At 39.6% G+C, this 72,089-nt stretch overlaps 3 protein-coding genes and 1 pseudogene across 3 annotated transcripts in view; 1 reads left to right on the forward strand and 3 right to left on the reverse strand.

Annotated features, from left to right (window-relative positions):
• Positions 1 to 9,412, forward strand: part of LOC139743934 (solute carrier organic anion transporter family member 3A1-like) — a 23,751-nt gene extending 14,339 nt beyond the window's left edge. Inside the window, exons 5-11 of the mRNA XM_071654435.1 lie at positions 2,056 to 2,220; positions 3,489 to 3,705; positions 4,525 to 4,666; positions 5,893 to 6,164; positions 6,736 to 6,800; positions 7,872 to 8,080; positions 9,221 to 9,412. Of these exons, the coding sequence (XP_071510536.1) occupies positions 2,056 to 2,220; positions 3,489 to 3,705; positions 4,525 to 4,666; positions 5,893 to 6,164; positions 6,736 to 6,800; positions 7,872 to 8,080; positions 9,221 to 9,289 (1,139 nt within the window). The 3' untranslated portion in view covers positions 9,290 to 9,412. The remainder of the gene's footprint in view (positions 1 to 2,055; positions 2,221 to 3,488; positions 3,706 to 4,524; positions 4,667 to 5,892; positions 6,165 to 6,735; positions 6,801 to 7,871; positions 8,081 to 9,220) is intronic.
• A 3,331-nt stretch (positions 9,413 to 12,743) lies between these two features.
• On the reverse strand, positions 12,744 to 16,868 carry LOC139744042 (uncharacterized). The gene is made up of 2 exons (XM_071654535.1): positions 15,648 to 16,868; positions 12,744 to 14,671 (listed from the first exon to the last, which is right to left on the reverse strand). Exons 1-2 carry the CDS (start codon positions 16,585 to 16,587, stop codon positions 12,744 to 12,746), a joined length of 2,868 nt encoding a protein of 955 aa, XP_071510636.1. The 5' UTR covers positions 16,588 to 16,868.
• A 6,508-nt stretch (positions 16,869 to 23,376) lies between these two features.
• On the reverse strand, positions 23,377 to 27,865 carry LOC139709075 (uncharacterized). The gene is made up of 2 exons (XM_071621069.1): positions 27,347 to 27,865; positions 23,377 to 24,499 (listed from the first exon to the last, which is right to left on the reverse strand). Exons 1-2 carry the CDS (start codon positions 27,810 to 27,812, stop codon positions 23,577 to 23,579), a joined length of 1,389 nt encoding a protein of 462 aa, XP_071477170.1. The 5' UTR covers positions 27,813 to 27,865; the 3' UTR covers positions 23,377 to 23,576.
• A 9,673-nt stretch (positions 27,866 to 37,538) lies between these two features.
• LOC139710885 (uncharacterized) lies at positions 37,539 to 47,255 on the reverse strand (annotated as a pseudogene).
• Positions 47,256 to 72,089: the final 24,834 nt, after the last annotated feature.

Raw genomic sequence — 72,089 nt, forward strand, 5'->3', positions numbered from 1 at the left:
TAAATTTCATGCAAAAGAGTGGGACATCCAATCCCTGTAAAGTGTGTGCGTGTGTGTGTGGGGGGGGGGGGGGGCACCAAGCTTCTTCCCCACCCCCACCCCCCCCCCCCCCCCAAAGGCTGCGCAGGTCCGGTTATGGGCTTCTAATCGTGGTGATGGTGACCATCCCCCCCCCCCCCCCCCACTCCTCAGTACGGATTTACGCCGTTGGATCTTTCCATTACAAACGACTTATGTTTTTAAAATGGGGGGGGGGGGGGCGGTCAAACGAAATTAACAATTTATATCGCAAATTTACAAACCCGCTTTTATTTCTTTGTTTTGATTCTTTATTGCATTTTATGAAAAGTTCTCCTTCAGTTCCATGGTGTCTACTTTCTTTCAAAGACTGGCAGCAGCGAGAGTATTCTTTATCAAATTGTTTTTGTTGAACCCAAGATACGTGAAAGGGTGTGAATGGGTATAAAGTGTGGCGGCCCATTTTTTTCCATGTCTTGTTTGATGCATGTTAACAGTGAACTTAAGCAAGCATTTTGGCATCTTTTCTAATACTCGACACCGTGCTCGAGTATAGGGTTAGACGGCACTTTACAGTGGCGGATCCAGAAGGAGCGCACCGGGTGCCCGCCCCCTCTTTATTTTTTGTTAAAACAAAAAAGAAAAAATGGGAGGGGTGCGTGCTCCCCCTTTAATTCTGCGAAGGCGCCTCCCCTTTACAGAATTCCTGAATCCGCCCATTCTTTATGTTATTGTTATTTTCATATAGAAAAAAAATATATATATATAAAACATGCAAACAGCGACATACCAAGGGTATGTCAGTGCAAAGAAGCAAACAAAGGCCAGCCTTTATTCAAATGGTCATTTGTTTAAGAACACACACACACACACACACACACGCCACACACACACACACACACACACACACACACACACACATACACATACACACACAAAGGTTATTATATTTGAGGTCCATGCTTCCAACAAACAACGACTTCCCATCAAGGTAATGTCCCTCGAATAGGACATAGACTGGAGGTCACAACCACTGAAAAAGATCCCGCTTTATTCATTCGTCGTTAATGCCCCAGTCACAAATAAACACTGATGCTCAAGGATCTACACGGTGATCCGGGGAAATCCGGGGACGTCCGGGGAGATCCGGGGAGATCCGGGATTGGTACACACGGTATCAACACGGCAGCTACACGGATAAGGCCGGAAGAGCGCGGCGTCTACACGGACAAACACGGTATCTACACGGATCAACACGGCACAGAGCAGGGTGTTTAACCCGGTGAAGTGGTCCCGCCTCTCATTCGACTGGACCCCATGGAAGACCAGAACGCTAGTGTAGCTGAATATCATATGAGCTATCCAGCCATCTTCTTAGACGGAGATGAAAAAAAAAAAACACACAAACAAACAAAGATGAGGAAAACAAAGAAACAAACACATACACACACACACGCACCCCCGCACCACACACACACACGTAAGTCCGGTGTTAAATATGAAAAACCGAGCTGGTGTCAAATTTCCGGTGCTCATTTGTGGTGTTAGATAAACACCTCCGGGTGTCACTTCAAAATACAAAATTGCTTTTTGAATAGTTACTTAGTTATTGTTCTTCTCTTTGATTTTGCACTTCAACTAGACGATCAAGAACTTTAAAGTAATTTTTTTAGTGTAAACACATTTACACCTAAGTAACACTAGTTGGGAGGTCTCCGTTTGACACTGGTCGGGCGTTATACCATGAACATTAACACCAGCAATATCAAATCAACATAGTGCGGTGTCATTGTTGATTTAACACCAGCGCAATGTCAAAAATGTCACCAGCTACAGTGTCAAATTAACATTACGAAGCGATAGTGCCAGGTGAACACTTTTCAACACCGTCGCCACACACTTTCTACACCTATGGATGTGGTCCTCTATTGACACTTCATCGGTGTTAGATTTAACACCCATGGTGTCAAATCTAACACCAATGTTTCTGCAGTGGACACACAAAATCCATGGCCAACGTTTCCGTTTCCTTCGTAGGCTACTTCACCACGCTCTTCCGACTGACGGTCAACCTGACATACATGATTTTGAATACCGCGTCCGTGGCGGATTCGGCCATGTTTGCCGGTTTCTTCAGCTTCCTCGGCCGCTACTTGCTCACCCAGTACGAAATCACACCAGCCATGGTGTCAATCCTTTTGGGTGAGTTTCAAGTCCTTTATTTTCAGCATAGTTTGCAAGCACAAACCCTTGTCGGTCGCATAAATGATTGGCGCAGCCCACACTACTAATGAGTAGGGATAATTCTTTCGTCACCCCACGCAGGTCTGACACCTTCAACTCGAGATAAGACGGGTCTGGTTAAATTCTTAAAATCTGCATGAAATCAGAAAGAAATGTACAACACTTTGCTAGGTGCGAGCATCCTTACGTTGTCTCCCTCTACAAATTGAATAATCTGTAAATTAACAAACATGTCAGAAGAAAAAAGGAACCAGTGGGACTCAAACCCGTCATCTATACTGTTTGTAGACATGGTAGAGGGAGACAAAGTGAAGAAGCTCGCACCTGAACCTTCACCCCTCTGAATAATATCTTCCTTTCTTATAACACGTTTCTATAGTTTTTGAGAAAATCAGAAAATTAAATCTTCTAGATTGCTTCTTCTGCCAATTAAAGAAGCAGTGGGCCTACATTATTTAGTAATAAAGAGGGTAAAATTGGAGATAGTTAAAACGAAACTGGTTGAATTCATGAAATCGCACAAAATCAGAAGAAAAGATTTCTAATACTCCATGGAAGATAATGACCGAATATCTGGAAGAATTTCATTTTACTTGAAGAAGGGCCACATGTTGACATTTGATTTTACATAGCGAAGTTAAGATTACTTAAAATTGTCAATCACAAGGTCTCTATAAAGCTGTGCCATAGTCACAATCATGTCCAATTTCTTCAGCAGTAATTGCGCCCACCAATAGGGGAAAGGCCATTAGTCTTGAATGCCACAACCGTCGTAGGGGACTTAAATCTGCAGCGGTCCTGTGATTGTTCACTTCCTTACCTTTCATGAGAACCATGAGAATTATAAAAAAAATGATGATGATGAAGAAGTTGATGATGATGATGAGGAAAATGGTGAAAACGAAGGTGGTGATGGTGATAAAGGTGCGCGGTAATGGTGATGATGGTGTTGATAACGTTCATATTGTTGAAAACAGTAGTGGCAGTGATGATGATAATGATGATGACAATGATGATGATGATGATGATGATTGTGATGGTGATAATGATGACGATGATGAGGATGATAATGACGATGATGATGGTGAGAATGATGGTGATGATGATGGTGATGGTGAGAATGATAATGATGATAATGATAATGATGATGGTAATGATGATGATGATGACCATCATCATCATTTTTCCAGCAATAATACCTTCTGATTATGATTTCAATTGCACAGGTGCGGTGACCTCGCCAGGAGCCTTACTCGGAAACCTAATTGGCGGCCTAGTGGTCAAGAAATTTCGCCTGGACACAAAAGGCGTCACTCGTCTCGTCGTCATCATCGCCTTCGTCAACGTGATCGTCGTCTCCTTCTTCTTCACGGCCAGCTGCCCGACGAGGCCCATAGCCGGCGTCACTGTGCCCTATCCTGACGGGAGTAGTTCGATGATAGGGTGAATGACTACCCCCCAATCAAGTCAATCCGCCTGTCCCTTCTCTTCTCCTCTATTTCCAATTCCTCCTTCCCTTCTCATTCTCTCCTTCATGTTTCAATTCTTTTCTATCCTTCCTTGCAATCCGTAATCCATGTTGTCTTATATTTGTTGTCTTCTTTCTGTATTCTTTTATTTACTTTCGTATCCATCTCCTTCGGCTGCTCGTAACTCCAGAATATCCCTTCTTACACTACCTGTTTTTCACATGCTGCGTTTGGTCTTCGTTGCTTTTCCTGTTTCTTTGTCGTCTGTTCATTTTCCACCCCTCCTATTTCTTCCTCGCTTCCACCTTAATGATTTCCTCTCTTCTTCTTCTCCTCCTCTTCTTCTTCTTCTTTATCTTTTACCCATCTCTTTTCCTTCCTTCTTCTGCTCATTCTTCTCCTTCTCGACATTCTTCTCATCTATTCTAGCGCCTTACACCTTCTTCTTCTTCTTGTAAAACTGGCTTATAATCTTCTCACCCATATTTTCAGAACTACATACATTCTCGATAGTCAATGTAGCACATCCAATGTCTTTTTTTTCACATAGTAAACCATAATTAGTTTCATTTCACATCCCCAATATTCAATGTAATATATCTGTCTTCTTTTTACTCACACAGCAAACCATATTTCCATAACCACACACATCCTCAATAGCCGATGTAGCACATCTCATTTTTTCATTCATTTTACACTGCAGACAGTCTTCTACATATTTTTGTTCAATCTCTAACTCAAACGGATCGAATCTTTACACGATGTGTCACCGACATCCATATGCACTTTGCAGATCAGCGGAAGAGCCAGCGTGTCTGTCCGACTGCGGCTGTACTGACGGTGTGTACATACCGGTCTGTGGGAGCGACGGCTTGACTTATATCTCCCCCTGCCACGCCGGCTGCGCGACGGTCAACGAAGGGTCCGCGCCAAATGTACGTTCGGAGTGTTCTTAAAATACTTGAGGGAAAATCCCATTTGTATCAATTTTGACACAAACAAACAATGCAAATAGCAATATCAAACAATGAGAGCATTTAAAAAAATATAGATAGAAATACAATAAACTAAAAAATGCAAAATTGTAAAGTTTTAAAATCGAGGGAGACAGTGCTGGCGGTAGATTGTGGTCAGCAATGATCAAGAGACAATTTTCCAGTTCTCCCCAGGCCTGATTCGACGGCCCTTGATTGTGTCTTATCCTATGTTCCTAAAAACTTATGAAAGTTGAAACCTACTATTTTTCTTCATCTGACCGCTTTTACCGAAACTTGAAATTGTTTAATAATAATGATAATAAAATATCATTTATAAAGCGCTTATTACATTGTGTCTTAGCGCTGAGGAAAAAATTGGAAAAATAGATCCAATTATAATCCAATTCAAATTGAGATGAAACGCAATACAAGATACAAAATACATAAATAAACATTGTAAGTTATAACTTATAGAACGAACTTAACATATATATACAGACTGCATATAATAAATCAGTACAAATTACATGGCATGAGAGAACAGATGAGTTTTCAGTGATGATTTGGAGGAGTCTACTGTTGGAGCTTCACGGACGTGGATGGGCAAGTTGTTCCAAAGTGTAGGTGCAATAACACTGAAGGCACGGTTGCCATAACGGGTACGGGTGCGCGGTGTTTGCATCTTTAAAATCACTACTTTTAAGTAGTTTAAAAAAAAGAATCATTTTTAATGATTTATCGATTTTCACTGAGTCTGTTTTGGTTGCTTTTCCTAAAATAATCCGGTTAAAATCCACTTCCTAGTCCTTCCCATCCTAGGCACTGAATGCGTGCACTCTAAGAAATTAAATGGTAGGTAAACCAACATTTAAAATGCTGTCACTCCTCCAACGTTTTCGTATTTGTTGAATTCAACACTCAAAATATTTGATATATTTCTGAAATGACAGTTTAACATTTTGAGTGTTAAATTTATTTTTTATTTTATCCAAAGGTTCGAGTATCGACCATTAAAATTTGGATATACCATGTAATTTTCTGGGTTTTTCAGTGTATGTTATGTGTGTTTTGGTGTGAGAAAGAGAGACTGAGAGAGAGGGTAGAGTATGAAGTAATCCTCCCGAGATGTCTAGATAGCATAATTATCTTCTGTATGTCTTTCGTTCACCTCTGATTCTTCTCAGACGTATTCCCAGTGTCGCTGCGTTGGAGAGAGCCAAGCAGCACAACAGCGAATGGGCAATCTTGCCGCAGCTGCACCAGGCGTCTCGACGAACGCATCATACGTTCCCATGGCAACAGGCTACCCCAACACGTCTTCTGTCTTCTCCGCGGTGCAGGAGAAATGCCCGGGCTATGACTGCTCGTCAAAGCAGTATACGTTCTTGGCCTTGCTGGCTGTGATGATCTTCCTCTTCTCCATGTCTCACGTTCCTGGATTCATGCTGTTCATGAGGTACCATACTTAAGATAGATAGGTGTAGAGGAGAGATGAATAAATGATCGAAGGACAGGTGGATGGATAGATAGATAGAAAGATAGATAGATAGACAGAAAGATAGATAGATAGATAGATAGATAGACAGGGAGGGGTAGATAGGTAGATTAGATAGAAAGATTTGAAAGATAGACACACAGATGGAGGGGTGGATAGATAAATGGATAGATAGATATAATAAATATATAGGTGGTCAGATGGATAGATAGATGGGTAGGTGGATAGGTAAATGGATTAGATGAAAGATTAGATTAAAAAAAACTGGATGGATAGATAGACAGATAGATAGATAGATAGATAGATAGATAGAAAAGCAGATAGATAGATAGATAGGGATAAATAGCTGTACAAGTTCTGAAACTCAAGGGGTACCTGGATGTACTCTGTTATGTGAGGAGTACTATTCAACACTGCTGAAACGATCATAATTATGATCATCCTTGTTATCATTAGCGTTTAACACAATATTTATGACAGGTGCTTCCTTTTCAATAATGACTCCTCTTTATTCCGTTTTATTTGTTTCCAGATGTGTAGAGGAACGGGACAGGGCCGTGGCCATTGGGGTATCGAGTCTGCTTGGACGAGTCTTGGGTAAGTTTCGCCGCTGCATTACTTCTGCAGCATGATAATGCAATAACGATACAGGAACCAATAAGTCAGATCAAATCAAATTTAGATCAAATTATCTATGATTGTACACTGACTATGAAGTCATTTGGAGTATAGTGATGGATAACTTTTTCCATACAGATTGTTTATTATTCATCCAGGGGCTGATGAATGGTTACATACAAAGAAAAAATGTGTAGAAGCCATGATAGCTGACAGCAAATCGTGAAGGAATTATTAGGTTTCAATTTAAGCACTCTTATTTCCAGAAAATTAATGAGTGGCAGAAAATACAGATGAATTTTTATATTGATTCAGAAAGCCATTTCTACGATTTTAACTGAATCTGATTACGGCTCAGTAAATGGTTACATGTGTACAGCAAAACGCTATTTCGCAAAGCCAAGGCTAATTATGAGAAATCTTAGACTGGCTTAAAAGCAAATTCCAAAAGCCTTATGTGTGCAAGTCACAAACAGATAGTCGGTAACGGATTTACTGTGGCGTAGAAAGGATCTTGACTCTATAAACGAATGGTCTGGAGTTTGACTTCTGCTCGTCTCGTCTATATGAATGCTGCAATAGTTATTTTACCGATAATGTTCCTCTTGACCATGTTGACGTTGGTGTAAGAATGAGTTCAATGTATTTGACAAGGCTGGAAGAATGATGATAACGGCAGGGGCCTTCTGCAGTAGATATGCTACCCTGGATAATAAATGCTTTCATAATTACTAGAATATGATTACAATCCTTACACTCATTCTTACCATTATTATAATTATTATTACCATTATTATTATCATCATCATCATTATCTTCATCATCATCATTACACATCACCATTACTAGCTTTGAGTGATGCAGTAGTAGCGGAATTCGTAGTCGTATTATTAGGGGCCTACAAAATGTCTTCACAATTATTATCATGATCATTTTACCATTATTGTCGTTATCATCAATGTTATCGATGATGAAAATGATGGTGGTGGTGATGATGATGATGATAAGCAGTATTATGATTATTTTCACCTCGTCGGTTTCCCCCTCCAGCGAGCATTCCCGCGCCCATCTACTTCGGGGCCGCCATCCAGACAACCTGCCTCATGTTTCAGGAGTCCTGCGGGCGGACCGGAAACTGTTTCATCTACGATAACATCCGCCTTAGCAACGTCATCTTCAGTCTCCTGTTGGTTCTGAAAATGATCGCATTCCTCGGCTACTTCTGCTGCTACTTGTCTCTTCGCCGAGACAGCGAAGGGGTTAGTAGAATAACGCCATTTTTATCATTTGATATTGTCACATGGGTTACACCACAGTCAGATAGTCACACATGCCACTTACTGTTCTAGCATCTCAACCAAACTGTAGTGTTTATTTGGACACAACACCCTCAGTGCTTCACAACTACAAAACATCTTTAAACACAGTGAAATATCTCAACTTATCCCCTCAACGGAGTCCCAAATTCGTGTACAAAAAATTCTGATTTTCAAATCCACACACTATTGGATACCTCAGGTTCTTTGAATGAACCTGCTTTGATATCTTTACATCAACAACCACTCCCTCGCTATTACTCCTGTTACAACCACTGCAGTAAGTTTTTGCACAACTTGCGCAACTCGACACCTCTCATTTAAAGGGTGAGCATGGTATGAACATGTGAAAGAATGTCTCCTTATTATGTCCCCCCACATGTATTGCTGCATGGTGTGTCTGTTTATCTTTGTCATGCTCCGTTCTGTCATTTTTTTTTTTGATTCTACAAATTGCACGACGTCCCAAATAATCATGAGGATAACAGTGATAGAAAACAGCTAACATCATTTGCTATGCTTAAGGCAGTTATGGCCAAAGTTAACTTGCTTTTGATTCACGAGATGCAATTTCTCGCCAATGTATAAATCGTTAACAGATGTAGGCCTATACTGGTGAAATTCTTCGGTCGAGATTATATTTACGTCGATGTGGGGCAATTTGTCAATCAGTTGCAAAGATGTATACTGTGCGTGTGTTGGAAATTCGTGCGTCTTTGCATCTTTGTGTCTGTTTGTCTGTGTATTCGCCAAGAGCGTCAAGTTTTGATTTAAAAAAAGAGAGAATAAATCAAACGCTTAATTTCTTCGTTCCTGTTTGCTCTCCCAATCCTAATACGTTTACTAATACTAATGAACTCTTAATTCTGAAACAATTTCCAGAAATACATCGACATAATTAGGCTTGGAGTTACTAGTGCATGATTTCTGCTGTTGCAAACAATTGCTGTAGGTCGACAGATGATTGTAACTAATTATAACATTATAAAGTCTTCCAAGACTCTTTCCTCGCACGGAGAAATGTAAATCTGTGCATTGTTTGTCATTCTCTTTTTCTCTTCCCGACTTTCTTTTTATCTGCAGAACTACAAATCGCTGGTGATTTGTGAACCTAAGGAAGAAGAATGGAAACCGAAAGAGACTACAGTGTAGTGTCAGACGTATTGTTACGTAATCATACACTCCTATTATTCTAATGTATGTAGATGTATATATATAAATCATATTATATACTACAAATATATTTACGAATGTAAAATATAAACATCTATGATCCTCAACACAGGGAGAGCGGTTGCCTTCGATGCATGATGTCCCCTACTTATATGCCTAGACCACAGAGACGTATACAGTGACCAAAGTACAGTAAACTTGACCATGTTATGGTGCCTTGGTACAAAGTATAGCGTGAGCAAAAATCCCTATACGTTACAGCTCAGTATATATGCTTTGAAGGAACTCACCAGAAGTCTTTCCTTTTCAGTATTTAGTACAGTTTATTTGGTCAAGTTACACGAAGAGACAATACGTATTGACGTGCATGTTAAGGACACACGGAGTGGGTACGTGAATCTCGTACTATTACTTTTTTTTTTCTCTCTCTATCATTATTACCCTGTGTTGCAGACCAGGGTGTCATGTTCAGCGATGTCTGATTAGAGGGCTGACTTGAAACCGACATCATTGGTTGAATCTTTCGTGTACAACTGCTATGCACGTTACCTCATTCAATTGACTGTCAAATTTCTAAGAATCTGGGAAATAGTTTATGGTTCTTTATGATATTTTCACAAAACTCTAACTCTAATTTATTATATGTGAGGTGGTATCATCAGATTTCTTTCCTTGAAACTTATCACATTTCAGATGTTCTGTATTTGGCTCTTGTAGTGTGTAACCGGTATGATAAGTCACCTAGTTTCGTATTGCTATTAAGCTTTGTCAGATGCTTATCGCCATTTTCATTTCATTTATCTTCATTTGCAACAAGATTTAAATTTCAGTAAAACACAGACATGTTTTAATGGTTTAGTAACAAATTATAGCTAATGAGCGTTCATCATTGTTCTATTTCAGTAATCTGTTATTGTTAATGAGGGGACTCATGTTTTGCAAGCCATGTTTTTCAGGAGTCGCCTTCGATTCCAACAACTTTACTTTTGCACAGACGTTTCAGTAACAGGATAAGATTGCTTTCCTTTTACAATATTTCTCCTCTAAACGATATTGTATTGGTATATATATATATACATATATATATATATATATATATATGACACTATACGCACATGTAAATATTTAGATGAAATGTCATTTTGTTGGAAATGAAAATGAATGAAATGAGATGAAACATTTTCGTTCCACTTAACGTGAAGAGACAAGTCTTCCTAAGATATGGATAGTAATCTGTGTATGAAAAAAAAAATACATATAGCATCATATTACATCAAGTTTAAAAAGAGGAAAACTAGTAAAGCCGATCCAAGTAGGTTACAAACTCTAGCTGGTTTGGCAATTCTGTGGTGATCGTAGATATGGGTCGTATTATTTCGGCGATGTGTATGTCTCACATATTAACCATGTAAGCGTAATTTGTATATAACATGATATGCATCATTATATCAATATTTTGTTATACAATATTTTTATCAACATAATGGATAACTGTCTTCCAATTAATGGTTCAGAAGACTTGCAATGCTTTATAATTTTAGCAGAATATATCATAAATCTTTTTATTGACTCATGAGCCTAGCTATAGCTATTGTGTTTATTTACTAATGTGTCTTGCAGTCTTTGTGTGCTCCAGTGGAAAGGTATAAGCGTTTTCAACGTGCATGGGTTCCTGGAGGAACGTTTAACCAGGGAGGTGAGACCCTGGTTTAACTATCGTACTAGTGCAGGAACTTTGAACGGTAAACGGGAAACAAGAATGAGAAAATACCATTGTAGAGACAATTAGAGAGAGAGAGGCAGATAGTCATGGAGAGAGAGGGAGAGAGAGGGAGAGACAGCGAGAGAGGGGGAGATAGCGAGAAAGGGGGAGAGAGGGAAGAAGAGAGAGAGGGAGGTAACGAGCGTACCGTGTGTGTCACGGCCAGGATTTTGATAACAATATAACCATATGTGATATCGTTTGTATATCACACCTTTAGTACCGACCAAAGATGACAAGATCCAACCGTAAATCATCAGTATCACACACACACACACACACACACACACACACACACACACACGCACGCACACACACACGCACACACACACACACACACACACACACATATATATATATATATATATATATATATATGTATATGTATGAGTATTGTGCGCATGGAAAATGTATCTTGAATCTCTTCGATTTAGAACTAGATTCTGTTCATGGTGTTGGTACTTCTTTCTTTTTTTCAACTTATTACGCCTCATTTTGCTTATCCCCTGTCAATGCCTGCGGTATGCATAAATGTTGCTCTGTTTCTCTGTGTAAAGCGACACAAATCTTGGTCAAATGAATGTAACATTGAATAGACTGGAGAAAAGTTAATCCATTTTCTTTTTGAAGGTCCTGCCACAGCTTGAGCTAACACGTTCTATTTACATAGTATCCATCTTTTCCTCCTTTAATTTTCCGTTAAGTAGGGTATGAAAACTCATCACTACCACGCTGGCCATATAGATATATCGTTTGCTTTCAGTTCAAGCGTAGACATACATGTTTCTCCCTGCGAATCTACAAATAACCATCAGAAACATTTAGCAACCTGAACTTTATAGGTAAAGTGTGCGTCATATTGTGTCTACTATCAAAGCTTAAATACTAGTATTCAGAACTAGATTTCATGCGCACTATACCATACCGATGAGAAATATCAATGTCTGTTTCTTGTGAGACCAGTAAATGTATACAAACCAGAGTCCCATTGCATAAAAGCTAAGATCGAAGATCTTAGATCTAAGATCTAAGCTGAGTCACAAAATAAAAGATAAGTCATTAGGGCCCAAATACTCAAATCTGATTGGCTGTCACCTGACTTATGCTATTTTTCTGAATTATGTTTAATTGCATCTTTGTTATGCAACAGGGCCCTGATGTGCTGTTTTCTCTGACAACTGGACTGATTGATCTATAGTGTACTTCTCCTAAAGGACATACTTCCTCTTCCCCTAAGGTGCCTAACAAACATATTATGTTTAAAACAGCACGGTATGAATGCTTTCTAATTCTAAATAACTAATTTTTGCTCTTTGTAACCGAGAGTTCATCATTACCGAGATAATCATATCGATCGCCACAGTTCTGTCATTTCATGGATGTCTGGTCCGGAGCTACTTAAACCAGTTTCATTGTGAGCCGTAACTGATACATTTGTGCTGTTCGAAAGCGAATCAGTCTGCAGCCGTCCAATGCCAGATTCACTACTGGTCTTTATTGCATCTGCCTCGCTATAGTGTAACCCTTTCTCCAATGCGTTTGTGTCATTTGGGTCACGCCTGTCCACTGGTTCATACGTATCAGTATGGCTCTCTTCACTCTCAACGTTTTCAGTTTCATTGATTTCAATAAACCCGTCATCTCCTGTTCCTTCTTTGCGCACCAGCGCAGTCACCACAGCGTCAATGTCACTTGTACCCCGGAAGCAGTGCTTTCCAATAGAGCGCCCTCTATGTCAGGCATAGAATCTCCTTCTCGCGATGACTTACGGCTGGATTCATCATTGTCTGAACACGTGATCAAGTCCCCTGCACGCCCCACGACTAACTCGTGATTATCATCCAGCCAATCCGACCTCATGTCCTTCAAAGTATCCTTATCGAGGACATTCTTGGTTTCCTCACCGTCGTTGACCTCCGCTCGGATTGTGCTATCAGGAATCGCATTGTTGCCCTCAATATCGCGAGCTCTGCCGATCACTAGATCGTCGTCGTCATCAAGCCAATCACTTCGCTCCTCTTTGCTTTTGGGATAAGCATCGACGCAGTCGTTTTCTTCCTCGGTACTTCGAGTCTGAGTGACGCAGTTTGACATTTCCTGCATCGGTGCCGATGTCTGTAGGCGTGACACAGAAAGATTACGTAATTTTTCAACTTGTGAGATGAATCTATATTCGGCCTCCTCTGTTTGTACAGAGCTGTTGTCTGCATGATTATTGTCTCCAAGATCCGAACCTCTATCTTCGTGATTCTCGTCTATAATTGCATCGTGCATCATACCACTTGACTCTCCGATCAACTGATTGCGGGAAAGGATATTCACTCGTTCGGTTTGAGGTGGCGGGGAGACTAGCGAGGATTGGTGTGCGAATCTTTCTGTCTGGATGTCGACAGGAGCCGTAAAGGACCTGTAATCTAAACTTTGGGTTGGTGGACTGTAAGGCGGAGGAGGTTCGTCGTAAAGTGGAGACGTGGAACTATCTTCTGGCCTTGGTGACGGAGTACTGCGTTGTCGGAATTGAGCGATCTCCTCTGCAGTCGTCTGGTGGCCCTGGGCCCACAGAGGTTGTCCGTGTTCGTCAAGAGGGATGGCTACCAGCATGATCTGGTCTACTTGTTGCTCTCTCGGTCCCTCTGTTGGTGGCATCAATGAGTGACCGGACAGTGATGGCGCAACCGGGTTTGTCTCAAGCTGGATTTCAGGGATTTCTCTTGCCTCCGGTGACGGTGTATTTCTATTTCCACTAGACTGCTCTCTAGATGTTTCCGTTGAGAGAGGTTCCTGTCCTACCGGAGCATTACTGGGAGAAGGAGGTGTATTTTCTTCAGTTATTATTTGCGGAGACACGCCCTGCGTCAACCGGGTGGACAAGTCAATTGCAATAGGATTTTCAACTACATTGCTGTCAGTTTCTTGAACAGATTCTTGCACGATACTCGTCGTTTCACGTCTCCTCATCAGTGGTCCAATAATGTTGTACCTGTTGGGCGCCCTCGCTTGTTCACCACCGGACATGCGGGTAAGGTCGTGGAACTTAATCAAGACGTTTTCGCGTTCGACGAGCGAGGGCAGCCTATAGAGATCTCCAATCCAGCCCACTCCGCAGAGTCCTAGCGTAAAGAGATAGAAAAAGCCCCAAGCGTACCGCTTCATGTAGAAGTGGTGGAATCCGAGGAACCCGAAAGGAACAGCAAGCATGTAGGCGTCATCGAGATAAATCTGTCGCGATTTTTCCTTAAGTTCAGTCTTCCTTCTCTCCAGGAGACGCGACATACGGAAAAGATCGATGAAGGTGAGTATCCCAAACAACCCGAGTGTCATGGTGTAGACGACGCCGAAGAAGTACCTCCGAAGATAGAAGTGATGAAAGCCCAAGACGCCGAATGGCAGAGCAAGCACGTAGGCCTCATCGAGGTACAGGTTCTCCCACGCCGGTGGGGGCGGCAGACCCTGGCGATAGAGTCGCACCTCTCTGTTGCGCCTACGGACAATGAATGGCATTCGAAAAAGATCGGCAATCCAGCCGAAGAAGTAGAGACCGATGGTGAAGAAATAGAGGACGCCAAACCTGATTCTATCCATCGCAAAATTATGGCAACCTGTTTACAAAATCAGATGAAAACATCGAAACAGTAACCAATATCATATTATGGTTTTAAACTTGATCAAAAGTTCATTTTTTAATCATTGAGTCAATCATTTAAGTATTCAAGCATAATCATCAAAATTATGTTTTAACACCGTGTTGTTGAAGTTGAATTAGTGATTATAGATCATGAACGCATAACTATATCAACATTCATATATCCATACGCGTGGTTTGCTTCAAAAACATTTCCGACCATCTGTCAGTTTCCTTCAGCTATATCTGGGCAAGAAATGATTGAAGAAAATAAAAATATATTTGCCTCTAACGTCTATCGTTAAGACTTTGCAGTAGTGTCTACATATGGAACTGAAGGCGGCATACCTTGTCTATTATCTAGTTGCACCACACACCCTACTACATTACTATCAACCGTATGCTTTTTTCATTATGTGGGACTAGGGATGATGAGTCAAACTCAGTGTCTCGTTTGGAACCAACGCTGCCAGCTCTCTTAAAATTGTAAATCCTAAATGTTAGCAGCATAATATAGTTATTATAAGTCTCTGTTTTCGTGTGTTACCGGGAAACTCTATAAATCTATTTTGTGGCAGAACCATCCTTTTCTAAAATGTGGTGCTCTTTGAAAGAAAAATATGCCATGCATTTGTAAAAACAAAACAAAACAAAAACAAAAACAAAAAAGTAAAGTTGACAAGAGCTAATTTACTCTAATCTTATAAATGAAAACGTGACTTTAGGAACAAATCAATTTATCAAGACCCTTTGCAAAAATCAAAGTTAAACATATTCAGCTGGAATTCATTTTCTGGTAGTATATGGGGAATTACGTGTGTGTATTTGTGTGTAAGGTAGATAATTACAACCAGTGCATGCCGTCTAAAAATAATGATAATAAAAACTACTAATGAAAATCACCTATATTCATTCTTGAAGAGGAGTAATCAAAGTTGTCAAAATGAGCCTACCCAATATCCCGAGAGGGGGAAGCGCAAACAGGTATGCCTGGAGGAGAGATGTCTCATAGAGCCGACTGAAGCTGCCAAAATCATCAGTTTTCAACCCGTTTTCGTCTGCCTCCTTCAGCTGTCTGTTGACCTCCTTGACGGTCAACTTCAGGGTCAGCAGATCTACTATCCACCCAATGGTGAAGAGCCCCAATGTGAACAGGTACAGGAAGCCGAAGGATCGGTTCCCCAGGTAGAAGTGATGCGCGCCGAAGATCCCAAAGGGAACACATAGGAGGTAGGCCTCAAAGAGAGATTTCTCCGGACTTAGTAAGAGCGGATTCTGACTCCCCCTCTGAGGAACGTTTGAGGTGGATTCCGCGAAGGTATCTTCGTGAATGCGGAGAGTGTCATCACCGGACGCTGCTGCGTTGTTGGTGCTGCCCCTCCGTACAGTCTGCGGGGGTAGAAGAAGGGTTACTCCACCAGTTACTGAGGGTGGTGGTTCCGTCACAGATCCTCTCGTTTCCTCCACTCTTGATAAACTTCGACTGCCCTCGCCAGTATTGTTCTCCACTGTTGAAATAATGCGATCAGTGACGCCACTTGTCGTTGATTGGTTGTCATCACCGTGTGAAGACCCTTCTCTGGAGAGGGCTTCAGGTTCGTGAGGAGGGTCTTGCCTTTCCATGGTCACACTTGTGTGGTAATTTCCCGATGAATCATTCCCAGATACAGGCTGGTAATTCCCGAGTGCATGAGGGTCATCTGGTTGTCTGGAGGGTAAGACAGCGCTGTCCCTTCCAGAGTCCACCTCTGTTGAGGTCTCTGAATCTACCCTAGTGAGACGAGAATGCTCGCACGCGACTTCGAACGTGTTCATCGCGTCACTTGTTACCGTTGCAGTGTCCTCAGTGTAAGCAGTCTCTGATGTACTGCGGTTCACTCCCGTGGGTTCCATGTTTGTTCAACTCAGCAGCAAGTTTCTGACAGTCCATATTGACGTCGCACTGAATGGCCGTCGCTTGAGCTGAGCAAGACGTTCTACATGAATATCAGATTCGCAAGCTCACCTCCAAGTACATCATCCTACGAGCAGTTTGATGCATTTCCACGCAAACTTCACCTCCGTCTCTTGCATCCTATTTCTTCTGATAAGTTGTTGAATGCCATACCAAGAGAGTTTCTAATTTTGGTTTCAAGTAAAATTTCGTTACTTCTCCCATACTTTTGCAGACTACTTCCGTCGTGACGGAGAAGGTATAGGTACTGAGAAGACTTCCCTGATATGCAATAGGCGGCGATCATGTTTTGACTCCGGTAAATATTAACCATTCAATTTTGCAAAATAAATCGCTGAACAACTCAGCCTATAGCATCCGTGCTTGAACCTTGATAAGGCAAATAAAAGACAAGCTAATATGCGGTCCGTATCTTGGTCTATTTGCTGAGTGAAGTATTATCAATACACTGTATTATTAATTGTTGCGATGCATTATGGGAGCCCAGCCCAAAAGAGTCAAGTTTGACATATAGCGTCGAGGTATAGATATTGATATTTTAATCTGCTTGTTGCATGGGCGTAAATCCCGGGGGGGGGGGGGGGATGGGGGGTATGCATCCCCCTGAAATGGAGGAGGGGGGGGGGTGGCCTCTACAATCATCCCCCCCCCCGAAATTTGAAAAAAAAATGGAGGAAGCAGAAATGTGATTGTATCAATTTTGGCAAACTACGCCTACCTTCAGAGAGGTAACAGAGCTGAACAGTATTTTATCTTGTAGGATAATGTATATATAATTTTCTCAAGCGCTCGCTCGCTTCGCTCGCTCGCGAAGAAAGTAATATCGACATAAGGTATGGTCCAGACGTTGACAACGTCAAATAGTATAGGCCTACATGTAAACATGTAAACATTCTATGACGCGAGCAACTCGGGACCATCTGCAAATTATGTACGAATACAAATAAACAAACAATAAAAAAACACTATACCGCCATAATTGAACCCCCTCCATTTCCTGAATTATTCCTGAAACGATGATGACTGTGATGACTCAGTCAGGATACATCTATGGGCATACAAGGATGATCAGGGGCGTCGATTCTATCGGGGGGTGGGGGTGGCAAAGGGCCATTTTCCCTGCTCCTACGGAAATGTTGGGGGCAAGCAAATCATTTGTCCCCCAAGCAATTACCGAGATGAGGACACTGATCTCGAACTTTCTTTATAGAAAATTGTTCAAATACCGCCAGAACAATGCATCAGACCGTTGAATTGCAATATCATAAACATGCAAAAGCTCCACTGCTGGGTCCCTTTCAATAGACTTTGTACACTTTTGAGATTGAGGTATTTCCTACTATTTTATCAAAGAGTTTGCAGCAGAGCTTTCACTTACAAAAGTTCCCTCATAGGCAGAGGCATCGAAGAGGGGGGGGGGGGGGATGGTTCCCCCAGAAAAGTATTGGGGACAAACATATAATTTTGCTCCTCCTCGTAACTCCCGAGATGGGTTTTTTTTTTCTTACTTTTTTGATAGAAAATTGTCTAAATATTTCACCCAAAGATGGCTGAATTTCAATTCTGAAAATATGAAATCTCCCTCGCGTGAGAGGGGAATAGGCCTATACCCCCCCCCCCCTTCAATGCCCTCCCCGTTCAGTCCTTTCTACTTAATACAATTTTAGATTGACATATTTCCAAATGTTTCATCTAAAGTGTGCACTATGGCTGTTACTTCAGTTTAAAAAAAAATGCTAAAGTTCCGTGCGTGGGAGGAGATATCTAGATACTTTCAATTAACGGAGGGTTTCCCCCCCCCCCCCCCCCAAGAAAAAAAAAATGGTACACTTCTGCGACTGAAATTTTCCCAGATTACATCATAAACGTGTTTACGAGATATTTTCATCTGAATTCTACAAATGCAAAACCATCCTCGTATGCAGGGGCGTCGATCCTGCAGGACAGGGGGTGCGGACGGGGGGGGGGGGCAAACATATCATTTTGATCCCCAATGATTCCCGAAATGAGGAAAATGTTCTTGCGTTTTTTTATAAAAAACTGTCCAAATATCTTACCCAAAGTGTGCACCAGATTGCAGCATTTCAATTCCGAAAATGAAAAAAAAAAATCTCTCTCGCGTGGGAGGAGGATACCCCCTTTCGGCCATTTTCCTTTTTTTTTCTTTTTAGATTGACAGATTTCCAAATGTTTCATCTTAAGTGTGCACCAGGTCTGTCACTTCAGGTACAAAAAAAACACACACACAAAATCCACCGCGGATGGGAGGGGATATCTTCTTTCCATCAACCCTTTCCCCGCTTGGTTTCCCACTAAAAACTTAAGTACACTTTGGGGATTGAAAGCTTTCCGAATTCCATCAAAACTATTCATTTGTATTTGTATATCATAAGAATGCAAAAGCCCACTCGTATGCAGGGACGTCGATCCTGGAGGACTGGGGGGGGGGGGGAACATGTCATTTTGTCCCCCAATAATTCCCGAAATAAGGAAAATTTTCTTGCATTTTGTCCAAATATCTTATCCAAAGTGTGCACCAGATTGATGAATTTCAATTCTGAAAATGCAAAATCTCTCTCGCGTGGGAGGGGAATACCCCCACCCCCTCCCCCTCCCCCGTTCGGTTCTTTTCCTATAGACTTAGTACAGATTTAAATTGACAGATATCCAAATGTTTCATTAATTGTGCATCCCTCATCCTCTTTTAATTTACTCCCCCCGCCCGCTCGGTTCCTATCCATTGATTTATAGACTCTGCACACTTTGGGGATTGATAATTTTCTGAATATTCCACAAAAGTGCACATCGGATAATTATAATATGTCAATCCTAAAAATGAAAAAGCTCCGTCGTGTGGGAGGGGGTAGCCCCCTCCCACACCTTCCCCATAACTTCCATGTATAGGTTCCACTGGCGTACCCAGAAGGGGGGGGGGGGGCGATGCCCCCTCCCCCCCCCCCCCCCCCAAGATTTGGACCGGGGATTTGGAAGGCGGAAAAAAAAAATTGCGTGCATACTGTTTGCATGTATGCATGCAAAGGGTCTCCCTTTCAAACTTTCCTCAAGCAAGATCATAATCGCTTCGCTCGCTCGGGTTCGGTCGCGTTCATGATATTTAGTGCAATAATTAATACAAGTTTATTTGAATAGTACAATTTTAAAGGCAAACTTGTTCAATAATAATCTACATTAAAATGCACTGCTACCTTAAACATGTGGGACTGTTTCAATTCGATAAAACACGCAAAAAAAAGCATCAAATTGCACCATTTACAACATAAAAATGCAAAAAAGTTCTCACCGTGGCAGGGGGAATCCCCATCGCACACCCTCCCCTCCCCCCCTCCCCTAATATCAAATCCTGGCTACACCGGTGATAGGCCACACTATTTAGTAGGCCTACACAGTGATGTCGAACAGGCGGAGCAAGAGCTGAGATACCACGATTTAGTCATTCAATTATCTATGAATATTTCTTTTTCTTACTTGATTTTTGATAGGAAAAAGTCCAAATTTTCACCAAAAGTGTGCACCAGATCGCTGAATTCAGGTCTGAAAATGCAAAATCTTCCTCGTGTGGGAGGGGGGGGGGGTACCCCACCCTACCCCGCTAGTAGGTAAATCTTCTCAAAACATCACCTATCTACGAGGTTGAGATATGCAAATTTATGTGCAGGTTTGCGTTTAGGTAGCACACATTCTTCCGTTGTGTATTACCTAAGGTTACAATAATGCCAGGATTTTATAATCATTGTGTAGTTGGTATGCGAAAAGTGGATTAGTAGAGGTAAGTATTTGACAAAATATTCAATGCTGTTGACGACTGCATTTCTGAAGCTTTCGTAAGAAAAAGATGATTATCTTGTCTTGCATCATCATATGTCTAATATCAACTCCCAGTTCATAACGTTACCGCCACAAACAAATTATACACTCACAAACATGGCAAGACAGTTATACGCAGAGACATCAATTCAAATTTCACATGTAAAATGTTTTGAAACTCTCCATAATTTATTTCTGAGATGAATTACAGTGTTGAATGTGACAAAAATATGTTAAAGTACTCATGATGTTAAGTTGTTCAAGGTGAATATTCAAACAGGATGTACAATTCTATGGAACTTTCGTTAGGTTAATTAAAAAAAAACGTTTGCAAGACCGTGATATTGCAATTGACTGATGAATTACCCTTCATCGACTTATGTAAACACCGATTCTTCAATGCTTTTAGCAAGGACCTTGATAAAAACCATGGACATACATACTGTGTGTTATGTACGCCCATGATCTTTATCATAGTCATATTACTGAAAACACTAAACAACTTTTTTGTTGTTGTGCTGAATAATCAGTGTTTACTTACGTCGATAAAAGGCAATTAAATCATGGGCATACATGCAGGGTGTTATGTATGCCTATGATCTTTATCATGGTCATTACTAAGAACACTGACCAACTTTTTTTTTTGCTGATATAATCATATGAAGGGCAATCTGTCAAACTGTTGCAATAAAAACTATTCTACGAGGAGACAATATTGATCTTTTCTTTGCAGTTATTCTACGAAAAAAAAATTGTCAGCTTATAGGACTTATAGGACTTATAGAGCGATTGGATTTACGAAAAAGCAACAACTGCCCCAGGAAACGCTAAGAGACGACGTCCCAGAAATAGTGCTCCTATACAAGAATCTTTCAGTGTGCCTATCTCTAGAAAAGACATAAACACAACAATATATTCAAAATTGTCCTACAGTGAGTACCGGCAACTAGTGTATTGCAATATTGTTGCTGAGTTGTTAGCTGAAATCGATTGCTTGTTATCTGTATTTTTATTTTGTATTTTTGAGCATATGCTTGGTCATCCAGCAACACCAGGGTATAAATGTAAAAACTGTCTTTAAACAAAGGAATGACATCTACGAATGAAATGTGAGTGTTTACAAATCGTAATGGAGGTTGCTTAGAATACTTTATTTGCCAAATCAAGACTGGAGTCAATAAATCACAAGAAAATTGCAGCTGGCACAAATGGGTCTAGAAAGTAAAAATTCCAAATTCATTTGTTATTTAAGAATTAACTGGGCACATGCACCAGACGAGTCCACACGTCGACGTGTAGCTCTTGTGGCTAGGCGAGTACTTAATTCTCATTTACTATTTCTTGGGAGGGGGAGGGGAAGGGGGCTAAAGCCGTCGGCCCCATGCTTGCTTGTTTATGAGGATTAAAGGAGACCTCCGGATGATTGTCAGACTTTTACATTTGAACAACTATAAATTAGTTAAACTGAGTACAGAGTTTCAGAATTTCTAGTGATTGGGATGAGGAATAAGAATGTTTCAAAATGCATAACAAATTGCATTGAACAAGGATGATGACATAGCAGCCTCACCATAAGAATGCATGAGTTGGGGCTCAAGGAAGCAGAAAAATGAAGAAGGCGTGTATAGATTCTGAAGTCGTTAAGCAACCGGTATTGTAATGGAATTACACTGCTACAGTTCTGAAATATGTGAGGCACCTATGTCATCAACACTGTTCAGTGTAATTTGTTTAAGACTTTTCAGAGCATGGGTCTCTGCTCAATGACCACGATAAGTTCCACAAATCTATACATGGAGTTGTCAATTTATGTACTACATGATGTGAAATTATGAAAATTGTTTGGATTGCCCCTTTAATTGTGCCCTTAAAGGAAAAATCCACTCCAAAATTGCATCAATTTCGTAAGAAAGAAAAAATCCATCAGAACAGTGCAAAAATAATCAAAATCGGATTAATCATATAGGGAAGTTATGACATTCTGAAATTTCAAATTGTTTTCGGAAAACACTTCTCGACCAGTCGATATGAATATTCAAATCAGCAAGTTGAGGATGTCATGCTCTAACAATGTTCTCTTTATTCATTTTATTTGCAGAAATGAAAAGATAAATCGCATAAATCTGCTGTATAAATATCATCTTATAATTTCACTCAATGAAATAGCTTATCTAAATCAATAGATAAGATGTCTCATTAAGTAAAACTGCAACTTCATATCTCTTTCATGGAATTGGGACTCTTTAATGTTTGTTGAGGAAAACGTATTCTTGCCAGAGATAGATAGCCTATCTGTGTCGAGAAGGAAATCCAACTCAATTCGTTTCAAAGCAAATTAATCTCAGCCGAAATCAAGGAAGGCTTCAATATGGAAGCATCTGTCTTTTTATCAAAGATGAAATTATGATTCAAAAATCATATGTTTGCTTTTCTCAATACGTCGAGCTTTACTGAAAAGAAAAACCAGCACACCGACTTACAGTTTGTTCACACCTCATCAAATATTCAATCCGGTTACAAAATAAAACCACTCAAGTAACAACTAAAATCCACTTTAAAGCCCTGATTACGTAAAATGTTTGTTCAAAGTGCACTTCTTAGGAGCCTATCAGCGTCACAGTGTTGCTATATAATACAGCTATAAAAAGATTATGGCTTTCGTTCCTGTATATACATTGCTTTACTATATTGCTGCAATATTTCAATATTGACATTAATGTTTTGAAGATTTTGTTCGTTCTTCTTTTGCACACAGCTGGTGAAGTACACTTCTCAAGTTTTTTTTTTTTTCAAATTATATAACTCGTGTTTGCTCAAGGCCACCATCTATGACTGAAATACAAAATACAATGCAGATGAATTGACATCCATTTTATCATTTTTACAAAGTTTCATTTGTCAGTCTGTTATTTCTATAAAGAGTCCTCTTCTCTACCGAGAAAGAACCCACGCATTATTTCTCGTGTAATTCGATGTCTGCCCTCGTTGCAGATCATTCACGTGTCCAGAACTTTAACGCGTTCAATGAAAAGAGCTGACAACGCGATTGATTCATTCTTCAGCTACACCTACAAATAAAGAAATATGTTCATTTTTCGGTAACCTATGTTGCTACAAACGATATTTCATAGACATCCGCAGAATGCATACGTGACTGTGTGTCACCGGTTGGAGACTCATCTATTAGCGGTTCTCTGTGGACCGGACTTTCATCGCGTTCGCTGGAAGCGACAAATCCATTCTGCGACGTTTGTTTGACAGACCACGCCCACCCTAGCAGCCAAGATGGCTTCCCATTGGGTGTGAGTGGAAACGCGTACACCTGGATGTTTCCATCCTCGTCCGTGATTGGATACTTGTAGAGCTCCTTGGGAACAAAGATGTTAGTGTTTGCGTGAACTGTCTCCCGCTTTGTAAAAACGTGCTGCCAGAGAAGATCGGAGTCGCGCGTTTTGTTGCTGTCTTCCACCAATGAACGCATCCTAAACGCATCGAGGAGCCAACCAACGCCCAGAAATCCGAACGTAAAGAAATACACCACGCCCATTTTCCAACGGCGTAGATAGAACTGGTGTAGTCCTAGTATCCCAAGAGGAAACCAGAGGATGAATGCATCATCCAAGCGAAAGACAGTAGTTTTCACCTCCTTCATACATGTTTGATTATGTCTGAATAAGCGCGGCAGACGTACTAAGTCTATCAAGACTCCAACACCAGCCAATCCAAGCGTGCATAGGTACACTATCCCGTAGAAATGCCTTCTCATGTAGAAATGATGGAGTCCAAAAACGCCTAATGGAAAGGCTAGCATATACGCTGTGTCGAGATGCAGTGTATCCGCTGTGTCTGACGAGATGGGTTTACCAGATCGCAGAGCTTCGATGTCGTCATTGGCTCTTCGGACAAGCTCCGGGATCCGAAAGAGGTCGAATAGCCAGCCGAGCCCTCCAAAGCCAAGTGTCGCCGTGTATATCAAGTGGAAAATTTCGTTATTTCGAAAAGTTCCCAGGTACATGTGATGCATACCTAGAACGGAGAGAGACCCAAAGTGGAATGAATAACCTAAATACAATTTACCTTTAGTGTATGAAGTTTAGCATCAAAATCTCTTTAAGCATTTCTTCTTTTCAGTCTTGAGATGAGGTGACTGGCCCAGATTATTTTGCTATTTTTATTGTTTAAGTCACATGGATCCTTTGTCAACGATTACCCAAGAAGAAAAGAAGATATGTGACAGTTCAAGATGAAATCAAATGCCTTAAAGGGATGGTACAATATTGGTTGAGGTGAGGATTCATCTGTTAACTTTTTGTGAGAGATACTTGGAACCCATTTTATGGAATGCTAAAGAGCATATACAATAAACTAGCAGCACCCGTGGAAATCCACGGGTCTGAGGTTTTTTTTTTCTCATAATATGATTTTGCACATTTTTATTGAAGAAGTAAAAAGAAAAGTCTTCTCATTCTTTCGTTAATTGTGCTGTCTTCTAAATGACCACCCTTCCCAGAAATGTAATGATATATTTTTGTAGTAAATGCCCGGCGATCTGGTCCATTGGTAGGGATCATTCCCGCCATGCACTACTTGCTTTTATTATAGAACTCGAGTTTCGAGGGGTTATTTGCACCCATTGAAGTCCAACAGTTGTCTTGTTGCCCCTCACCCCCCCCCCCCCACGCACACACATTTCCACCTCCGCAGGGCAAAAAACAAAAACATTCAGGGAAAATTACCAAAAACGCAAATGAGATTCCCCGAAAGTTCTGCCCACAGATTGTTCCCGTCGAAACGGGAAGATATTAACACTATGACTTTGATTACCCTCTGCTCTTGCATCCACGCAGGCACCCGCGGGAATCCACGGCTGGTCTCAATTAGGCCTCGGTTTTTTTTTTCATATTTCTTTTCCCCCACGTTATGAGAGAAAAATGAAATATTTTCGTCTTCATTTGCTCCCTCCTTTTTGTTTTAAATCACCAAAACTTGGCTTGATATATCATAGAACCATCATATTGCTTCAGACTGTATACATTATCATAATTAATATTAGGCCTACAGTTATTGCTCCTATTATTGTTATTATTATGATTATCATTATTATCATTGTTATTTGGGGAGGGGGAGATCATAGTCATCAGGTTTAATAGGCACCCGTGGGAGTAGGGTCTCACGACCTCGTTTTTTTTTTTCTTTAATATTTTTCCCAGATCTCCCTCCGAAAACCCATGGATTTTTGCAAAATCTCCCGTTCTCCCGCTTATGATTTAATTTCTCCCGCCCTGGCTCTGTGTCTCCCGTTGGAAAGAATTTCTTACTTATTGCTATCGTATGTTGAACAAATAAGCCTTAGATAGCACCAGAGAGCATCTAGAACCCTCGGAATTTCGCCCTTGGCACACATCAACGTGGAATTTCCCGTTTGCTAGGGGTTTCAGGCGGGAGAATCTCCAGATCAGAAGGTGCGTTGGGTTGGAGTCTCTGAGAATATATATTCGTCTTCATTTGCTCCCTCTTTTTTTTGTCACCAAGACTTGGTTTGATAGACCATAGAACCACACATTCTATTTCCACTTGTAATTTTAAAAATAGGCGGTCGGCAAAGCGAGGTTTTCCCCTACGTCCGCTCATCTTATGAATATGTATGATTACAGCAGCTTTGCAGTAAACGAATGGACACAGCTGCGCGTGTAATCTGATATGGAAGGGTACGATCGGCAAATATATTTAGCCGTCCTAAACAGTTTGCGTACAATGACATCGGGACTTGAGAGCAAACGGCGAGCAAACTAAATGACGTACCTGAGCTGCATAGTATTCTGCAGTTGTGCAAAATACAATTAAATAACAACGTTCCCTGTTTTCATTTGGGGACGCCAATGGCGAACTGTACGTAATACCCTTGTAGTCCGTATCACGCGCACGCCGTCGTCAATACATTACATACATGTAACAGGCGGAGGCAAAGGTACATCACAGAACTATACACACAGTGTAGAGTGTGTAGAGTTCTGTGAGGTACTTAGTACATTGTGTGTGTGCGTGCGCGTCCGCCGGAAAATGTCAGAGATTTCGCCGCACCATCATCTTTAGTATCCCCCCCCCCCCCCCCCCCCCAGTGTTTCTGCAAGCTAAAAGATGGACGATCGAGAAAGCAGGAGGCCAGCGCAGGTTCGGTGAATATTGAAACGCTCGGCTCTTTCGTCACGCACAAAAATGCATTATGCATCTAGCTAATTAATTTTTCTTTTTCGTCCTCGACGTCGACACGGAGGCGGAGCGGGGACGAAACCCGCGCCATTCGATGTAGGATACTCTCCTGCAGCCGACGGCCCGGTCGCAGCTGCCCGGAGCCGACGGCTCGGGAGGAGATAGACAAACCAGCAACGCCGGAATAAAACAGGAAATACATAAGGCCACGACAACAACAACAACTTCGAGTATTATAGTAGTAGATTCTAGGAGATATTCAAACTGTTTTAGATGAAAATCGGTTCGTAATTGCTGAGATATCCAAAAACAATGTAAAACAAAGCGATCCTAATGAAAGGTGGGTCCATTCTTTTTTTCATGATCGGTATGTTTGGGATATCTCAGCCATTTTAAAACCAATTTTTATCAAATAAACTTTGAATTACAGGATTTTCAATGTCTGAAACAATCATCCACAAAAAGTTGGAAATCTGAAGCCCAATCTAAACCGCAACTGTACCATCGCTATAATGACTTTACCTATATGGCAGTGTAAAGTTGCCTTCCACATCAGATATCATAGCTACACACAAAAAAAAAATCGAAAATTAACAATTAACCAGCAGACTAAGAGACAATATTGAAATGATATGCAGTGCGAAACATCTCTGTCTTTCATACCAAAGAATCCCCAAGGTGGTATACAGTATAGGTAGGCTGACAGAACCGATCTCTCCCGAAGCTCTCCATACGGCGCAGCGAAGAGTGAGTATCCATTTTCAGCTCGCTCCCGTCTCGCCTGTCGTTCCTTTTCCACAAGAGAAGGTACTCGGAACCAGTCTACAACCCAGCCGATGCAGAAAAAGCCCAAAGTCACAGTGTACAACATTCCGTCCGTGCGTCGACCGAGATAGTAGTAATGCGCGCCAGAGAATCCTAGCGTGATGCACAGAAAATACGTGCGTAGCAGCGAGATCCTCTGCGCAACGGTGGGCTGGATGTCAGAGAGCGAATCGCTGATGTCGCTTTCTGCGAATTCAATAGATGTAATGATGTCGGGAGCCGGAGAGTCGTTTGTATCGCCAGCCACATCGCCGCTCATTCGCGGTCTCGACTTCGAAGACCGGTAAGGTTTAAGACCATTCATGGCGAACGATTTTTGGCCGATGAGTTTCGGTGAATGTCAGGCCGCTGGCCTCATCGACAGTTCTGTAACGAGAAAATTGTGAAAATTAGGACTGAAAATGAATAAGAGAGCCTACTACATAATCTAATTTCCTCTTCAATCGTTCTTAGATTTGCCTTGAATTTGAGTACCATCATTGTAAGTGAAATTGTATGTTTTTGTATAATTTTTCCATTTTTTGAGCGCATATAGGGACATGTATGTACACTATGTGTTATGCGCTATATAAGCACTGTTGATTAATATCATTATCATTATTATTTGATTTGATTTGATTTATTTCTGCTTAATTTCGTTACATCAGATATGATTGTGCACAAATCATTTATCGCAAACAGTATATCGACACGTAGTTTTTAGTACAAAACAAAACAAGTACAAACAGCTTAGGGAACTTAAACAGAAGGGTCTCTAAAATAAGCCGAGGGCCGAGGCTTGACGGTATGGAGACCCTATACTTAGCTACTCTGGATAGAATAAGGGATAGAGAGAGAGGGAAGGGTAAGGGGAAAAGGGAAAATTACAGAGTGTATGTGTACTACTCCAACTACTTTGCAATAATAGTAATGATAATAAATGAGTCTGCTATTAAAGTTAACACGTTCAGGGGCCTTTGCCGTAGTAATGACCGAATATGCACTATGAGAAATAGTAATAAACGAATACAAAGCATTCTACATATAATTGTCTGATATGAAATAACAAGATATATCGTGTTAAATGTGCACAGTAATGGTAAGGCACATAGTATACATATAAATACATATACATGCTCATATACATAATATATATGTCCTATACATACACATACATACACATACATACCCATTTATATATGGATAGATAAATAGATCGATATATCTATGCACGCATACATGCATCATTTATCATATACATGTTTATATACATTTGATTATAATACATAACAATAAAGAAATCAAAATGTTATCCTGGGAAATACTGCTTAAGGTGGTAAAGTTTTACAGCCTTCTTAAATGAATACATAGTGGTCATGTTTTGAATTTTGGTAGGAAAAAATTTCAAGTGTCAGGGCCGTAGTGTCTGATAGAATGATGTGCGAGTGCAGTTTTGGGGCTAGATAAATGCAAATTTGTTGATTGTCTGGTAGGATAAGAGTGAATCTCTGAATTTGACCGAAATTTTTGTTAAGGGTTGGAGGCAAGAGGTTTGACTTGAGGCAAAACATAAAACATTATTATTATGATTATCATTATTATTATCAATATCATTATTATCATTATTATCATTATCATTATTATTATTATTAACATTCTTATCATCATTATCATTATTATCATTATTATTATCATTATCATTATTATTATTATCATTATTATTATTATCATTATTATTATCATTATTATTATTATTTGCATGTACCCTTTGGAGCCTCGGTGTAGGGCAACACAATTCGTAATCATGATTAATAATATCATTAGACAATATCTGCCCAAAAAGTCTCTAATATAGTGCTCGTGTAATTTGACAACTTGGATCAAAATCAAGCCATAATCTGATGTGCGTAATATCTCGTGATGCCAAGGCGGAAATGTTTGCAAACTGTTCGGTGGTTGTTTTATTCTTTATTTTACGACGAGCGAAGTGGTGAACAAACAAGTCGCGAGCATTCTTTGCTCATGACGCAACCCCCCCCCCCCCCCCCGTGAGGTCAGAGCTGCTGTATGACGTTCTTTTATGATATGCAGCGCGTAACGATTGGATGCCTGTATAATATAGACGTGTATGGTTCATGAAAAATATCGCACGTAGGCGTTCAGATTCCTGCACGGTATGTGTGAAATAATTTACCAATAGTAATGGAAAAATCCAAGTGATTTTAAAACTCTCACGGAGATAACAATCCTTTTTTTTTCATGGTTTTATAATTGTTCTATGATTTTCCTTTATATTCCTTAAGACGCTATACAGGGTTCTGGGCCAAAATATTGCATAAGAAAATTAATGTGTCAAATTCATCGTGACAAAGAAATTTGACAAAGTAAAAGAGAAGATATAAAACTGAAAAATAAAACAGACGCAGAATTGACCTAAGGAACCTTTCCCCCTTCTTACTATAAAAGAACGTTATTCTCACAACAACATTTTTTCTCACTCCTTATTGTCATGACCAGACTTGGTCTGACAACACCCTAAAATGCTTTACAATTCTGTTAAATTACTTCTTATTTTTCATCAATTTTAAACTAAAGTGCTCATAATGAGTTATATTAATGGATGTACCATGTGGGGTCTGGTTAATTTGGAGAAAATCTACCACGTAACCTCCTACTGAGACCAAGAAGTATTGAACATGTTGAAAGCGTTAATATCAGTGTAGTTTCTTCGATGAAAACTAAAAATTCATTAAACAGAATATGTTACATCGCAAATATCTGTTAAATACCAAAGAGTTTATGTTTGGAATTCTGTGCCTGATGAAATGAAGTTATGTCCTTCCCTTGCCTCTTTTAAATGTAGATATAAAAGATATTTGTTGGATAATTATGATTGAAGTTTTGGCAGATATATAATCAAACGTGCATGTAATGTCTGCAATGTGTATTTTTTTACATATTTTCCACTCATAGTTTGTCTGTTTTATTTATTTTTCTCTCCCTCTCATTAAGCGTATCTTGTACATAAAATCTCAAGTGGGAGTCCAGCCTTAGAAAGGCCAATGGCCTCTGCTGGCTCCTCCATTTTCTCTCTTAGAATTTTCTTTTTTTTTCTTTCTCTCCATTGCGTTTTTTCCTTGTACATGTATACTGTTACATAATGTACTGTTATTCTCACTTTGTTTTGTTGTTTGTTTTTTATGACAATTTAGAAATAAATGAAATGAATAAATGAATGAAATAAATGCTCGTGATGTATCCAACAAGTGACAAATAGGTCTTGAGATAAGTGAGATAGCAGTATTTATGTTTCATTTGATCTGGTGTTTTAATATTAATTCAAAGTAATTCAGTTTAGATTACAATCAAGAAAACAACGAAATAAAAGAATGTGACACAGACTATGCAATTCATTAAACAAGATACTGATGGCCCTCTGACAGCTTCCAAACAACGTATTTCATCTATTTTAAATTTAATTCGTATTTCATCGGATTTGTATACCAATGTCTCATACTGGGTCATCAAAAAAAAATGTATATATATTATGTATATGCACCGCATAACAATTTCTTTTGTTTCTTCAAAGAGAATGATACTGATGTTCGTACGTTTTCTAAAAATAAACGTTCGTCATGCACCGGGTATCTTGCAAAGCGAGTGTGTGTAACACAAATTTTACGATATACCACTGTGGTGTATAAGATGCCATGTGTATCATACGTGTGTGTGTTTGCCGTACGTTCGAGGTTTGCAAATATCGCCTTCCCGGCGTTCCATATTTGGTATCTTGAAGCGGCATGAAAACGCAATGCCTACACTTCATGCAACCGGTACAGTATTACAAATTTATTGTATATCAGTGACTAATAATATCTTTTCATTTTAATATCCGAACGATATCACTCTTCCCTCTTGTAATTATAATCAACGTTTTGATTTTTTTTTTCAGTCTGTTCCACTTATTGGCAGTAAGAAACTATAAATACGCATTTTCCTTCACAATGTTTACATCATCATATTCTTCATCGCATGATTAATCTGGACTCTGCGTTATTAGAAACTGCCATGACTTTACATCGAGAAGAATCACAGCAAGGAATCTTTTGCCTGTGAACTGAAATACACTCCAATGGATTTGTTCGAAGTTTATCATAAATAATAAACATACAGCATCACACGCAATCTCTTTTTCTACTTCCCTCTTTCTGTCTCACTCTCTTCATTTTATATCTCGTTTATTAAAAAATTGATTCATTATATCTATTTTACTCTTTACAAGCATAATATATATATATATATATATATATATATATATATTATATCATCTGTATACCCCCATTTACTTTGAATCCGTCTGCCTTTTGTCGTATATTTGTAAAATCTATTCCATGCACACACACAAAAATGAACATGCATACTTGTATATATACAGATATGAATATATTTCTCTGCAAATGTGTGTAAGTAAAATTAGAGAAGCCATGTCATCTTAGGAATTACTGTTTGTATACAGTCGCTTTACATCCGATCTTGTCTGATTTCTTGCAGATTTTCAGTATGGCCGTTGGTTCTCAGCAACGGCCTTCAGTCAGATTTGGTGCGGGTGTGAGCTACTCAGCAGACAGAAAATAGATTTGACAATTACACAGTTGCCATGGTTACTGATCACCATCTTCCTTCAGAATTATCAGCACCGATGAATAGTTTAATCTGATTCTAACTCTTCACATTCATAAATATAGATAATCAATCAACAGATACTGATTACAATCTTCTGCATACAAGGGAATAATATTTACCCTAAATGTGTCAATTTTACATCTCGATGCACAAGCATTGAACATCATCAATCAATGATTTTTAATCTTTTCAGGGGAGTCTTTGCACTTAAAGTGTTGATTCGTATCGTTTAGCATAAGCGAGGCATGCAAGCCACGTTTATAAAAGTCAATCTCTGTTCATTTCCCGATAGCCTGATTGATAGTCCAAAGGCATGTTTACTCAAGATTAGTCATGTCTCAAAAAGCGGATATAACCTTTGAACTCTCGAAACAAAGACATAACTTGAGCTAGATGTCCAAAGGACTCACTGCTATATACAAAACAGGAAGGAAAGGAATATAATTAAGCTTAATGGTAACTGCTTCAATGTAGGCCTATACATACCCTAATAAGCCAATGTTTTCAGATACGTTAGAACTTCTTAGCTTAAATAATAATATGTCCATTTTTCATGCTGTCTTAGCCTTGAACCACAATCATTTAACAAAGAGGACATTAACTAATTTCTTTTTCTTTGGTTTATTCAACAGACATTCACTAATGTATACACTGTTGTTTGTCATATATCATAGTAAAGTTATGTTGAACAATCTGTTGAACAAATTCCTCAAATCAAGACAACTTAATCGTTAAAGAAAAGTTTTGTCAATCGTATGCAAAATGGGTAAACCGTGCAAATATTTGCCAAATATTTACTCAGCGCAAATACATCTGGTACCATTCGAGTACAGGGTTTGTATGTATAGGATATGTCATCGTTGTAGACCTTTCGCAGCGCTGACGTCTTGGCGGGACATTTTCATTGCTGGAATCTGATCATTTGCATTACCGTAATTTGCATGGTATATGGTTTGTAAGAAACTACTACCCCTCGTAAATAACGAGAAGGAGTTTGAGCACCGCGATGTAGGCCTACCAATACAACACGTAGAAGGAAGGCGCCATTAAAAAAATGACTATTACAAGCATTGACAAGACAACGTCTTGTCACATGATTCATTTCTTTGTTTGTGTGGATCCTTCCCTTTCTAAAATCATGTTGCAGTGCAGTCGCCTCCTGTTACCAGTACATGGTTTCTGATGTTCGTGGTAATTACTACCCCTACTAAAATAGCGAAGAGAGCTTTTAGCACCATAATGTGGTTATGACAAGGCACCGTGAAAACGGGCATGTATACCATCAGTTCTTTTTGTTTTTCTGTTTCATTTCTTTGATTTTTTAAAGAAATTTATAAGAATCTATTATCAAAGTCAAAAGTATGATGGATGTAAAGATTCTTCATGAATTTTGATTATGTGATATGTCAATCAGATGGAGAGAAAAAAAAACAATAACTCGTGAGAGTGGAATATGGCTACGAACTGAAAGCAGGACTCGTTAGCATATTAATGCCGTGCTCTTATACTACATGATTTTTCATGTTTGTGTTCATTCATTACTCCATTTGTGTAAAGGAAAAACAAATAGCTAGGGACTATGATAACGAACATATTCAAAGGTAAAGCTAAAGAGCATGAAATTTATGTGCGCATTTAAGATTTGGGCAGAGAGGAGAGTTTAATGCATTTTATTTATGTTTTCGATGACAATAAATTTCGAACGGGACAACATGCTCAGCTTGAGTTTTCCCGAATCAAAACTATGATATGAGTATACGTTGATAAAGCAGAATAACGTAGAATTGGATAAGGGGTTGCGTTCGACCATGAGCATGCTGTGCATTAGGAAATATCAAACAGCATTACCTCGATTATAATGAGCTCTTCATCCATTAATGCCTTATCCCGGAAGATTAGAGCTGCAAATAACATCGTCATTCATGTAAGGGTACAAATGCTTAAAACTTGCACACAATGTTTACAGGCTATATTGTATTCACCACCTCAAACGTAAAAGCTCAGAGATATGCTTGTGACATAACGAAATTTTGTAAAATGCCATCTGCATGTAATTTGCTTGGCCTTTTAGGGGTTTTAATGAACGTTGTTTATTGTAAATTGTTGTTGAGTATCAATTGTTTTTAGCATGTATTTACAGATAACGGATAAGCTAGTTCAGTAAATTGACTGTTATTGTATGAAATATATAAAGATATCAGTCACACGCATAAATAGCTTGTTACATTTATGAATGCATACATAGTATAGGGCTTTCATTGTATGCCTACATGTTTGAATCTCTGGAGATATCAACAATTACTGATATACTCCCCACTTACTGTTTACTAAGATGTACGTTAAATTACTATGTAATTATACTTGGTAGATCAACTAGACTTCACAAGTATAAACTTTACTAAATCTTAAGGAAAGTGAAGGAGTAAATAAACCAATGCTATTTCAGCTCACAAACGTAATTCATAAAGAAGATAAAGAATTACAAACGCATTAAACATAATTATTATACAATAATACAGCCATCCCTTTTGAATCATGGCGGAGTTTTCACTTCGTCATTACTGCTATAATACTTATTAAAGTCATACTCACCGCTTATGACTTAGTTTGTCTGAGCTCCTTGATTGAAGTGAAATATCGAGATTGACGAAATGGGGGAGAATCAGCGTAGGGATGAAAGCGGTACGAATCCCCAGACCATGAGATTCTAGTTTTGCATGCAGGGATGCACCCAGAACGCCTTGACGCCAATGCAGTGGTCCTACCTGGAAGTTCTGTGTCACTCGTTCGCTGACGCACCTGCGCGATTTCCCGCCCTTCCCTCCAACGATGATAACATATCGCACATTCACTGTCAGAAGACACAAGCGATATAACTATGCACGCATTCGCACCATTCTGCAGGTTAGCTTTACGTGTGCAGGGCTATGGCGCGCACACACTGCATTTTGCTACCCTTTCGCAGGCTGTCCAATGCAGACGATGCATCGCCAGGCGCCATCGTGCGATTTTACAACCGCTCTTTGTTCGGGCGCCAATGATGGAGTGACTTGCATACGCTCGGGACAGGTCGGGTTGAGGGCTTCTGCAAATACTGTGTCGCTGTTGTTGATGATTTATGGACCCTCTGTTTTTTAACATCATTCCTATGTTTACCCAATGTTATACTTTAATCTCGTTGATGACATAAATTCGCGGGGATGGGTTGTGTTACTATACAGAAGGATGTAGAAAAACACCTCGAATAAAACTTGCGTTCCCGACAGTCGTAAAGTAAATCGAAACCTTTGGATTGTAAATTTATTGGGAGGGGGAGGGTAAAATTAAGAGAGCACTAATCCGAAGTGATTTATTGTATTCAGTTTCCCTATTTTGAAATTTCAGTGCACGATCACGTAGGCCCTATCCAGGTGAAGTAGTGTCCATAGCAACTATTCTAGATTTTTTATACTTAAAAAAGACCCCAAACAAACATTATAATTCATTGAAATTGCGATGGAAAGTGAAGTGGGCTATAAGAACTTCGAACAACTCTTTGAAACAGACAAGTAGAGGTCGGATACTTGTGTTAGTTTAGATTGTTCTTCCAGACTCATTCTAGGCCAGCAAAGAGGTGTGACTATTGTCAGTGGTGGTCTTTTATCACTGACTTCGTTGACAACAGAGAAGATTATCGGGTGTGTCATTACACGACACCTTGTCAGTCAACACGTTGATTCCATGATAATTACAAGTGGGTATACATAATAGTTAGCGTTGTAAAATGTCTAAACTGCACGCTTTTGGTCTGCGGAGAACTGAGTCATCAGCTTTACTCAGTCTCCTACTTTGACAGTGCATGTCGATTTGCGGACCGTGGAGAAAAAGTTCAAACTACTGCTTGGGAGTTCATTCTTGGATGAAGTTATTTATGTATTTTTCTACCTCCGCGATACTCATCTATCTGGCCATGTTGTAGGTGTACCGTAATTGTATATTATGTTTTTTTTTTCTTTCTTTTTATGTGTCTACAATGTATGTATTTCGTAATGTACGTTATTGTATGTGTAGGCGCGCCTCTGAGAATAACAGCGTAATAGCCACTGACAGAGTTACCCTACTGAAACAAAACAAATAAATGAATGAATAAATAAATAAATAAATTCTTTCCAGTTCGCCCCCCCCCCCCTTCATATGCATTTTATCTCTCTCCCTCTCTTTCTTTCTTTCTTTCTTTCTTTCTTTTTTTTTTCTCTCTCTCTCTCTCGTCTTCTTGCCTTCTTTTTTAATCGACGAAGAATCGATGATTTTGTTTTCACTATTTATCTATTCATCCCGGTCTTGCAAAAGAAGAAAGTAAAATATTTAGCACTGTGTGGTGGCACGAATCTCGGTTTTCATTTCATTTATTTCATACTCTAACTCATCATTAGGCTAACGTGGTTTACACTTTAACTTTGCGATCAAAAAATGCGGTCAGAATTTAAGATAAAATTCAAGGCACAATTATAAAGCATACATACAACGTCACGTGAATTATATACGCATGAAATTGATTTGCCATTTGAATTCTTGTTCAATGGAAACAGCGAGATCTAGATCAGCGATGCGAGCTCTTAAAAAGATGACGCTGATTAGGGGGAAATGGTGTCCTTCACATAACGCGTTTCCACATCAGCCCGATAAAAATCCAAGCTCGAGATTTTTTTCGCGATCGCGAATTAGCGCGCTATTTTTTTTTCCTATTCATATCAGCCCGAAGAGAATTAGCCCGAAATTTTTTTCGAGCTAATTCGACAGCTGAGCATGTGCAAAAAGCATCAGTAATGTGTGCACTTTCAAAAATTCCTCATGATTTGTGTGCAGATTGCCTCGATCGATCGGGTCACACACGCTAGGCATGATGGGATGCATCGCGCTAATTTCTTGAGGCGTTTTCACATTATCAAATAGTGCGCTAGTTCGCGAATTATCCCGCTATGTCAGAAATTTCCCGAGTTGGACTCGAGAAATTTTATCGATCAGAGCGATACAATTAGCACGCTTATTTGTGTTAACATTATCAAATAGCGGGTTATTTCGTGATCGGATTAATTTCCCCGAGTCAGAAAATAGCGCGCTATTTCGAAACATCGGGCTGATGTGAAAACGTCTAATGTCATATGCGACACAACTGTTACCATTGTCCCATCGGGGAGTTTGCGTCGTTTTTAATAGCGTTCGCATCGAAGATCCAAAGTTCCCTGTTGTTATTAGGGAGCTTTAGATTTTAGACCCGCGGACGTTCAAAGGAAAAAAAAAACATAATCTGAGCGTGCGCAGTAGCGAGGGTCAAGTTGACGCACGCTTCTGCGCACGCTCAGATCATGTTTTTTTTTTTCCCTCTGAACGTCCGCGCGTCTAAAATCTAAAGGTCCCTATTATCGAACCAGGTAAGATTGCTCTAAATATGTAACATATTAGAAAAATCAGCCAGACACAAACTGCTGTGCCTCTACAAGCAAAGACTATATTATAGTAAATAGATATAGAAGTCATTGGTAGCATGTTTTCTTCAATCATCATTTCATAATTTGTGTTAGGCAAGGAACACTGTTTCTTAAAACAAACGCCGAAAAGCCATGACAGCTTGGCAAATACCGACCTAAAAGTTATATTGACGACACATATAGATACTAGAAGTTTCCTACAAGAACAATACATGTACTGTTTGCATATTTTGGAAAAGTATGAAAAAAGAACAGAAGGTGCATGAAAGTCATAATCACTTACAGGGAGTGAACTATGCACGAGCCATCTTGAATACAGTACATTAAATCATACGTGGGTATGTTTTTGTTGTTGCTGTTGTTGTTCAGACAAATCTAATGCGAATTATAATTGCATCTCTTACTTTCAAGGGATTACTTCAAAGCAAAGGAAACGACGACATTCAACGAACGAGACGAGTATATTTTGTTTGTTTTAAAATGCAACAGAAAAGGTGAGAAAATGAAAGGGCATGTTTTGTCAAGATTTCCTAATCTTTCGAAGTCATACCACGTCGGCATTTTCGTCAAAATGGTTCCTTCAGCACTACTGTGAAATGTCAGCTCTCTCATACCACCTGTTCATGATGCGCACGAATCCTTGTACACAAACCATCATTCTACACACATGTCTTCTCTTCCTTTATATAAGAGACTGAACAGAATACTTTGACATCAACGACCACTTGACTCGTTTATCAAAGTGATGTAAACATGAAATAAAAAACAGGTCTAACTTCAGACTGTCCGCTTTACATTTATCTATGTATCAAAAGCAAAGATGCACCAGAAATACAAAACCTAGAAGCTTTTTCGTTTGATGTAAGCTGTCTTTGGTATGAACATACAAATATAAAAATACTCTTACAAAGTTTGTTTGCATTCTTTTAGAGTCACTTTGTTCAGGAAAGACAATATCACGTTAAAAAAAGGCTCAATTACCATAACCTGTGTTCGCTCACAATAGGCTAATTCTGATACTTTCTTCTTCTTCTTTTTTTCGCGCTGGTGAATAACGAACAAAGCGAGCCTTAAGTACATAATACTACTAATGACTGCGATATATTTTACATAAAACTAGACGTGACTAGTCATGCGTGTCACGTGTCATGTGCGCATTCATACTCTACTTGACAGTAAGTACACGGGAAAGACAATATTGGACAGCTTTTTTTTCTGAAAGATCTAATATCATTATCATTACCACCATTCCGTCATACGGCGTTGCCTAGCTTCTCTCCTATTTCAGAGAAGATTACGCAATATGACGACGCCACCGTAAAAGCTTACGTTTATATACTCCTTTTCGTTTCTCAACGTAAAAGAAATTAACATACAAACAAACAAACAACAAAACAAAACGGAAAAACGGACTTAACAATAAGAACACATGTACCCGCTAGAAAATTTTCAGCTAGACTGCATTCCAGTAACTCAAACAGTTTTCTTGAAATATTGTGTGGACAAGCGGAATTCTGGTCAGCCATTATATAAAATAAGATTACACGATCCTGTATGTGACGACAAGCGAAACGTTTTTGCTATGTTCCCCATTGGGCAAAACATTTTAGTATAAATATAATCAAATGAAACGACAGAACGATGATTACTATCTGTTAATCAGAATCGATAGAAGAGATTTCCTTTTTTTCCCGATGTTACAAACCTGAAAACCAACAGTTAGCCACTAGGGCTACAAACAGAAATGTGTATGCTGGAAGCTGCGATGCAAAAGTGCAAATCCTCCGATTACGTGGAGCAAAGTCTAATTCAGGTTGGGCAGTTTCCTTGACAAATTAAAAACAACCAAAAAAAAAAAAGAAAGCTATTTGAACTAACAGAAAGGCTACAGTATAAAGAATAAAAACTTTGATTTCTTTTTTTTTTCATTCGGCAGAGAAAGAACAAATATCATTATGACCTTACTTTAGTGGCAAATAAATTCGCTTTTAATAGACTCCTCCCCAGTGCGCTACTCTTACAGTAATTCGACACCATGTTGATATGTAAACCGACAAGGTTTCCTTCAAAACGTGTGTTAAACATTGTTAGGCAGTTGTACCCGTCAAAACACGAGGAACTCTCCAGCCTTTATAGATTCCTTAATCACCTTTTGTGTGGATAAGCCTTCTACTGATTAAACAAAATCTTTGTTTCCTAGTCTTGCTGGGGCTGCATCTTCAGGAAGCGGGGCGGAGGGCTGGGTGTGGCCATCCGTCGGGGAGTAGGGCGGAGGGGGTTCTGTAGGAGGCAATGCAACGGAGGGTCCCGTTGCTGGGGGCAACCAAGGCGGCATCGTACTTGGGTCACGCCTATGCTCCTCTGCCCAGGAAACTCCCTGCGTCCAAATTGGATGCCCGTGCGCGTCGAGAGGAAAAGCGTACACTGCCATGTTCCCGCTCGGCACCTGGCCTTGGTGGGGAGCCGGGTATCCCCCTGTTGAATTTTGGAAAGTATTAACGCTGCCCGTGCCTGCTGAAGGGTGAGTGCCAGCAACCATGTCTCGCGCAGCCGGCGGAGAGGCGTTAGATATCAATGGCTGCCTCTCTAGCTTTTCGTTGGCACGTCTAACCAAGACTGGCAAGCGGCAGAAATCGATTAGCCAACCTATACCCACGAGTCCCAGCGTAAAGAAGTAAGCAATGCCCACACCCAGCGGCCGAGGTACATGTGATGGAGTCCCAGGGGTCCCAGAGGGAACCACATGAGGTAGGCATCATCTAGGTGGTACTTGATTTCCCCCGCGGCCAGCTCTCTCTTTCTACGGCGCAGCAGATATGGCAGTCGGAAAAGGTCGATGAGAAAGCCAATACCCATACAGCCAAAAGTTAAGAAGTAGACCACGCCCACCATCCACCGTCTCATGTAAAAATGATGCAGTCCGAGGAAGCCCAGTGGGAATGCCAGCACGTAGGCGTCGTCTAGATGCATCCGATCGGGGTCATTGGTAGGGATGGGACGCCCGGAGCGCAGGGTACGGATATCCTCGTTTGCCCTCTTGGTGAGAATGTAGATGCGGAACAAGTCGACGAGCCACCCCACACCAAACAAGCCCAGAGTCAGCGTATAGAGGGCGCCAAACCAGATGCGACCAAGGTAATAGTGGTGTCCACCTGTTCCGAAAGTAGAAAAAAAAAACGGTGCAGTGTATTCGATGCGTTAAATCTCTGAGTTTATACGTACAATCTTGTTAGAGAGGACATGGACCACAGCATGCGGTCAGTTTGTATGTCGTTATTTTGTGGCTTCATTACAGAATGGATATAAGAGTTTGACAGAAATTGATTACAGGAATGCAGTATAATGGGTGTGGTCGTATTATAACAAGTCCTTTAAAGCATGTTCAAGTTGCCTACGAAGTAATTATGATATGAACATACGCATGAGATTGAGATTACGCGCAGCACTTTCTCAAACCAGTGACATAATTACTAATGGCCAGCGGACAAAGAACCAGTTGTAGAATATATGTTGAAATCCTGTAACAAAAAAAAACACACACTACAATCTACATGTATGTCCATTTTATTTTCTCCTCATAACATTTCCTCTACTTTGTACATTGCCATAGTACATATGCCCACTATTATACATATCCATAATATAAACATTTTGAATATAATGAACACAATCATAATATACAACCATTGCATGGAGTTATTGTACGGAAGAGTTTCGTACGTACCCTCCGCGTTTTTCACATAAACCGATAACCATAAGCAACTTTCAAAAGTAATTCTTCCAACAAAACCAAAACTTTTACACATACTGACATTTGAATGGACTTTCCGACTTTTTTTTTCAAACTTCACTGAAGTGTTTTACTTGAATAATATTGCACTCACTCAATCCACATATATTTTGGATAAACTTGCACTTAACTCAAAAGAACAATGGACATGTACACACACACATACACCAGGGCTGCACACTAACTCATTTTTTTTCTGCCGGTCCAACCTGTCTCTGTCGGACCGGTAAATGCCCCGTTTTACCATTTTTTGCCGGTCCGAACAGAAAATTTACCGGTCAACAACGACAACCTAAAAAAACAATGAATGACTTGCAAACATATTTTCTTGTTTTTTTTATGGACGTACCCCCCCCCCCCCACCCATGTACATTTTACAGATTAATATATTCTTTTTAAACTTGCATTATTTATTGCACAAAAAAAATAAATTAAAAAAAAAAGATAGGAAAAAATAGAATGTTTGTTTGTGAATTACAGTGTAAAATGATAATGAACAAAATCAGATTGTATCAAATGCGTTTGTGACTTTTTCTAAACATCGGCACACGAACTTGCACACGAAGTTGGATTGCGACGATTTAATGAATTATTTTAGCTGTGATATTTTCTGATGCACGCGCTACAAGGGGTTCTTTATTTTTCTCCCGATAATCTATTCGCATTTGTGCATGCGTTCTTGAAAGGTACACGACATGCAGGGCCGAATTCGCGATCCTTTTTGCGCCCATTTCCACCTCAAATATTAGCGGGATTGTGACGATTTCATAAATTACTTCGGCTGTAATATTTTCTGATGCAAGCGCCAAAAGAGGTTGAAAATGTGTCCTTTATTTTTTCCCGACAAACTCTTCGAATTTCGTAAGTGCGTTCTTAAAAAGATGCACCACATGGCCGAATTCATGATACTTTTTTTCGCCTATTTCTACCTCAAATATCAGCGGGATTGTGACGATTTCATAAATTACTTTGGCTGTAATCTTTTATGATGCACGCGCCAAAAGGGGTTGAAAATGTGTCCTTTATTTTTTCCCAATAAACTCTTCGAATTTCGTAAGTGCGTTCTTACAGATGTTCCACACAGCCGAATTCATCATACTTTTTTCGCCTATTTCTACCTCAAATATCAGCGGAATTGTGGCGATTTCACGTATTACTTCGGATGTAACTTTTTGTGATGCACGCACCGGCAAGAATGGTTGAAAATGCGTTCTTTATTTTTCTCCCAATCATCTCTTCGCATTCCGTACATGCGTTCTTTAAAGGTATACGACACGGCCGAATTCACGATCATTTTTGCGCCTATTTCTACCTCAAATATCAGCGGGATTGCGATGATTTCATGAATAACTTCGGCAGTAATCTTTTATGATAAACACGTGGGTTGAAAATGTGTCCTTTATTTTTCCCGGATAAACTCTTCGCATTTCGTAATGCGTTCTATAAACAGATATACGACACGGCCAAAAATCATGATTCTTTTTGCGCCTATTGTTTCCTCAAACTTCAACGGGATTGCGATGATTTCATGAATTATTATTCGGCCGTAATCTTTATGATGCACGGGCCAAAAGGGGTTGAAAATGTGTCCTGTATTTTTCTCCCAATCATCTCTTCGCATTTCGTACATGCGTATACGACACGGCCGAATTCACGATCCTTTTATCGCCTATTTCTACATTAAATATCAGACGAATTGTGGCAATTTCATGAATTACTTCAGATGTAATCTTTTGTGATGCACGCACCAGCTAGAATGGTTGAAAATGCGTTCTTTATTTTTCTCCCCATAATCTCTTCGCATTCCGTACATGCGTTCTTGAAAGGTATACGACATGGCCGAATTCATGATCCTTTTTGCGCCTATTTCTACCTCAAATATCAGCGGGATTGCGATGAGCTCATGTATGACTTCGGATGCAATCTTTTATGATACACGCGCCAAAAGGGGTTGAAAAAGTGTCCTTTATTTTTCCCCGATAAACTCTTCGCATTTTGTAAATGCGTTCTTAAAAGATACACGACACGGCCAAAAATCATGATTCTTTTGCGCCTATCGTTTCCTCAAACTTCAACGGGATAGAGATGATTTTATGAATTATCACTCGGCTCTATAATCTTTATGATGTACGGGCCAAAAGGGGTTGAAAATGTGTGCTGCATTTTTCACCCAATACTCACTTCGCATTGCGTACATGCCTGTACGTCACGGCCGAATTTACGGTCCTTTTAGCGCCTATTTCTACATCAAATATCAGCGGGATTGCGATATGTCATTAATTATTTCGGCTGTAATCTTTTGTGATACATGCACCAGAAGGGTTGAAAATGCGTTCTTTATTTTTCTCCCGATAATTTCTTCGTATTTGGCGTTTTCAAAATTATGCATTGCATGCAGGGCCGAATTCGACATTCTTTTTGCGCCTATTATTGTTTACTCAAATTCCAACGGGATTGCGAAATTTTCATGAATTACTATTCGGCTGTAATTTATATGATGCAAGCGCCAAAAGGGGTGAAAATGTGTCCTTTATTTTTCTCCCGCTAATCTTTTCCCATTTCGTACATGCATTCTTATCTACAAGGTATACGACACGGCCGAATTCACGATCCTTTTTGCGCCTATTTCTACCTCAAATATCAGCGGATTGTGGCGATTTCATGAATTACTTCGGATGTAATCTTTTGTAATACACGCACCAGAAGGGTAAAAATGTCTTTTTTTTCTCCCGATAATCTCGTCGCATTTGTGTATGCGTTTTTGATAACCAAGACGGCTTGCAGGACTGAATTCAAGATCCTTTTTTGCGCCTATTATTTCCTCAACGGGATTGCGTTGATTTCATGAATTGTTATTCGGCTGTAATCGTTTATGATGCACTCACCAAAATGTGTCCTTTATTTTTTTTTTTTTTTCTCCTCTATAATCTCTTCGCATTTCGTACATAATCTTTTGGAAGATACGACGCGGCCGGTCGAATTCATGATCCTTTTTGGGACGATTTCTACCTGAAATATGTAAGCGGGACTGCCATGATTTCATGATTTTTTTTTTTTTGTCTCTCCCTAGTATTATCTCTTCACATTTTGTGCATGCGTTCTTAAAAAGTACACGGAAGGGCCGATTTCGTGATCCTTTTTGCGCCTATCTTCATTATGAGACCATTCTGAGCGAATGAAAATATTAATTTGTGAAATGACTGTGCAAAATGAAAATAAACGCAATCAGATCCATTTACTGTATATATCGCTGAATATCGAATGTGTTTTTACTTTTTCTAAAAATCGACACAAGTAAATTAGTTCTAACATAACTGCCACGCTGCTGCGAAGCCGGGATCGGATCGATCTTGCGTGAAAAATCATGAGTAAAATGACCTAAAAAATGCGTGCGCTTCTTTCAATGCTTCTTGTCTGGCATGATCGCCGATCGCAAGCAAACGAGAAGCAGTTACACTGTAGGGTTGGACCTACTACGCATCGACCGCCTAATGTTTATTTGCTTGATAATAATATTTAACACTGAAATTCACGTAAAAAACTTGACCTACGTGATTGAAAAAATCCAGCTCTTTCAAATGCCGTTGTTCCCTTTTCGATTCGAAGTTTCAGTGCAAAAATATCGCCGACGAACTTGCGTGGCCTCGTTTCAGCTCCCCGCGGTAAATCGCGTTATTAGGATCGACCGCTGTTTTTGCATTGACAATGCACGCAAACCGAGTTGTAATGGACACCGTGTTGTACGAAGCCGTTTAGAAGCCTTTTAGAAACTTCCATAGACATTACATTGTGCCCTCATTACGATTCGGTGAAAATACTCATTCGAAATTTTGTCCTTGATTAAAACCATTAATGAACAGTGAATTATCGCGTTTTCCCACACCATCCTCATCTACATTCAAAGCCAATCCATTTTTATGTGCTTTGCGCGCAGAGAAGTGCGTACTAAAATGTTCAGCGCGCGAATTTACGCGGTCGGTTTAAAAGAAGGTGGTCGATATGTAGTAGGGCTACCATACATGCTCTGCATCGTGTGCTTTGCATGTACATGTATTGCATTGCATGGCAGTGCGTGAGCAGCGCCAAATGCGCAAGCGAGCGCGAATGTAACTGGTCCACTGCTAGTGCTAAAAACTATGTTTACTGTACAAATTGCACCGGTACACTGCAAAAAGTCCGGTGTTAAATAGTGAACACCGAGCTGGTGTTAAATTTTCGGTGCTCATTTACGGTGTTAAATTAACACCTCCGGGTGTCATTTCCAAATTTTAAACTGTTTTTTGAAGAGTTTCTTAGTAACTGCACTGTCAAATTAACACCACGAAGTGTCAGGTGAACACTTTTCAACACCATCACAGTGCATTTTCAACACCTGTGGGTGTGGTCCTGTATTGAAGTTTGATCGGTGTTAGATTTAACACCCGTGGTGTTAAATCTAACACCGATGTTTTTACAGTGTAGACAAAAACGAAAACTTGCGTAAAACTTGTTGGACAGTGCGATATCTTGCATTCTGTTTCTCCCTGATCGGGGCTGCTCTTTTCCTTTCTACTGACCCCACCAATGCTTTTTTTTTTTTTTTACTGGTCATGTCGGACCGGTAACTTGTGGATTTCCTGAAAAGTTACCGGTCCGATTATGACAGTGACTTTTACCGGTCTTTGACCGTCGGACCGGCGCCAGTGTGCAGCCCTGCATACACACACACATACGCTCACATATATACACATGTATATCAATATATATATATATATATATATATAGATGTATATAATATATAGATATAATATATATTTATATAGAAATATATTTTCAAATATATGATATCAGATATATATCCGTATGTAAATTAAGTATATTTTATATCACATTTTTTGTACATGACAGAACTGGTTTTTTGTTTATGTTACATAACCGCGATATCAAGAAAGAGATACAGTAATATGTTTCACGTGGAATATTAAAGGCTGATGAGGAGGTGTAAAGACAGCCCCATCCACCACCGTGCACGTACGCTCCTCACCTAAGAGTCCGACCGGAGGAAGCCAGTAGAGGTAAGCCATAGAGACCTGTCTGTCTTCCAGCTCGTTGAAGGGACCACCATAGAGAATGTAACCCCTCTCCGCTTTCTCCCTCCTCTTCCGGTTTGTGCTCTTCACAAGCCACGGCAGTCGGAACCAGTCGATGATCCAGCCTATCCCGAACACCCCCAGGGTGAAGAAGTAGAGAAATCCAATCCCGATGCGTCCCAGGTAAAAGTGGTGGAGACCAAGAAATCCAAGGGGGATACAGAGAATGTAAGCCTCACAGAGGGACTTGTCCTCGACTTTAATCACACGTTGTAGCTGGTTGTCTGGCCTGGTCCTCGCTACACTATTTCCTGCCCCATCGGGGCCAGGTAGTGTCTGATCAGGGAGGTGTTGGGGGCCTTCCCGAGTCTGATGGTACGCCCCAGGAGGCGCATTCGCAGCTGCAGCATCCCCGCCCCTTGCTGATGATACAGGAGTCCCATCTTCATGCCGCAGTGGAGCAGAGGGTTCAGCTCGTGGATTCTGGCCGGGATACTGCTCCTCGGGATAAGGGTACCCGGTGCTTGCCGGCAGAGGCCCCTTCTTACTTTCGCTGGTATCTTCCTCAGTAGAAGACATCTCGCTGTCCTCGTAACTTGTATCGGAGGCAAGAAACTGTCGAGCTAGGTCTACGAGTCGTGGCTTATCTGGATCCATATAGCTTGACGGCCGTCTAAATACACATAAAGAACACCGGCGGACATTCACGGGCACCGCGCCACCAGCGCGCTCCCGTCTGCCGTACACTTGTCAGGTGATCCTGCACACACGTACAAAGTATTCACGTTGCGTGAACGATCAGTACATACTTCCGATTACATCATATCGATTATAGATGCACCCATTATCATCAAATGCACGTACACTCCATTCCAAAGGTTCCCAGCTCTGTGTGTTTCCAAACAGACTTTGAGAGGTCGAGTGTAGTGCACGCATGCACAGTGGGCTCTGTACCGAAGAGTTATACGGTGTACAGCGAGCTAGCTTCCGCACTCACTTGTTGGTGCTTGCGTGTAGATCATTGTCTGACTGTGATCACATGATCACTCAAGCCAAAGGTCAATTCACTACAGTACACAGTCCAGTAAAGTAGCACGTGACAAGCGGTAAATCGTATGTTTGCGGATATTGCAGGGCATTGCGTCAGTAATACCCAGCTATAGCTTCTGTCAATAGTACCATAAAATACCGACTGCAAAGGAGTATACACAACACACACGATACGCGTTGTATTATCGGCGTGTGTACATGCAGTTCGAAATTTAATGGGAAAGGCGAGTGTATGCAGTAATTGAAAGGCTCAAAGGTCGGATTTTACTTTTATCATTGAAGAGCGTATAGGCACTACAATGTAATTAGCTTTCCGATTTACCATTACCTCACCAGTGTTGTTTCGAGGTGGTAATCTCAAGAAGATATACGGTGTAAACCTAATTTGTTTGTTTGTTGGATCAAGAATGGTCCACTCCAAGTACATGCGCTCATCAGCATATTCTCAGCTTATGCAACTAATTGTATGAACTTACCAACTATCTTGCCAGCCACGTAAAATGAGAAAGAAAACAAATGGAGTGTTATATAACGTTAATGCCCGCAAGAAAAAAAAAGTATATGCAGTACCCCTATTTTTGTTTTGTTTTATTTCTTGCTCTCCTTTTTTTTGGGGGGGGGGGGGGTGGGGGGGTTAGTTTAGCTTCACTGATATTGCCGTCGGCTTTCCATTATCAAGGTTAAAGGTTGGATGTTTCACCTATATTACGCAACTACATGTAATATTTTATCAGTTGTGATAATAGCCTAGATATAAGATGCCTCTTCTGAGTATTTTTTCTCTCTTGAAGGCCCTCTCTTGTCGAATTGTAAATGAATGTTTACTCCATTAATTTTCACACACAAATACGCACAAAACTCGTTGTTTTCCCATACACACATACAGGACAGTATAATAAGGATATATCTTTGTATGAATAGATATATCTACTATTATTATGTATACCTCATATACTTTTGAGCCTATATGCCTATATGGCACAACGACTATCTCGCTGTGCACTTTGTCATTTATCGATAGGCCTACCTTGTTGTTCTATACATTGTAAAAACACTTTTTTGTTTTTATATCAGCGGTTCATATTTGTGTTTGTCTTAACGTACAATATGAGTGAAGTGATTGCCATGTGTTTCCGGGATTGACTCTACTACAAGTTATTTTCTGCTCCGCTTCGATACAGCCATTTTCTTCAGTATTTTTTTTCTCTCTCTATCTCTTTCTATACACAATATACACACATATATGATATATATAATATATAAAATATGTAATATGTAATATGTAATATATGATATATTATATATATTATATAATATATGACATATAATATATAATATATAACTCTGGATCCATTTAGGGAGATATTGTGTAGATAAGCTAAGCAATGCCAGCAGTAAAGCTTGCGATGAAATGGGATAGAATTAGTTGAAAACGTTAAGGAGACACAAAATGCCTTCCTAAAGCTGGATCCAAGTAGTATTGTATATATATATGAAGAGTTTGTTTGCAAAAACCGATAAGTCCATATTTGCCAAATGGAGATATTTGCGATTAAAGGTCGAGAAAAATTTTTGCTTCTTTTGACCATAACTTCACAAATGTACCTTTATGTAGTGACCAATATATCATTTAAAAGGTATTATTTTGTACTTTATGACAAAAACCGTACTTCAAAATCTTCAAAAATGGACTTATCGGTTTTTGCGAACAAACTCTTCATATAATATATATACATATATACATATCTTCTATCGTCCGAAAAAAAAGGCAGAACTGGAGCGAAGTACATCTGCTTCTTTGTTGTCATCCACTTTAAGCGTAGCATGACGGAAAGATTTGGTGAATACATCAAGTACATGTACCAGTCTGTTTCAATTACCAATGGGCTACTTTTCCATTCTTCTTTATACCCCCTTGTCATGGCGGAAGGTCAATACGACTGATTCTATATAAGTACAAATATACCATCTAAATCACTGACACAGACCATATAGAAAATCCACAGTTGTGAGAACTTCATTTGCGCTTTATTCATAATGGTGTAGACTCTCTTGTTGATAAGCAGTGCAATACACCGACATTAGAAAGTGCTTTATTAAGATACATGACTGTCAGACTTTTAAGTATCATTAGAGTATAACAGAACAGTATCTGACTCATAGTAAAGTTCACATATTATAGTAATTACGTAATCAAATTTGACGTTCATGGTTATTCCAAACCTCCTTCACTGATGGGACCTCAGTTCGCATTCTCGAAAAGTAATTATTGGCAGTTCGGGTTATGTTTGTTTGTATCTTATTCAGCTTTGGAAGAGACTTGATTGTTTAAATCTCTTGATAATCACAACCATTGAATTTTCCTCCACTGTAAAATAGTCAAAATTTCTATAATCAAATGCTTATGAAACCAGGGACACAGCTCATAAAGATGTTTGCAATTTTCTGTGAGTTACACTAATCACGGAAACCACAACTGATAGCTGACTGGTTGTTTTCTGGTTACTGGCAAAGCAAATCAATGCAACCATTGCTTCACCAAAAGTTATGGAACTTCAGTAAAGGGATCGCAGGAATTTATCCCTAATTTCATGACGTACATGAACATACTGCATAACAAATACAGGGAGAAGGATGTCGAGAGAAGAACAAATAAGCAAGATGCTGGAAACGAAAGTGTTTACTCAAACAACATATAGAAATATTATATTTGACACTAGCAATCATTGTGACCTTTAAATCTTACCAGAGAAGTCACAGAAGCCATATCTGTGGACAAATATGACTATATCTTTTAAATGTTTCAATTGGACCTATCAGTGTATAAAGATTGCTAATGTGTGTCTATATATTTTATGCAAAAACATATGTTCACTAGTAGAAGCCAGCCATCTAGCCAGCAACCGCCAAGAATGGCAGGACATCATGAAGGGGATGCCACCACTCAACCCTTTGTTAGAGTGAAAGGCATAGGTCAAGGTAGGTCATATTTTATGCAATAATTATGGCCTCTTCAATCACACATTGTGTTGTAAGTGTTTTTTGTGGCCTTTTTTCATGCTTCCCCTTTTTCCATTATTAGCACTTATCCACATGATGAACGATAATTGAAATGAAATTGGGCTTTGAAGCTAACTGTTACACCACTGCAAAGATTGAAGAAAACATGCAACTAATCTGCGACAAATTCTTACTCTAGTATATTAGTTTCCATTATTTGTTGGTGTCTTTGCCCAATCATGAGATACATTGTATCGCATATAACTGTACGCAGCAGCAGGTGCGTTACAATTTTTTGTTGATAAGAAAGGTGACTGCATTAACTATTTTCTCTGTCTCTCCTTCATAACTCACTGTCACCTGCCATACAAATGCATGTGCGAAATAAGCGTAAAAACAGTGCCCTCCCTAAAAAGCCGTCTTACAAAAGCGTTAATGGCTTTTGACCAAAAACAAACAAACAAACAAACAAACAAAACCCAAAATAACGTAATATGCTCCTATAAGTAAAGGCTATGTGCGTGTATGTAGCTCTGTCCGTTGTTACAAACATAGGAAAAGGTATGTTCGAAGGTTGAACATGTCGAATATTATACAGCTCTATCAGATCATAGTTTAACAGCAAATTATCGAGATCACAATGATTATTGTTTTCTGACTTTAGATTCATAATGATTTGGGCTCTGCGCGATGGTCCCAAAAAGACATGTGTAAGGTGTAAAATACGCAAAGATTCCTAAGTGTAAAATTTTGCTATTCGATTTAACCGTCTTGATTGGTTTCAATCCACACTTTGAGAGCCTCATCTAATTCAGTGGCTTTCATATAGATATGCACTTATAATTTTAGCTACGACATGTGCTGTAAAGTAAATAATATTCAATTGTCTCGTGTATCTTTAACAAAATGGGTCATAAGTCTTAAAATTTGCAAAGAATACATGTGCAGCCTTCTGGTCAAATGAATTTTGAATGGCAATTCATCTTCATTGATCGTAAGTATACATGTAGCTTTTTTTTGTAAAGTTGATATTTTTCTTATTTTATTATCGTTCATTTCTCAATGTACTTTTAAAGAGATGGGATAGAAGCTAGGTTTGGTTTAGATAGGGCTTCCAATTTTTCATTTATCTATTTTGGGGGTTCGAGATAATGATAAACGCTCACTTATGAAATATAAAAAACACCAACAAATATATTCCGAAAGGAAATCGAAATGTATTTGATGAAAATTAGTTTTGAAATGGCTGGGATATCCTTAAACACGCATCCGGGCAATTACCCCCAGAGGGCAATTACCCCCCCCCCCCCCCCCCGGTTAAATACTGGTTAGTGGTAAGGTTAGAGTAAAGATTAGGGTTAGGGTTAGGTTTAGGGTTAGGAGTTTTCGGTTAGGGTTAGGATTAGGTTCAGGATTAGGGTTAGGATTAGGGCCAGGGGAAGGGTCCGGGGTAATTGCCCAGGGGGTAATTGCCCTAGACCCCTTAAACAGAGTGGTCCTATTAAAAGGTGGGACCAAATCTTCTTAGGACCACTTTGTCTTTGGATATCTCATCCATTTAAAACAAAACGATTTTAATCAAATAAACTTTGAAATCCTGTAAGAATTAATTGTATTCTTTTTTATATGTCGTACCCAAGGGATTTCTCATTATCTTCCAAAGTGTTAACAATCTAAAGCCACACCTCAACCAAAATTACGCCATCCCTTTAAAATCTGCATTAGATCAACACAATCGGGACCGGAAGGTTCAATTTGTCGGCTGGTGTGAGACGAACAGAGCTTCAAATTCTCCATTCATGGTATTCACTTGAAGAGTCTGTTCGCAAAAACCGATAAGTCCAAATTTGCCAAATGGAGATATTTGCGATTAAAGGTCAAGAAAAATAAAGAGAATAATAAGAAAATTGTTGCTTCTTTTGACCATAACTTCAAAAATGTACCTTTATATGTAGTGACCAATATATCATTTAAAAGGTATTATTTTGTACTTTATGATGGAGACCGTACTTCAAAATCTTCAAAAATGGACTTATCGGTTTTTGCGGACAAACTCTTCACTTGTGTCTCGAGGTTGAGTTGCCGCCTGGTCTCTGATTGGCCGGCAATTTTTAAATGCTTTTTGGATGTGCTGCCCTCTCGAGTCTCCTACCAGCAGCGAGTCCGGGTGGCGAGCGACGACCACAGGTTCAACACCCTTTCGTTCGCCATGAAAGCCAGAAACACATAGGCTCCTGCAAGAGATAATGTATTGATGATAATATGATATCAGCTGTGTCTTGGCGCCTTTGTTTGTGTGGTCTACTTTAGCATGTGTTTGTAATTTCAAATCTGTCTCATGCATTATTCGGTACGTTGAAGAGCTTGCTTCCAAAAGGCGCTAAATCCATAATTTTTCAATGGTTTTAACGCCTTCTGGAAGCAAGCTCTTCGTATTCTGATTCTTAGCATGACAAAAGGTAGCCATCACTCTCGAGCTCTCCCTTTCCGTCAAACGCAAATCGCTTGAAATGGGGATGTCATATCCAAATGCACACACGATGTTGTCAAATATTCAATGAAACTGACACTAATGGGTAGAGCGTTGAGAAAAAAAAAAAACGTCTTCTGAATCGCAATTCCTTTTGGGCAGGCTGAAAGATGTAATATCCTAAGAGATTGTATTTTCCCTTCAAGATTGCATGTTTCATTTGAGACTTCCAATAGTAGGATTTTCATTATGGTCGCACTTCAGGCAATTATCACATAACGGAATGTTTGATTGTTTGTTTGTTTTACTGTATACTTATATGTTACTGTCTTTTGGAACCATTTGGAACGCTTAAAAGTTAGGGGTATTACCAGTTAGTCAATAGAAATACGTGTGCATCACAACGGCTTTTAGAAATCAGTACGGAGTACGACCATCTATCAAATAAATATTCGGCTAACACTTCATCAAAAGATGTTACAATATAACAAGTAAAAAATTTTAAAATGTACAAAAAAACACACATTAAAAACCTTTCATGTAATGTCCATATTAGCAGCATAACTTATGACAGTAAAATCAAATTCAAATATGAATTCTATGTCTATGTGTAATGCATGTAAAATCAACCTAAAAAAACAAACGAAAAGTATACACTGTAAAATATATATCTATACATGTAAATGACTATACATTTGCATCATTTTGTACATAAGTACTAAGTGTTTCAAAAAACATTTCCCACTTTTGATCATAGATAGTTCAACAACTATTCATCCATTCTGATAAAACTGTCATTGATATGTGTAATAGCTGCATAGTGTACAATTCTGTTAAAGGTAATTTGAATGTGAAAGCATAAATCAGTTTCACTAAATCTAAGATTGATTTTGAAGTAAGGTTTCAGATTTTGGTCAAATTTTAACCCTCTGTACAAAAATTTAACTTTGCACAGGAACCAATGATGTGTATGTGAGTGTGTGCTGACAATGGCCCCGAACAATGGACATGCCTGAACCACCTGTTGACTAGGCGTCAGTCTCGCGCTCCCAGGCACATGAATGCTTAATCAATAATTCACGTGGATTGCCCTGGGCACTGCTAGTCTGAATTCATGCACGGTAAAGGATAAAATGTATGCACATGGAAAAGGTAAGCACATGTTTCCAAGTGCTTGCAAACACTTCATTTCATTCCAGCTGGCAGTCATTTTGAAATTTTGCTTCACATATCACTAAATTTGGGAGATAAATAAGCATAAATTATCTAAAGTTCCTCATTTTGATACAACTGTCTACTAATTAAATAATCTGACAAATTTTTCGCTTTTTCGATCTAAAGAGATAATTTTTGGTAAAGAGTTCAGCAGCATTTATCATTGGGGCGATTTGTTTCACAGTAGATTAATTTGAGGCTCCATATACACAAGTATATACTCTAATTGATTTTCTTTGCTTCCTGTCACCATGTTTACGATAGAACAGAAGGTAATCATTGTAATTTCGTTTTTCAGAAGTAGGGAGAGCACTGTCACGGCTCAACGACAGTATCGGCAGCCGTTTGACTTTACACAGATACTGCCAGAGGCTGAATAAAGACTAGTTGTGATAGTGAAATTTCTCATGAATAGATAATAAAGCATTCAAACCCTGGCCATCGTTCAGGACCATTGTCAGGGTGTTAACCACACACTCCCATACACACCCATTGACCCCTGTGCAAAGTGAAATTTTGTACAGAGGGTTGAAAATAGAGCAAAATCTGGAACCTAACTGTGAAATTAATCATGGATTTCATGAAACTGATTTATGCTTTCATATTCAAACCACCTCCAACCAAATTGTACACTATTCAGCTATCACTCATATCAATGACAATATTACCTGATATGTAGTGTTTGAATTATTAAGAATCAAAAGTGGGAAATGTTTTTGAAACACCTAGTACATATAAATGTAAAATGGCTGCGACTAGCCGGAATGTTCCCCTGAGAATGGAGATTGAGCACTATCAGTGCTGGTTGGAAATACCGTGTTCAGTGACCAGGGTAATGATAGTCTGTAAAGCACAATAAAGCAGGCTTTGACTTCTGCACTGTTCATCTACTTAATCTCATACAAAACGAAAAAAAAAAATATATTGATGTTATCGTTTAGAGGGAAAACAAAGTAAGAAGGCACTAATTAAAGTGCATGAACCATTAAACACTAACAAACTATACAGTATATCTAAAAAGAAGTAGAAATTTCCATTGCCGCGCAATGCGATTGTATCCCCCGGCACGACTGGGCACAAACCATCAACCAACAATATGACCTTTGACCCTATAAAAGACGGTACACTGGGGGCAACAGATCCAAAAGCTATAGGCTTGTAGATTATATCATGGTAGACCTTCATACCAAATTTGAACAAAATCCGTTCACAAATGTAGCCTACAGCGCGCACACAAACCATCCACCAACAATATGACCTTTGACCCTATAAAAGACGGAACACAAGGGGCAGCATCACCCAAAGTTATTGGTGTGGAGATTTTACCAATATGAACCTCCATACAAAATTTAAAAGAAATCCGTGAAGGTTTGGGGCCGCTAGAGCGCACGCAAGAATGTGACGCGGCGGCGGCGGCGGAGACGGCGGCGGAGACGGCGCACAGTGGGCCAGGTGTGAATGAAAGTGCGCCAAAATAGGGATTTAGTCACTGGAAGGAAATTTATTTTTTTCGTATCCTAGGCACAGATTACCTCCTCCTGAACACCTCTGATTAATAGTTTTTCTTGAAATTAATTTTAAGTGGATTGTTTATCTACAAAAAGGCTCAAAATTTGTGAATACTGGGTAAAACACGTGTAAATGCAATACTGCGGTTTGCAAAAGGTTTCCGCCGAACAAGTCGTTTGATCCTCTTCAAATTTTCAACACATGTGTCAAATTAATTATTTTAAATGATCATAAACTCTACAGGCCAGATTTTATTCCCTCTGAAAGTAATTTGGGTCAAAACAAGGAAATTTTGGCTAAAAATAGCAAATTTCTTTTAATGTGAAAAAATGGTCAACATTCCCACTGATTCCCGCGTCAAAAATATCACAGTCGCCTTTGCTGTAGTTCCTGCTTTACAATGATACCAAACTTGGCTGCAATCTTCCGCAATCTTGTGAAGAAAACCCAATTTTCCATCCGCATGTTTGCCTGGTTTTTGCCAAAATCTCGCGTGCGGTGGAAGCACGCATCCAATGGATCCTCATACGCAGGCAAGGCACACACAACAACAGAGACCACAGAGAGAGCAAGAGAGAGGGAGAGAGAGGGGGGGGGGGGAGATGGGAGGGGGTCTGGTGAGGAGCGGGGTGTCATGTTCATCATGATTGATAGGTGTACAATGTTCACATCAAACCAGCTAAATGACCATAAATGTCTCGATGGTCTAACCCTATAATGTCTGTGTAGACACTACTTGCAGTTATTAACAGCATGCGAACTACCCACATTCAAGAAACCTACAGATCTGACGTTCTCCTCCTGCACGATTCTTTCGACCTGGTTTTTAATGGTACCACAATTATATTTTTATATCCTCTTATTATTGATAATCTTACAGTGTTGATATACAGTTCATGATACTTTGTTTTAGCATGATGTTTTCGCAATACATTACCGCAGGCTTCTGCTTCTGTTATTGTGTAGGGTTATTGAGGTGTAAGGTTAGTTTCCAGTGTGGGTGTTAATGATCTTTGTTTTTTTTTCCCTGTATTGAAATTCCGAGTTCTTCATGCGTTATGCATGCCTGTAGACCACACTGGTCAAGTCAGTTGGAGGGGGGGAGGAGAATCATTCGGTTTTTTTTTTTTTCATTACGAAAATGTAGAGTATCTTTTCTCCGAAAATATATGTATTGCCCTAGAATGTAGAATAACCATTATTTTCTCCCCTCTATCAAATAAAGTAAATATTATTTTCAAAAGGAATGTTTTAACTGAATTCTTAGTTTATTATAATAATATCACCTCTCTGTCTTTCAGTCTACCTCGTAGGCACATCTTCCTACATCATTATGCGATTATGTCTATAGTCTTGTAACATCCTACATACTTACCAAAAATTCTCATTAATTCATTTTGAAGAAGTATGAAGACCTCTCTAAAACATTTTAAAGGCTTTATATATTATGGCCTTAACGGGCTTAACATAATAACTTTATCAAATGTCCTTTTCAATTTGTGTACAACGTTTGTTTCTCACTTATCTCTTATTTGAAATGTTAACGCATGCATTTTCAAGAGGGGACGTAATTTATAGCAAACTAATGATAAATACCAAAAAGTCCTTAAGGGCGTCCCTCCAAGTGTGACCTAAGTCTGAACCTTTGACGTCTTTCTTTTATTTTCGTTTCTTTTATTTTGTTACTTTTCATGTTGTCTCGGCACACGCGTTACAGCTACAGTTCGCACTATCAATTTTCTGACATTGGAAAAATATTGTAACGTGAAAATCACTGAGAAATATCATATTTCTCATTGCATGTTCACAGCCAATTAGAAATCCCTATATAAATGACGTCTTATGTGTTTGAAAATATTTTCATTGCACTCTACGGGTCTGATTACCCCTAGATCGGTCAATTTAGCGTACGTTTTAAGTCGATCTCGGTGAATATGAATTTTGGCGCACTTTGGAGCCATTCTGGCCCACTGTGCGGCGGCGGCGGCGTAACGCTGCTGAATCCAAAGTATCCTCCGGCATACATACCGGAGGATACAATCAAAATTGGATTTCCGCATCAATACTTTAAAATATGATTAAACTGTCTGGATGCTATTTTAGGGTCTAAAGATATAACGTCTTACCTATTTTTCAGAAAACCCCGTTCAATTTGGTTAAGCGGTCACAGAGAAATGTGGATCGCTAAGTAAAGCATGTGATGGGTATGTTTCGTCCAATGTTAGCATTTGGAAGCTCTTTGAAAGCATATTAATGTGTGAACACGATGGACCGAACTTGGAGGGAAAGGATTCCTGACATGCTACACAAAGATCTTCATTTTTTCTTTGACCACTGAAGCAAATCAGATGGAGTTTTTTGAAAAAAAAAAGGTGGGAAATATAAGTTATAGTTTCATACCCTGAAACTGTAATTAGATTGATGCACTATATTTAAAGTTATCGTTGCAGAGGGTCCCGTTATATTTATTTTCTTTGGACATAATTATACAGTATGATGTACATTTACTTGTTCCTGGGGCCCGTTTCATAAAACTTGTCATCAGTGACAACTGCCACATTTCTATGACAAATTTGCTCTCAGCCAATCAGATGCCAGGATTTCAATAGCTTGTCACATCTATGATAACTTGTCTCTGATGACAAGTTTTATGAAACGGGACCCTAATAATCTTACCTTGCAGACCATTAAGGAGAATGAAGAGATACCAGAGTTCTGGAACATCCACGAAAGGAACTACCAGTGCCACGGTCCAGGTGAATCCCATCAGACTAGAAATCTGAACCAAGAATAGCATTTCAGAGCAGTGAAAGGCAACAGTTTTGTAACGTATGTTAATTTTATTTTGCTATGATATTATGTACGATTTGCCTAACCATGTGTCAGTATTTGAATGTTATGAAATAGACACTTTGGTAATTATTCATAACTTACACTATTTGGGGAAAATAAAAATAAATCACTGATAATGATATCCGGTTGCGAATGCTCACTAGACCAAATTGGAGATATCAAATCTAATCCTAAATAGTCAAATTCACGTAAATTCAAGTACTCAACGTACAAGATGGAGGTACAAGTTAGGCTAAGATTTGCATGCTATCAAGTCTGGATTTTTCTGTTTTCACATATGTGTGTTTTTTTTTTTTTTGCAATAAAATAAATCAAAATAAGTTAGAGTCAACGACATTGAGCACTATTTGAATGTATGCATGTAGTGTTAGAGGTGGACACAACTATCTAAAAGTGTAGGCACCTAGGGATGCATATCTTATATCCACTCGGCCACAACAGCACCAGTGACTTTCTCTCACTACGCATTGGTCAAAAAGGAGTAAAATTAATGATCAGAAAACTATTGTCCTTGAGTCTTGAGTCTAGCGATTATGTGAAGGGGAAGAATGATATAATTATCTTAACCCTATAAAGACCAGCGTGTTAAGTTACTACTTCTTATGCACGTGATAGTGTAAGCCTTGAGAACGACAGAGTTAATACAAATGAGAACAGTTCGAAAATGATGGGTACTTTCCCTACCGTTTGAGAGAGGGTGCAAAATGTTAATAATCCCTTCGAATAACCTTTATCCACTCCATCTTGTTTAGTTTTGTTCTCCGTAATCAAGGGATCATTATAGAATATTGAGCAGTATGGATACGTCTTTTTGTGGTTTTCGATGCTATACGGGTGCAGTTATGCGTAGGTACCTATCTCTTAAACATCTTCCGCTTAAACTATCAGTATTGTATTGATATGGTGGTTCTGTCTTAGATTTTGTGATCACTAACACACTGCCGATGCGATTGCTAACCCATTTTGATAACATTCAAAGAGCGGGTAGCGTGGGGAGAGATGGCTGATTCGCTGCACCCCGGGGGTACATCTGAAACCACACTAGCGGAGGCCTGCTAGAATAGAACTGTCCATCAGCAAATTATGCGCACCGAAGCGTACGAGTATTGGTAACGTTCGGGACCAGTCGAGATTCTTCGGCTGTGTGTGACCCTACGTAGAGATCGGTGATAAAGCTACACACAATTCGTTACGGGGATTCCCGAATATATCCGAGTCGGGCCAACCTTCCCATTGCATGGTCTCCCCGTAATATCGGGTCTTTAACTCTGTCAGTTCCATCGCCCATTTGCTTCTGTGCACTATCAATAGCAGTTTTGATATGGTGGCCTAAAGGGGACAGAGGAAAAGCAGGATCTTATAGTAACACGCAGTAGGTAGGAGAAAAGAAAAAAAAGTATTTTACCTTGACGTAAACCTTGAGGAGATTAAGCCGATCCTGATAGCTGGACCTCATACTCTCCCTCCCCACCTTTCTAGCGTTCTTATAGCCCAACCATATGCCGAAAGCAGTGACGGTAAAGAAGGCGAAGTTGATTACCAACAGCGTTGCCATGGGAACACCAAATGCCAGAAACCTGCCAAAGTGGTCTCCGATCCAACATAATTCGCCACTCGTGTAGTGCAGGAAACCTCCGGGGTTGATCACGTCCAGGCAGAGACATGGAATTATGACGCATGTAGGCACGCCGAGAAAGTAGACCATGTGTAGTAATAGTGATTTCAAACTCTTCTGGGCGAACGTGAAGCTATGGCTGGCGCCGAATGTCCGATAGAGGTCGTACGCCAGGGAGTTGGTCAGGGCAAAGACAGCTATCCACGAGAAGTGTGTGGTGACGGAGACTGTCTTGCAAAGAATTGGGGAGAAGTGTGCGTAGGATCCAACCACCGTCATCAGCTGCCCAGTGAAGAGAAATATACAGAGACACATCACAAGCTTGGCACTCGTGAGCTTACGGAGGGACGGGAACATAATGTACGTCAGCAGTGTTACAGCAACAGAAACGAGGGATACGGTCACGCAGAAAGTACTCATGATGCTCTGGCTGTCGGTGTACTCCAAGAAGTTCGCCGTCAGGGAGCCGTTCCTAAGCCCCTCAATGGACATGAATGAGCACACTTGGACAGTCTCATTGTTGACAAGTCTAAATTCCGAAGAGTCGAAGAGTCTCTCTGACTTCACATGAGAAAGCAACGTCTTGTTTCCTTTCATCACCATCCGAAAGTCGGACATACTGAGGGTCAACGTCGGACAAAGCAAGGATTGTAAAACTCGCCCGTCGATTGCCATATTCGTACAGATTTCAGTTGTCTCCATCTGAAGGATTTGTCCATTTTCGTCAGAATTATGCGAAATAGCTCCAATCCGTCTCACTGCCATATGTTCAAAGATTTGTTCATCGTCTATCCGTCTGTACATCAAGTACTGTCCATCGCCAATAATTTTCACCACCGTTTCGCTGACTGTTGCCAAGGGTAACCAATCTCCATGGCATCGTGTATTGCCATTTGCGGTCGCACAATTGATGAGGTACTGTAACCCACCCCCTTCGCATACACTAACATGTTCAGTACTGAAGCTGGTGATACGTTTGATCCACTCCGCAACCGGAATGGATGTTTCAACAACGTAACGAAGAGAAGGCCCCAGATCAAGAGGTGACGGAACACAGGAGTTGGTGTTTGAACCGTTAACGTAAGGTGGTATGAATGTAATATTACCAGCAGTAATCATCATCGCGTTTGCCAAACAATTCATAACTCCTTCCATGTGTTCCGAAGAATTGCACTGACCGAACTCCCGCACTCTGTAGAAAATTTCAAAACCAAATTTAGCGGTGTCACAGTTGGCGTGCAATGCACATTGCCCTTTGTAAAGTTGATAACCAATGGAGCAAGAGAGTGTCCGACATACACCGTTAAACACATCAAATACCTGCCCCTGGACACAAACCTCCTGTTCTTGTTCAACGATGCTCCCGCTGTTCTTCACTCGAACTGCATTTCTATCCTGGAAGTTCACCAGAATTGTGAGTGGAAAGCCTGCAATAGGCGCGTTCGCTATTTCCCTCGGAGCGAAACACGTTTCATACCCGGCACTAGTATGGTTTGGGTTGTTGCAGTTCAAACAGTACATATTTCGGTAGATATGATCATACATGTTCTCTTTCTTAAAGTCAGGGTAAGGCGCTTGGAACCTCTCGCATTCTTCCCTGACAGCTTGATCCTCGAAGTGCGAAGGGCAACTGCGTATTTCAGAAACGTAACAGTATCTCAGTGCAGAGCAAGCTTTAGTACTACACTTAACAGATTCGTCATCGTAGCTGAGGATACACGCCCCTCGCTTGTAGCGCTCCAGCATTTCATAGGTCTCGTACTGGAGTAAATCCGTTCCGCAGTGGACACGCACTTTCCACGCTGTTAAGTTTTCTGGAGCCGCGCCGTGGCATATCGCACAGTAAACATTCTTGAACGTGACTGCATCTCCCAAAGAAACAGGAGCAATGGTCAGAGTGTCTTTGACGTCAGGGAGTGACTCACACTTTGTTCTCTCGTCGGCAGACAGCCAGTCAGCAGGGCAATGAGCAACAAAGTAATACGAATAAACTTTGGCAGGCACGCAAGACAGGTGTTCCCGTTTTACCGAGTCTGGTATTTCGAATCCGTCTACCAAGACACTCGCGAAGTACCGAGCCTCATCAAGCGTGCTTTCTCCAGAGAGTTCACCGTCTACCGTCATATCTAACGACATGTCACCCATCGCTGTCATACCGGATGACATATCCCCCGCCGCTGCCATGTCCGACGACATCTCTGACACTCCAGTCAACGCGGACCCGTCAGCGTCGTGATCAGAATCTTCGCACACTGATACGTAGTCCCAGCAGCAATCTCCGAAAAAGGTACAGTCGCTATCACAGCTGCAAGAGCCAAGATGGTCCAAGAGTACGACCTGAACTCCACAACCGATTCGGGAACACAACTGCGAAGACTTGCACAAGGCCACGGGGAGGTCATCGTCATCATCACTCAGGTATTTAATGGTACCTGTCACCTGTTCGATAACTGCGGAAGAAGAAAATAAATTTTGTGCATGTGTCAATGTTTCACATCAATCAACAGAGGTAAACCTTTGCTGAATGTAAGAAAGAGAAGATGTAGAATATCCGCTATCATTTTCACAAGAACAGTCTCCTTCGTGGCAATCTACCTGAGGTAAATCTTTTTAAGTGCTTCGATATTTGAGATTCCTGCAGGCCCCTTGGACAACACCCTCCTAATTTATTTCTGCTCCAATTGTTTTAGTTTTGCTTTATTTCTCCACTTGTATAAATGAAATCATATAGATATAGATAAGAATATGCCCACTGAAAGGACACCGATAAGAATGATTAAATACAAGAATATGCATTACAATGTGTATATCATGTCTTCAGGTGTAAGTAGAGGAGACCGGAATTAGTAAGCAATTATTATCTACACTACCATGACGCAGCTTAGTCCAAAATGACATCTTGTAATACTTTATTTTTGTAACTGAAGGACATAATAAAGATTACCAAACACATACACAAAAGAAGAGACCAAGTGAGTCAAGCACTCACTCGAGTATTGTAAGTTTACTTCCACAGAATCTCAATTTTAATTAAGTGGAAAATCGAGTACATTCATTAGCATTAAAGGGGATGGCTAGTAACCGATCATTGGGAATTAGTGGGAATGCTGGTGGATAATTGTTCCAATCCTTGTGGGATTCTTTTTTGAAAGAGTACGTGATAGATCTATTGTGTGAAAATTATTTGCTTCAGAATCGTCTCATATTCAAGTAATGTGTAGTTTAATATGTTAACAATCGAAACGTCACTGTACAGGCATGTTAACCTGGAAACATTGAACTGCACATTACTTGAATATGAGGCCATTCTGAAGCAAATAATTTTCATACAACAATAATTATATACTATAGTAATGTACTGTTAAATGAATCCCATAAGGATTGGAACAATTATCCACCAGCATTCCCACTGATTCCCACTGATCAGATAATATCCATCCCTTTAAGAAATATTATCTAAGTACATATCCTCTCTTGCACTGATGATTCTAATGAAGTGTGGTTAATTCTACGAGTTAAGGGCATCTTGGCACCACTCGATAGTCATCTTAGTCCCATCATTACCCTATATACAGGAAGATCTCTTCACCTTCCCACAAAGGCTGATAAATGTTACCAACGATTATGAAGAAGATGAAAATATGAAAAATGTCTTTTTCTGAAAATTTACGAAATTTGGGTTGGTTTATTTATCTATTTTTTGTTTGTCTGTTTGTTTGTTTTTTGTACCTGCCCATCCAGGCAAAACTGGGGCACCATCATATAAACACACACTGATTGTACGACTTCCTTCCTATTAGTGATTCTTACCATGCAATTCTTTTGTCGAAATCCAGCTACCAGCTTTCAAGAACATGAAAATGTACAATTTATGTTTACGCTCGCTGGTCAACGCACGACATGGATCGACGCCAAACGGTTAAACGATCGCAACAGCTCACTTCAGCCAAATTGAACTGATCTCCCCTTATCATTATTAATTGTAAAATATCTATGACTTTTGCACTTTCTGTGAGCAAGAAATACTTGCCAATATCCAAGTACGACAAATAATACGCAGAGACAAATAACCACCCATATCTTTATACAGTTCAATCACGTTAAAACGAACACGGTTATTAGGAAATGCCGGTTACAACGTAGTAAATATTCAGGTCCCAAGATTATCCGCTCTGTTTCTTGTTTTTTATCTGTTCGGCTATAACAAAATTTCGATATAACGAAGAAAATGCTAGTCCCGAGGACTTTGAAAGGGACTCGACTGTGATTATATCTAGTATGAAGAGTTTCATGGAAAAATAAGCTAAGTGCCAGTTTTAAGCGTTTTGAATTATGTCTATCGCCAGATGGAGCAAAATGAAATTTTCCCGGTGATACCTCAATTGTAACATAATAGGGAATATTCTAGAAGTTATGATTAGAAAAAAAATCCAATTTTTCTAAATATTTTAATTGTTTTTTCTAAATTTAAGCACAAATATCTCAACTTTACGAAAATGCAGTAAGCTCGATTTGCGATAAAACTCTTCTTACTTTATGTATATTCTTACCATCAAGGCAGTAGATACCGCCCAATCCAGGGCTACAGTCACAAATGAAGCCAATATCATGATCAAGACACACGCTGTAGGGACCACACAATCCCTGGGAACATCTCGGGGTAGATTCTAGAGAAGAGTAGGAAAACTGTCGAATTACACTTTTCTGTAGATGGAAGGTATGGTCTGAATACAATTACAGTATACAGAAAGTCCACTGGAAAGTTGAATATTTTTTTTTCCTGTTGTATTTCTGAGGACTATCGAAAAGCGCCTCATTATAAAACAAATAATGCCCCATTTGTATACTAACCTTCTGTACAGTGGGAAGAGACAACAAGCTGAATAGATTGAAGCTCTGACTCCGTCTCCACCAAAATTGTTCGAGTCTGAAAGCGCGCGAAGAAACTTGTTTTCGTGTAGAGAGAAGTTAATATATTCTGTGCGTTTGCTTCTGACCGGAAGTGGATGATCCAGACACGATCAGTCAGAGATCCACTGCTTCGGATGAAGAGAACGTCCACTCCACATCCAGGGATAACATTTAATTTCCATGTCACTCTGTAGTTTACATAGAGGGGATCTACTAAGCCGGTAGTAGGCACGGACTTTCTTTGTGACGTTGATGGCAAGGTAAACTCCCGAACTTCCGATCCTGAGGACAAGGACATGGTCAATATCAAGAAGAGAGAGAGAGAGAGAGAGAGAGAGATTGTAGGAAACTCTTCTTCATTTCGATGTTGCCTCACACTAGCTTTATAGTTTCAATGTAAATTTGATTTTATTCTGCGTTAAAAATCAATAATATGCTATTTGAAAAAAAAAGAATTAGGCCCCACATGCAATGAGTTCGTAGTGTATTGAAAACGATAATCCTTCATGTATTTAAATAAAGGCAATCAAATCAAGCAAGCCAACTACACACTAACTTTCTGGATTAAAAAGAAAATGAAATGGTGCAATATCTAACACCCTTAGCAGGTGCTTAGTAGTGTTAATGGCATCCTCAAAACAAAACAAAAGAGAGAAAGAAAAAAAATGGGCATGAACCCAGCAACGAATTTTCCTGCACAGAATAACCAACATCCTAATGCGTTAGAAAAGCGATAAGCAGTGAACCCAATAACTTTCGGAAAGTTGTCATTTCGTTATACCGAAGACAGTCTTTGCACGTAGGTCTATATATTTACATACAGTGGACTCCCGTTAAAGCGAAGTCCTCGGGACTGGGTTTTCTCTATCGTTATATCGAAGTTTCGTTACAACCCACCAAATAAACAATAAAAATCCTTAAAGATACATAGAGTAGATAATGTTTCGGCCTGAGTTTTTCTGCGTTGTGACCGGAATTTGGTTTAAACCGTGTTCGTTATAACGGGAGTGCACTGTACACTAATTCTGGCCAAATTTTACAGAGTCAGGTAATCAAAGATGTCCCTGCCTTAACGTATGTCACAAACGTTGGTGTACACTGTCTTGCACGCATTGAGCTGTCCTGTCACCAACTATGCAAATTACCCATTTCATTGAAAAAAAAACAACAACTCTAAGTTGCAAGAGGGAAATAAGTCGCCTAGGTAACTCTCACAGTAACATTAATTTATTTTGTATTTATTCATTTCCTCCAAATTCAAGCAATAAGAATACAGAGTAACACACAGAGCAGAGTGAAAACAAGCAAACAAACAAATCTTAAGATATAGCACACATAGAGACAGTACATAACAAAGATCAGGTACACATGGATACGGAGGGATTGCCCATTCAGCAGCGTCAGCGAGGACACCGCTGTTCTTCCATGGGGTCCCGAGAGTAGCTAGTGATGCGACGAAAAATATTCATATGAATAATCAACTAATTCAATAAAATGCATGCATAAAACGACTCGTAAATAATCATTACGAAATACACTGTATCTGAAATGAACATTAATGAAAGTGGGGACATTTTTTAATCTATTCCTGACAGAAACTACCAGACAACTTTAATTCAGAAGGAAGAAATATTACTTGGAAAGCACCTCTATAAGAAATAGTTCTTTTGCAATAATCCGTATGGCGTTTTGGTAAAAAAAAAAATTCCGTGGACCTAAACGAATAGTAATGTTGCTTGTATTTGAACACATTCTGTAAATAAGGAGGGGCCAATGATTATTATTTAATTGCTTTATATGCCATGGCGTTTAGATGACAATAATTCATGATTTATGACACAATACAACAACAGTCCTACTTCTCTGTTATCCTGCCATTCGGGAACGGCGCCCAACGGGATAAGCGATTTAGCCAGATATGGGAGAAACAATGTTTATGTACCGCCACTGGTCATAATGTGTACATGTATAAGGCTGATGACCCGGGGGGGGGGGGGTACCTATAAGTTTAGCGTACATCGTAACAGTAGTGTAATTTATGCTAGCCCACTTAAAATCATATACATGAAATTAAAACATTTTACTGTAAAATTCATATAGCCTGTTACGGAAGGGAATATAATAGGCGATGACACAACATATCCTCCTGTGACATTTGCTTCGGGCTCACGTACTCCAAGGACTTCGGCTTATGGTTGTTATAGGGTTTTAGCCAGGAGGTTCAAGGGAATGGAGTCACAACTGTGAAAGACCGCGTTTACAGTGCTGTAAACGAGCCCACCTTCATTTCAGTGTAAACGCGCAATAGGTCAAATGCGAGGCCAAAATTGACCGCGCAATTGGCCACGCTCTGGAGGTGGTCTTTGCCGCGGCCGAACCGCGGCCGAGCCCAGCCTTTTCTCAGTGTAAACGCAAACTGGGCCAAATGCGCGACCAATTTTAGTCTGGCTTCCAAACCCTCTGCATGTACTATTTCGCTATCCAGGATATTAACCCCCCTCAACGTCGAAAACTAGTATAATTTCAGGTGGATTTGTCCTGCAAAGGATTTTTTCCTTCGGCAAAAGCCTTTGCCCGAACGGCGACTTCGTCGCCACGGAATTCAGTTGGTAAAGGGTCTAAAAACCAGACAATACCAAATTGCGATTGTTTACAAGCAGAGCGCCAGTACGACAAAATATTGAAAGGTTTGATTCAAAAGCGCGGCCGAGCCCCGCAGTGTAAACGGACAAAATTGCGGGGTTCGGCCTCGCAATTGAGGTTGGGCTCGGCCGCGGCTCGGCCCAGCCCCGCCCTGTATAAACGGGGTCTTATTTCCTTTGCTAGATGTTCGATGCCGCCGCTCAAAATATTTGAAGCATGTGCCAAACAGGATCTGCCACGCAGATAGGAAGACAATTGACTCGTGTCTCATTGCATAATCACAAGCCACTTTCTGAAGGAAGATGTGTATTTTTTATGGTAATTACTTTTCGCTATCACTTCTTATACAAGGTAGGTCGTACAGACACGAGGATGTGCGAATAGAAATTGCGCAAAAAATGCGGAAATAAAGATGAAAATTACTCAACTGGGCATACCCGGGCACTAATCTGATATATCTATCAATAAAGAATTATATTTGGAGATTATTCCAGGTCAGTTTTATTTGTGGGAATTGAGCGGAAAAGTGATAAAACCGGCTTTCCAGGATGGTACAGTTTTAAACAGTTTCACATGATACAGCTCTGATTTACACTTTTGCACGAATTTCTGCACGGGATTGATTTTTATTTCACATGCTTTACCATTAAGTAAAATTTCATTTCATTTAATAAATAAATAAGCAAAATATGGCCAATATTATGTTAACATACAAAATGAATCTTCAGATTGCTCAGCAAAACGGCGCCTTCGAACATCGATCATCAAACACATCAAAGGCACAAATGCACCTGTGAAATTCTTTTGTACATCAATAGAAATATGACAACTGTTTGAATAATTACAGCCAGTTGTAACTCAAACTCTTAAACCTCCTTGGTTTTAGGTTAAGTTTGATGAGAAGATTAGGTTATGGGTTAGGGATAGTGGGTAGAATTTATGTTTTGTCTAAGGTGCAGATATTTCTTGAGATGATCTCATGGAACATCATGAAAGGTAATTTTGTGAGTTTGGTAGAAGTTTTAATTATGATTTAAATCACTCTGTCTTTGTCTCCACTGCCTGGGGGTGTCCGGATTATGGAAAAGTCCGGATAAGAGGGGGCCGGATAATCGATTTTGGACAGAATAATAAAGTCGAGTGCGCCTTCGAAAATGTGTAGTCGATGGTAAAACTGGGAACTTACCATTTGCACAGTTTTCACCTCCAAACCCTGGCATACAGTGGCACGCGTATCCGCCAAGAAAGTCCTCGCACACACCGGAGGGAGCACAGGGATTGTAGCTACAATTATTTACTTGAGTAAAGAAACGAAGACCAAACATGTAATTATAACCAAACCGATTGAAATAATCTCCTAATCTTTGGATATCACCTGGGGGGGGGGGGCAATGCTTCTTATAACTACATTAAGAAGATACTAGATATGTCGTGGAGACAAATTTGTGTCTTCACGTTTTCAACTATAATATCATTAAATCCCAATGCTACATTCACATTTTCCATTCATTGATTCATGATACTTATATATAAAATAACATATACTTACAAACACACACACACACATATATCTATATATATATACTTATATGTATATATACACTCAACAAAAAAAGTAAGTTCCCCCTAGCAATTTTGGATTTATCTCAAAAAGTATTTTACCGATTTCTATAATTCAAACGGAAATGGATAAGGAATTTTATTACTCATAACATGAGTGGCAAATCATTGCCACCAGATATCATTATTGGTGAGAAAAAATGTATTTTATGTGAAAATGCATGGAAACAAAAGTTGCACTTTAGCGATTTGCAGTGACTTCTACACAAATAATCAAACAATCACTCATGATTCTGAACATTAAAGCGTGGTTTATTGCATATTTTTCTATCTCTTTCTTTTCATGAGCATACAGTGAAGTATTTGATAATTGATATGTCCACCATCCGCTTCAATGACCAGCCGGCATCTCTTCCTCATCCTGCTAACAAAGGTTTGTACTTGGCGCTGCTCAATGTTGGCCCATGCTCTCTGGAAGATGCGCTGAAATTCTTGCAGTGAAGTGTCATCTTTCACCTTCTTGCTCGCTTTCCGCTTAATGATATCCCAAAGATTCTCTACTGGATTACAGTCAGGGGATGTTACAGGCCACTCTATACGTTCGATGCCATTTCCCTCAAAAAACTGATCTACAACTTGAGCGCATGATGCAAAATGGCCATAGGCACATTAATGTGATAAACCCAAATTGGAATTACAAATCACATGGCTTCTACCAACATTTTCATAATGGAAAGGCTATTGTTTAAAAAGTATGCATAACATCTTTTTAATAGGGAAGCACATTGTACCTGAAGAAATTCCTGAGCATTACAAAATTGTTTAAAAAGGTCATTTGCTAACTTACATAGGAAATGTATACAATATGCTTCATATAGCCTAAAGTGCAACTTTTTTCCCGTGCATTTTGACATAAAATGCGTTTTTTACACCAATAATGATATCTGGTGGCAATGGTATGCCATTCATGTTATGAGTAATGAAATTCCCTATCGATTCCCATTTGAATTATGAACATCCGTAAGATACTTTTTGAGATATATCCAAAAATGTTAGGGGGGGGGACTTACTTTTTTTGCTGAGTGTACATATAGATGATTATTATATATATGTATATCACATATACATCCTTTCTCAAATAATATAAATGCATACGCATATATAGATTTACCTGGTCACGTCAAAACACGTACAATACAAAAAGTTGAGTTTAATACCCAAATGTTTGGCATATACAAATTTTATTCATTTATTTGACAGTTCTCGTGTTTGAAGGAGGTGGTGGGTATATTAATGTTGAGTACTGTGTTTGATAATAAGATTTCGCCTTCACTGTTTTTCAGTTAATTCTAATAAAGGTGCTGCAAATATCAAAGCTCGGGCCACTTTGGTTTCACTTTACTGCACTGGATCTACTTTTATTGGATAAGTAGTTTCTCGTACAGCTTCTTTACTTTCACTGCCGTAGGTTCCCCCATCTGCTGTTGCAGTACTCACACAATATTCATCCGTTTTTGTTTTATTTTTAAATCTGGTTTGGCTTGGTTTGCTGTTTTCGCTCCATTTGCTGCATTTATTTCATTGTATTAAAGTTATTGTTGTCATGATTACTTATTATTTGTGTACATAGCGTTTGACATACTGTTGTATCGTTTGCATTCAAAATTATCTATTCCAATCCTGTCCCAACCCCCCCCCCTTTTCACTAATTCCTTGTTGTTTTTACTTTGTTTTACTTCACTTTGTCTTTTCTCATCACTCACATTCTACTTGAGCATCGTTTGGATCCTCGACGTACTGTGCTCACAGGATGTATGTTCGTGTCCAACTATCTATCTATCTATATATATATCCATACGTCGTATGTCAAGGCGGCCTTTTTTTCGGGAATTTCCAATGAATTAAACGCAATGTAAAGATACATTACGCCGAGCCCGCTTACAGGGGATGGCTATATAACTGATCAGTGGGAATCAGTGTGAATGCTGGGGATGATTGTTCTAATCCGTGTGGGATTCATTTAATAGTACATTATATATCTATTGCTGTGTGAAAATTATTTGCTTCAGAATGGTCTCATATTCGAGTAATGAGCAGTTGAATGTTTCTAGGTTAGCATGCCTGTACAGTGACGGGGCGATCGTTAAAGGGCCGTCAATGATCGCTGTTCAGGCATGCTAACCTGGAAACATTAAACTGCACATTACTTGAACATGAGACCATTCTGAAGCAAATAATTTTCACACGACAATAGCATAATGTACTCTTCAATGAATCCCACAAGGATTGGAACAATCATCCCCAGCATTCACACTGATTCCCACTGATCAGTAACTAGCCATTGCCTTTAAAATTCACACTGCGCAAGGGAGACATTCATACATAATGATATTCATAAGCTTCTCATGAAACACGATAGTGCACCAGATCTTATGCAGTCATACCGTTATCGTATATCGGGACGTTGTGTCTGAATTGTGGCATATAGATATGACGTATATCCGTAAAAAAATTATATGTCATATGAATATACAATAACTCAGTGTCAGAAAGGAATATAATAATTTTGCTGGAGACAAACGATCTTTGATTAAGAAGATCAAAATGGAAGAAAACCGAAGGCAAAATTATGCCAGAAATCCATGCCAACGCGGGCAGAAATGTACAAGACTAATCATGTTAGGTTTTTTATCTTTATCAGGAGACGTATGAGTTTCAAAGTCGTTTTTCACGTCTATGGGCATGTATATCGTATAGGCCTTTAAG

The sequence above is a fragment of the Diadema antillarum genome, unplaced genomic scaffold (genome assembly GCF_040938485.1).
Source record: "Diadema antillarum isolate AM-2024a unplaced genomic scaffold, OU_Dant_1.0 scf00000004, whole genome shotgun sequence".
NCBI classification, from domain to species: domain Eukaryota; kingdom Metazoa; phylum Echinodermata; class Echinoidea; order Diadematoida; family Diadematidae; genus Diadema; species Diadema antillarum.

Coding starts and splice junctions, on each gene's coding strand:
- LOC139744042 (XM_071654535.1), bottom strand. CDS start 16,587: ATGGAACCCACGGGAGTGAACCGCAGTACATCAGAGACTGCTTACACT. Junction 14,672..15,647: donor TCCCCCTCTCGGGATATTGG/GTAGGCTCATTT, acceptor TTTTGTAAACAG/GTTGCCATAATTTTGCGATG.
- LOC139709075 (XM_071621069.1), bottom strand. CDS start 27,812: ATGAATGGTCTTAAACCTTACCGGTCTTCGAAGTCGAGACCGCGAATG. Junction 24,500..27,346: donor ACCACCTTGGGGATTCTTTG/GTATGAAAGACA, acceptor TCTCCGTTCTAG/GTATGCATCACATGTACCTG.